This window comes from Procambarus clarkii, chromosome 1 (genome assembly GCF_040958095.1).
Source record: "Procambarus clarkii isolate CNS0578487 chromosome 1, FALCON_Pclarkii_2.0, whole genome shotgun sequence".
In the NCBI taxonomy this organism is placed as follows: Eukaryota; Metazoa; Arthropoda; class Malacostraca; order Decapoda; family Cambaridae; genus Procambarus; species Procambarus clarkii.
Window position 1 is genome coordinate 49,227,844 of NC_091150.1, and position 58,969 is coordinate 49,286,812.

Sequence of the window (58,969 nt, forward strand, 5' to 3'; positions counted from 1 at the left end):
CTGGTTTAAGTGTCGCATTGGGGCTGGCGCGTCTTTCAACGCGAATAATGACAGAAAAATTACGAGAAAGAGGTTCTTAGCGTTTGCTCTGACTCGGATATTTTAATAGGTTTAGCATTTATTTGTTTTTTAAACAATGAATTATGGGGTTAACGTTATTTAGAAAGCCTTGAGGATTAATCCCATGCAGTCAGTGCATCTCTTTATTCAGAAAATATTCCCAACATGCCTTTAAAACATGTTCGAAAGTGAGAGAGTACCTTTGCCTTCTTGTCTGCGTCGTCGTTGCCTGAGATTTTCATATGAGCACAGATTCTTGAGAAGAATGCATTGATAATTATTCTTAATATCTTAATCTTCACCGGTACCATGTCTGCAGTCAAATGTTCAGAGATTCTTTTCTGAAATTCAATTTCGTTCTTTGCAGCTCCATTGAATTGTTAACATCTTTAAGCTGTTCATCTTCACAACACTTGTTATCGTTCCTGTTTCTTCTGGATAACTGAAGAGGTAGTTGGGTCTTGTTTCTTGCAGTGGCTTGCTTGGTCATCTGGTTGTGTGACATCACTGCTGACTTGGTGCTGCATCAGTGGTATGATCATTTAAGGTTTCTGATGTGTTGGTATTTATTACAAGGAGTTGATGCCGTGTTAATGTGAAAGCAACGATTTTTTGGCAAGTATTAATTTAATTAGGTAGTTCTGTTTTGGATCAATTTCGGGTGTGGAAATGTTGATTTAATTGCTCTGGTGTTTTTTATGCCTCTGGTTTGATGGTGCCGACCTCCCCGGAGCTAAAGGGAAGAGAGTTGATTCGAATTGGTATTCGGTGTTGGTGTGATACCTCTGGTGTATGAGCATTATTGTATAATTCCCAGCGGGTTTTTTGCTATGTATGGATAAGGTTGGTCTATCTTGTCAAGTGTATTATTACCGCGGGTGTGTGGCACAGCTGTGGTAGTGTTGACACGGCGGTTTTGCCCTTCACTGTAGGATGTAGGTATGTTTGTTTCGTGATATCGTAAAATGTGTTCATGTTAAAGTGTATTGATCTCACTCTTTCGTGTACCGCCACCACCCCTCTCCACCTTCTCCCTCCCCCCCCTCTCGTTCACTTCCTATCATCTCCTCCCCTTCCAGTGACGTCCCCTCCTATCCCACCCACTGCACCTGGCAAGAGAGACATCCGAACGCAACGATTCATAAAGCGCCCGCAAAGAGAACCGGTCGCCATTGCTGGGCTCTGTGTCGGTGTAGTAGGCAGCCGTCCTACCCCCGGATGCTCGATGTAGAGGGCGCACCCGCCAGCAAGAGCAGAGACCGTAGCTGGAACGCTGCGTCAACCCCACACCAACTCTGCCACCACCATGAAGACCTTCCTCGTGCTAGCTGCCCTTATCTCTGTTCTCCTTCTGTCGCAGGTAAGGGTGAGGCATTTCTGGCTTACAATGTGCTTTAGGCGTCATTAGATTTTTTTTTTTAAGTGTAGAGACAAGTGTCACGATCAACATTTTACGAGTCTTTAGCTTATACTTAAATCCATTGATACAATACCAAAATAGTGTTGTTCGGAATCCGGTTCTTAAATTACCACAAGCGATGAAGGTAAATTTGACAAGCTAGTAATCAGACTGTTACCTGGTTGAACCTGTTTGAAGGGGTTCTGGGAGTTCTTTTACTCCCCTAGCCCGGCCCGAGGCCAGACTTGACTTGTGAGAGTTTGGTCCACTAGGCTGTTCGTGTAATTGGTGACATAAACGCACACACAATACACTGACATACTCTATAGGTTGCCTGCAGTGTATAAATCGCAGCCAGTAACGTGATCAAGACATGTTCATACCCCTAAGCGCCGTGAATCTCCAATTTGTTTTTCTTCTAATTTCTTTTCACATTCTGAGCACATTATAACGTGTGGAAACAAACATTTCATTCGTTTGTACCACCGGAGCCTCCGACACAGACCTGATGGGTAGGGAGAGTTACAGGCTTCCGCTTGTGTGATGATCCTGACTTCGAGACCCCGATGGTCGAAGTGAATGAAATGTGGTTTCCCACGTTAATGGGGATAGCCATTTACATGACTAAGATATGGATCGTCTAATATCTCTACGCTCAAGTGGCACTCCAGGGAAGGCCTGAAGTCCCAGTTGGGTACCACATGCATGTCTCTTGCATCTTTCCTTATTGTGTTGATAGATAGATGTATGGACAGGGGGATGGATAGTGTTAGATGTATAGGTACATAGACTATATATAAATATATATATATATATATATATATATATATATATATATATATATATATATATATATATATATATATATATATATATATATATATGTGTGTGTGTGTGTGTGCACGTGCGCGAGCGCGCGTATCAAGCCTGAATGTTCTACAAGCCTACATGCATCAATAAACTCTTGACCCCTGAAGAATTCAAACCCGGTCAGCCAGGGCCTCCATGCCCCTTGACGTTTCCAGTACTATAAGTACTCGGCCAAACTGATTGTATAAAAGTATTGGAAGTCTCCTCCCTCCTTACCTCACAGTCTCCCTCCATCCCTCCCTTTATTCCTTCTGTTCCCTCTTCCAGTAAATAAAACATGCTCGAATAACGGCGAATCAACATTATCGATGTGGAATCGACGTTGATTGAACGTCGATAAAATCCAAGAATAAGCTTAGAAAACACTCAATGGAAAATCAAACCCACATTTCAATCTTCATACCATTCGTTATCGCAATAGGAGCCTGTCCTATTTAATGACAGGCATGGCAGTCAACCCCAATCTCTCTATGACTCTCGCCATACAATCATAATTCTCGATGGATAGTTGTGTGAGGCTAACTGTAGCCGACTGGTCTCCAGCCTCCATCACGCAGCAAGCTGGTGGTGTGGGAGTACACACGGGCCGCCGCCACACTGGCCAGTACCTATCAAAGAAGGGTGATGCTGCTTCTTTCAGGGAAACGCAGAAAGCCATCAAATACAGAGGTCTGGCACATTGCTACAGATTTATTGCGATTCGGTCGGAAACTCTGGTTCGTGGGGCAAATGAAGTTCCTGAAAGAACTGGGAGACAAACATTAGGGTTACAAAATAAAAAGAGAGCGACAAGCTTCTTGTTGCAGCGCTTCAGTGCTGTAGTTAAGGGGGGGAAATGTCTGGTGCATCTTGGGCACAAGTCCAACCCCGGAGGAGATCAAGGAGGTGTTTGATTTGCAATAGTTAACAAGCTGGTTTAAGATATGTATTAATTATTCCTTTTGTTTTGTTCTTCATTTCATCACTGTCATGGTCACAAAAGCAAAGTTTGTTGAAAAATAATAGCCATTTTCTATACTTTGGAGACATAAACAATTTATAAACAACCCTTACTACCCGGGGACAAAAAATAAACATACATGTGTTACACACTGTAATGAGACACTTCCTAAATTCTAACTATTTTTCAGGACACTGTTCTTGGAGAGCAGCATGTGCTGGATCGACCAAGGAACAAAACCACAGCCCACAGCCACAATAACAGAGATGTTGCCTTCGACAACCATGACAGAGGACACCATGTCAGCTCCACAGATGGAGAAGATCACGGTGTTAAAAAAGAGAAAGACGATCATCGTGTCAGGACCGGATTTATAAGTGGTGACGAGAGTATGGGAGATTATCGTCACGTCAAAGATAGCAATAACAGTCGTCGTGTCAACAATATAGAACGCTTTCTCAACGATTCAGAAAAGTACCCGAGTGGCAACAAGTGGAGCAACGACAGAAAACGTAGAGTTAAATATAGAAGAAAACGCACCGTGAACGGGAGAGGGGGACTCCGTAACTCGAATGGGAGAGAAAGTTCCTATGAAACAAATGCAACATTAAGTTCCCATAACTCAGATGAGAGAGGACGGCCAAGTAAAAAATCTGAATTCCATGATGGTATCAACAAGACTGACCAAGCAGGAGGCAGCCACAGCGTGAAGAAGGAGACTGTTTACAGTGCAAATAACGGAAAGCGGGATCCCTACGTAAAGAATACACAACAAAGTCACCTCTTTATAGAGAGGGATGGCGAACACCGCCCCAAGAACAAAGTGGATAACCACACCAAGAACAAGAGTGATCGCCGCACCAAGAACAAGGCGGATCGCCCCACCAAGAACAAGAATGATAGCCCCACCAAGAACAAGAGTGATCGCCCCACCAAGAACAAGGCGGATCGCCCCACCAAGAACAGGAGTGATCGCCCCACCAAGAACAAGAATGATAGCCCCACCAAGAACAAGAGTGATCGCCCCACCAAGAACAAGGCGGATCGCCCCACCAAGAACAAGGCGGATCGCCCCACCAAGAACAAGGCGGATCGCCCCACCAAGAACAGGAGTGATCGCCCCACCAAGAACAAGAGTGATAGCCCCACCAAGAACAAGAGTGATCGCCCCACCAAGAACAAGAGTGATCGCCCCACCAAGAACAAGGCGGATCGCCCCACCAAGAACAAGAGTGATCGCCCCACCAAGAACAAGAGTGATCGCCCCACCAAGAACAAGAGTGATCGCCCCACCAAGAACAAAGGGGATCGCCCCACCAAGAACAAGAGTGATCGCCCCACCAAGAACAAGAGTGATCGCCCCACCAAGAACAAAGCGGATCGCCTCACCAAGAACAAGAGTGATCGCCGCACCAAGAACAAGGCGGATCGCCTCACCAAGAACAATGCGGATCGCCTCACCAAGAACAAGAGTGATCGCCGCATCAAGAACAAGGCGGATCGCCTCACCAAGAACAAAGCGGATCGCCTCACCAAGAACAAGAGTGATCGCCGCATCAAGAACAAGGCGGATCGCCTCACCAAGAACAATGCGGATCGCCTCATCAAGAACAAGAGTGATCGCCCCACCAAGAACAAGGCGGATCGCCCCACCAAGAACAATGCGAATCGCCTCACCAGGAACAAGGCGGATCGCCCCACCAAGAAGAAGAGTGATCGCCCCACCAAGAACAAGGCGGATCGCCCCACCAAGAAGAAGAGTGATCGCCCCACCAAGAACAAGGCGGATCGCCCCACCAAGAACAAGGCGGATCGCCTCACCAAGAACAAGGGAGATCGCCCCACCAAGAACAAGAGTGATCGCCCCATCAAGAACAAGGGAGATCGCCGCACCAAGAACAAGGCGGATCGCCGCACCAAGAACAAGGGAGATCGCCGCACCAAGAACAAGGCGGATCGCCCCACCAAGAAGAAGAGTGATCGCCCCACCAAGAAGAAGAGTGATCGCCCCACCAAGAACAATGCGAATCGCCTCACCAGGAACAAGGCGGATCGCCTCACCAAGAACAAGGCGGATCGCCGCACCAAGAAAAAGGGAGATCGCCGCACCAAGAACAAGGCGGATCGCCTCACCAAGAAGAAGAGTGATCGCCGCACCAAGAACAAGGCGGATCGCCGCACAAAGAACAAGGCGGATCGCCGCACCAAGAACAAGGCGGACCGCCCCACCAAGAAGAAGAGTGATCGCCCCACCAAGAACAAGAGTGATAGCCGCACCAAGAACAAGAGTGATAGCCGCACCAAGAACAAGAGTGATAGCCGCACCAAGAACAAGAGTGATAGCCGCACCAAGAACAAGAGTGATAGCCGTACGAAGAACAAGGCGGATCGCCGCACCAAGAACAAGAGTGATCGCCTCACCAAGAACACCAAACATCGACACAACAAATCTGAACAACTCGCAGGAGTCTCTGGAGACCTGGAGACCAAGAGAGAACTTACAAGTAAGTCGAAGAATAGAAAGAAAAGTGACAGAAAACTTAAAACCACAAATAAAAACGCAAAAAAGACATATAAACGAAAAAAGGGAAGGAAAGCAAAGAAGAACGTCAAAAGAGCAAGGAATGTAAATGAAACGAAGGCAACAACAGATAATCAAGGGGACAGAGCAAGTAAGGAAAAGAAAAGTTCTAAGAAATCCAAGAAGCAAAAGGAAAGACATCTGAAGGCAAAGAAGCAAAAAACAGGTAAAAAGAACGAAAAGAAGTTCACCAAACGACTAAGAAATCAAAGGAATAATACAAAGAAACCCAAACAGAACAATATAGCAAGGCGACGTAATAAAGGAACAAAGAAAGGCAAAAATTCCCGCAAAATAACAAAGAAGCAAAAGAAAAAATCAAAGAAAACAAAGAAGTTCAACAAATTACAAAGAAAACTAAATAAAGAAGCAAAGAAAAGAAAAAGTGTCAACAAAAGAGTAAAGTTTCTTAAGAAACAAAACAAAGACACGAAGAAAGCACATAAGCGAAAAAGGACACGTAAAGAACAGGAGAAAATGAGACGCAAATATATGAATATGAGTAACAAAAGTGCCTTGAGGAACAAGGCTAAAAAATATAACAGGATAAAAAAGCAAAACAAAAATTCAAAGCAAGTAAAAAAGGCAAATAAAAGTTCTAAGAAAGTCGAAAAGCAGAAGAAACAAAATAAACTTTCCAAGAAAGTAAAAAAGCAAAAAAATAATAATCAACAGCATAAAAAACGCACAAAAGTGGCAAAAAAGTTAAACAAAAGAAAAAGAAAACAAAAGAAAGGCGCAAAGAAGAGAAGCAAAATACAGACGAAGCCAAAAACAATTAAAAAGAAAGCCAAAAAGTACAAAGAAAAACCGAAGAATCAAAATAAAAGTGCCAAGAAGGGAAAAAGTGTGAAAAACAAAATAAGAAAATTTCCCAGCAAGTCAAACAAAAAAACAAAGAAGAAAAATAACCAGAAGATTGCACTTAAAAAAGAAACCCACAAACCCGGACGAAGAAACAAATACGGGAAGCACAAAGATGCGAAAAGAAGGAAGACCGATAAAGGCAACAAGAAAGACAGGAGGCAGAAGAAGAAGAAGAATAAGAAGAGGAATAAGAAGAAGAATGAGAAACTCGATGTGAAAAAGGACAAGAAGGTCCCACACCCTAAAGAGAAAAGGCCTCATGGCGGCCACTACCATCATGGCGCCAAAAAGAGGCATTGCAAGTCCAAGAAAGCTTGCACTAAGCTGGGCGGGAAGTGCACTCGACGCAACAAGTGCAAGACCAAAGTGGTGGCTGGCAAGTGCAAGGGTCGCAAGTGCGAGTGTTGCCTCTCCCGTAAGTTGTTCTGTCTCTCTCTCTCTCTCTCTCTCTCTCTCTCTCTCTCTCTCTCTCTCTCTCTCTCTCTCTCTCTCTCTCTCTCTCTCTCTCTCTCTTTCGTCATCTGTGTGACAGAGTGACCCTAAATTTTGTATTTGACCTCAGTCCCGTGTTAATAAACTAGCACTTGCATTGACATAAAAATTAACAATCAAACCTTTATTAACAAAAACAATTGATCCTGCATTAAATTATAAACACCGATATCATCATGTCGAAATAATTATTTTAGTCACCCAGACTCTGTTATGGGCCGACAGGTTGTGCGGTTAAGCCCAGCAAGAAATGCGAGAAACACAGAGGCGTGTGTAAGGAGAAGTGCGGGGTGGAAGAGCGAGAGATCCCGAAGAGGTGTGGTAAGAAGTGCAAGTGTTGCGCCGGGCCGTGCAGGCCCTCGCCACAGTGTCTGCAGCACGGCGGTTACTGCGTCCACCACAAGAAGCAGTGTGCCGGATGGACAAATAAAGCCGGCTGCAAGGGGAAGAAATGTCTCTGCTGCTACCCCAGTGAGTATTCCCCCCTTCTTCTCTTGTACACACTAGCTCACACACTCACCTGCATTCATACACACACGCACACACACATTATATTATATTATATTATATATATATATATATATATATATATATATATATATATATATATATATATATATATATATGTCGTACCTAGTAGCCAGAACGCACTTGTCAGCCTACTATGCATGGCCAAATTTGCCTAATAGGCCAAGTTTTCATGAATTAATTGTTTTTCGACTACCTAACCTACCTAACCTAACCTAACCTAACTTTTTCGGCTACATAACCTAACCTAACCTATAAAGATAGGTTAGGTTAGGTAGGGTTGGTTAGGTTCGGTCATATATCTACGTTAATTTTAACTCCAATTAAAAAAAAATGTCCTCAAACATAATGAAATGGGTAGCTTTATCATTTCATAAGAAAAAAATTAGAGAAAATATATTAATTAAGGAAAACTTGGCTTATTAGGCAAATCGGGCCTTGCATAGTAGGCTGAGAAGTGGATTCTGGCTATTAGGTACGACATATATATATATATATATATATATATATATATATATATATATATATATATATATATATATATATATATATATATATATGTCGTACCTAGTAGCCAGAACGCACTTCTCTGCCTACTTTGCAAGGCCCGATTTGCCTAATAAGCCTAGTTTTCCTGAATTAATATATTTTCTCTAATTTTTTCCTTAAGAAATGATAAAGCTATCCATTTCATTATGTATGAGGTCAATTTTTTTTTTTTTGAGGTAAAATTAGCATATATATATGACCGAACTTAACAAACCCTACCTAACCTAACCTATCTTTATAGGTTAGGTTAGGTTAGGTAGCCGAAAAAGTTAGGTTAGGTTAGGTTAGGTAGGTTAGATAGTCGAAAAACAATTAATTCATGAAAACTTGGCTTATTAGGCAAATTGGGCCTTGCATAGTAGGCTGAGAAGTGCGTTCTGGCTACTAGGTACGACATATATATATATATGTATATATATATAGATCGTATATATATATATATATATATATATATATATATATATATATATATATATATATATATATATATATATATACGATCACAAAACACTGATCATTTTATGCGGAAAATCCACAAAGAAATATGAAATGAGGTGAACGTTTCGGCTCTGTTAAAGCCTTTGTCAACACCAGACTGACTAAGGAGAAGGGAGAAGGGGGAGGATATATAGGCCGACACCTGACCAACCCATCCCTAGGGTTGGTCAGGTGTAATTAACCAAAAACAGGTATAGCTTAGCTTAGAATGGTCAAAGAGGATTAAGCGGTCAGAGAATAAGGATAAAAGATTAAAGAAAAGCCTCATGAACACACAATATATGAATATACAATTATAATGAGACATTGTAAGCCTCTCTATCAGAGTTGTTTCTTAAACTGTTGTGCAATATTATAACTTAAAAATGGATCAAGTTTGTACATTCCAGTACTAACATTAAGAAGATTTGGACACTGACTGATTAGAGCAGACTCAATCAAATTCCCGCAAACCCTCAAAGCTCGTAGAAACATTCCTGAAAATACTGCCTGTTTAACTTTACTATGATGATTCAGGTTAAAGATAGGCTTTAACAGAGCCGAAACGCTCACCTCATTTCATATTTCTTTGTGGATTTTCCGCATATATATATATATATATATATATATATATATATATATATATATATATATATATATATATATATATATATATGTCGTACCTAGTAGCCAGAACTCACTTCTCAGCCTACTATTCAAGGCCCGATTTGCCTAATAAGCCAAGTTTTCCCGAATTAATATATTTACTATAATTTTTTTCTTATGAAATGATAAAGCTACCCTTTTCACTATGTATGAGGTCAATTTTTTTTATTGGAGTTAAAATTAACGTAGATATATGACCGAACCTAACCAACCCTACCTAACCTAACCTAACCTATATATATAGGTAAGGTTAGGTTAGGTAGCCCAAAAAAGCTAGGTTAGGTTAGGTTAGGTAGGTTAGGCAGGCGAAAAAGCCTTAATTCATGAAAACTTGGCTTATTAGGCAAATCGGGCCTTGCATAGTAGGCTGAGAAGTGAGTTCTGGCTACTAGGTACGACATATATATATATATATATACACACTTCAACTCAACCTTCGGAAATGATAATACTTATATTAACTATTTGGTTGATAGCGGCAATATGTAGTGATTGACCACTAGTAAACCACTTTTATATTTTTTATTTGATAGAATTCGGGAAAACATTAAGTTGAAAATCAAACTTAATTATTCATAGGCCTAGTGTAGCACATATATGTACTATATTAGGCCTAAGATAACATGTATCAGGCTTTAGATTGCTAGGAGAGGTTAGGTTATGTCTTATATATACGTTACTCTTAAAAAAGTTTCCTATTTGCCTAAATTTAATTATACAAAAGAGTACTTTCTGGTGGTCCGTCACTACATATTGGCGCTTTCCACCAATTAGTTACTATAAGTATTTTCATTTTAGGAGAATGGGCTGATATATATACTTGCAGATATATTACTGACATATACTCCCCCACGTTCCTCTCTCAGCCTCATGAACTAAGACTTGTACTCTGACCATCTGATTGTTTACTGCTGGTGTCACTCCACGTCTAGTGACCCCCCTTCTCCAGAACCATTATATGTCATCTCCGTTACTCCGTCATCTCCAATCTCTCCCACCTTCTCCTGCTGCTCTTACCCATCTGTTCGTCTCCCTCCTTGCTCTCTTCTTCATTCTCTTCCCCCATGCTCGCATCTCCCATCACCCTCTTCTTCTAGTCCACCTTCTTCATCTCCAGTACCTTTCGTTCCCTCCTCCTGTTTCCCTACTCGAGTATATTCTTAGCCTATTTTATCTCCCCCCCCCCTCCCCCCACTCTCTATCTTCTCCCTCTTTCTCTCACATTTCTCAGCATATTACACTTTACCTCTTCCTTACTTCCTTTAAACCTTCACTTTTTCCTCTCTTATCGTCCTCCTATATTCTAATCTTTACCTATTTACGATCTCATTCTCCCTCTTTCCGTCTTAACCTTCGTCTTCTATAGCCTCTTATTCCTAACTCCCCATTTCTATTGTCCCCTCCATCCCAACCTTTTACTCTTACTTAACCAATCAACCAAGGAGCTAAAAAGAGAATTCAATAGAGAAAGGAACCAAGAAATCTTAGGGTATAGAAATTGTCATTGGTAATTGCAACAAAGTAAATCATCAAAAAAAACGAAGCTGCGAGCAAACCCTGATGTTACTGCGCCTGTAGAGACAACTTACTGATGTTATAGTAGTTGTAGAGACAACTTACTGATGTTATAGTAGTTGTAGAGACACTTACTGATGTTATAGTAGTTGTAGAGACAACTTACTGATGTTATAGCGGTTGTAGAGACAACTTACTGATGTTATCGCGGTTGTAGAGACAACTTACTGATGTTATAGTGGTTGTAGAGACAACTTACTGATGTTATAGCGGTTGTAAAGACAACTTACTGATGTTATAGCGGTTGTAGAGACAACTTACTGATGTTATAGCGGTTGTAGAGACAACTTACTGATGTTATAGCGGTTGTAGATACAACTTACTGACGTTATAGCGGTTGTAGAGACAACTTACTGACGTTATAGCGGTTGTAGATACAACTTACTGATGTTATAGCGGTTGTAGATACAACTTACTGACGTTATAGCGGTTGTAGATACACCTTACTGATGTTTTAGCGGTTGTAGAGACAACTTACTGATGTTATAGCGGTTGTAGAGACAACTTACTGATGTTATCGCGGTTGTAGAGACAACTTACTGATGTTATCGCGGTTGTAGAGACAACTTACTGATGTTGTGTCTTTGATACTGCTAGTTAATCCGGAGAAAAAGACTGAAGAGCTTATCGTTACACTTATTAAAATTAAGACTGTCCAATAAATCAAAGCTGCAAGGGTTTTGGATACGGCGAGATATAACCCACGCATATAGACAACATTGGTCCCAGGTAGAAATATGAAGAGAACAACAGAAGTGTAAAATCATCATTCAAGGTGCGAAAGCTTTATGCAAAGTGATGGAAACAATTCTAATAATGGGAGACTTCAATCATTAGAGAAATAACTTGGAAGGGCAGACACCTCATGTTTGTGTTCAGATAAATTAAGAACAAGAGTGGCAGACCGCCCATATGTCGTCCATAAGCTTACGAAACCCATGGGTTTCCTGGGAAGTGCGTCAATAGATCAATGGTGTCGCCTTTAGGGTCTCATCTGCCACAGATCAGAGGGAAAGAATGCCAGGCATGAAGAAATTAACGACATTGCAAAAGTCTGACAAAAGGCCTGCTGCCCACCACGCCGGCTCCTAATGATAAAGTAAGGCAGGAACTGATGCATGTAGTCTGAGAAACTCTGAACACAGAGGAAAGTCAAATTCTGAATAAAGGTTTCTAGAAGTATCAAACAAAAGTGAATAAGTCGGGTTTTCCCACAATATGAAGAAAAAATTACTTTTTTAAGAAGAAATTTCTTTTAATTAATTACAGTAATTTCTTGAAGAAGAAATTACTGTAATTGAAACATACATTTTATCTTAGTGTCTTAAACAGAACAGGAATGGAAATTATGTTGAGAAAGTGCTATATAAATTATGATGATAGAGTGCATTATATAAATTAAGATGAGAAATTGCTATGTAAATCATAATGAGAAAGCACTATATAAATTATAATGAGAAAAGACTATATAAATTATGATGATAAAGCGCATTACATAAATTATGATGAAAAAGCACTATATAAATTATGATGAGAAAATGCATTATATAAATTATGATCAGAAAGCTCTATATAAATTATGATGATAAAGCACTATGTAAATTATTATGAGAAAGCACTATAAATTATGATGATAAAGTGCTTTATAAATTATGATGAGAAAGTGCTATATAAATTATGATGAGAAAGCACTATATGTATACAAGGGGAGGGGAAGGTATCCAGCGTTGCCTGGGACAGGCTGTCTGTCTCCCATCTGTCTATCCAGCTATCTATGTATCCGTCTGTACATCCAACCAACTATTGAACTATCCATCCATATATTCATCTATTTGTCCATTTATTTATGCATCCATCTGTCAACCTATCCATATATCCGTCCATCTATCTGTCCATCTACTCATCTATCCATCTATTCATCTATCTATACATCTATCCAATCATCTAGTCAGCAGTAACTATTCGCCAGTTTAACTATTCATCTATCTATCTACTCATCAATCTATTCATCAATATCTATCGAACTAATTGACCCATCTATACATCTATTGATCACTTTATGTATCCATCCATCTATCTATTGCCTGTTTTTGTCTTTGTCCCACTCATAAAAAAAAAATATATTTGTCTACCACTGTTGTGAGGCTGGTGGCCAGTGAGAGGAGGTTAGGTGAAACACTTACAAAATAGAATAGTTACCCCCTATTAACTCTGATTAAGCGGTTTGGCTATAGAAACCTTTGAAGTTGTGGGAGGATCGCCTGTTTTATGCCACTACTGCCAAATTTTGAATAGCAGGAAACTTATATGAATTTTCTCCAGATCAGTGAATAATGTTAAATATATTGGTATAAAAACAAATTTTTGAAATGTTTGTTTTAAAAATATTTGTGACAAGTGACAAAAATAGGTGTGAGTGGGGGGGGGGTTTAAATGTGGCTCTGGCACGTTGTTTTCTTTATAAATTCTGGCGGCCCAGAACAGCCTATGTTCATCCTCTTCCCCAGGCCAGTCCCTCTGTATAGTTCGGGTGCGGCTAGCCCCAAGCGTCTGGCTTAAAGCTTGGGATACACAAGAACAAACGGGCATGGTCTCTTATAGGTGTAGATGAAGAGAGAATGTCTGTCTGTCCAAAGTTGGAAGCTTGAAGGGTCCAACCATCCCTCCATCAATCCAAAAACCCGTCAATCTATTCATCTATTGATCTATCCATCTTTCCGTCCATCTATCTATCCTATCGATCCATCTATAGGTTTATCTCTCTATCCAACTATCTAATCAAACTATCTCCCTATCCATTCATCTACTCATCTATCCATCATATACTCATCTATCTATTTACCTATACATTCATTTATCAATACATCAATTCATATATATGTTCAACTAATTATACATCAATACATATATTTAACCATCTATTCATCCATCTATCTGTCCATCTAAACATTTATCTGTCCATTCATCTATGGATCTATATGGCCAACTATCCATTTATCCATCCATGTATCTTTCACTCTCCATCCATCTGTGTATCCTTCCATCAATCTGTTCTTATATCTATCTATCCACCTATCAATGTATCTAACAATCCATCTATCCGTCCATCCATTTATCTATCAATCTATCTATCCATCCTCTCTCTCTCTCTCTCTCTCTCTCTCTCTCTCTCTCTCTCTCTCTCTCTCTCTCTCTCTCTCTCTCTCTCTCTCTCTCTCTCTCTCTCTCTCTCTCTCTCTCTCTCTCTCTCTCTCTCTCTCTCTCTCTCTCTCTCTCTCTCTCTCTCTCTCTCTCTCTCTCTCTCTCTCTCTCTATATATATATATATATATATATATATATATATATATATATATATATATATATATATATATATATATATATGCGGAAAATCCACAGATTATATATATATATATATATATATATATATATATATATATATATATATATATATATAATCTGTGGATTATATATATAATAAAGCTTCCAGGTACCATAGCTTCCAGGTACCATATGCCACGTCATCCCTCCCACCTCACTCAAATGTAGATATAATAGCAGAGATATATATATATATATATATGTCGTACCTAGTAGCCAGAACGCACTTCTCGGCCTACTATGCAAGGCCCAATTTGCCTAATAAGCCAAGTCTTCCTGAATTAATATATTTTCTCTATTTTTTATTATGAAATGATAAAGCTACCCATTTCATTATGTATGAGGTCAATTTTTTTTTATTGGAGTTAAAATTAACGTAGATATATGACCGAACCTAACCAACCCTACCCAACCTAACCAAACCTATCTTTATAGGTTAGGTTAGGCTAGGTAGCAGAAAAAGTTAGGTTACGTTAGGTTAGGTAGGTTAGGTAGTCGAAAAAACATTAATTCATGAAAACTTGACTTATTAGGCAAATATGGCCTTGCATAGTAGGCTGAGAAGTGCATTCTGGCTACTAGGTACGACATATATATATATATATATATATATATATATATATATATATATATATATATATATATATATATATATATATATATATATATATATATATATATATGTCGTACCTAGTAGCCAGAACGCACTTCTCAGCCTACTATGCAAGGCCCGATTTGCCTAATCAGCCAAGTTTTCCTGAATTAATATACTTTCTTTAATTTTTTCTTATGTAATGATAGAGCTACCCATTTCATTATGTATGAGGTCAATATTTTTTTATTGGAGTTAAAATTAACGTAGATATATGACCGAACCTAACAAATCCTACCTAACCTAACCTAACCTATCTTTATAGGTTAGGTTAGGTTAGGTAGCCGAAAAAGTTAGGTTAGGTTAGGTTAGGTAGGTTAGGTAGTCGAAAACCAATTAATTCATGAAAACTTGGCTTATTAGGCAAATCAGGCCTTGCATATTAGGCTGAGAAGTGCGTTCTGGCTACTAGGTACGACATATGTCTATATATATATATATGTCGTACCTAGTAGCCAGAACTCACTTTTCAGCCTACTATTCAAGGCCCGATTTGCCTAATAAGCCAAGTTTTCCTGAATTAATATATTTACTATAATTTTTTTCTTATGAAATGATAAAGCAACAATTTTCTCTATGTATGAGGTCAATTTTTTTTTATTGGAGTTAAAATTAACGTAGATATATGACCGAACCTAACCAACCCTACCTAACCTAACCTAACCTATATTTATAGGTAAGGTTAGGTTAGGTAGCCAAAAAAAGCTAGGTTAGGTTAGGTTAGGTAGGTTAGGTAGACGAAAAAACATTAATTCATGAAAACTTGGCTTATTAGGCAAATCGGGCCTTGAATAGTAGGCTGAGAAGTGCATTCTGGCTATTAGGTACGACATATATATATATATATATATATATATATATATATATATATATATATATATATATATATATAATATATATATATATATATATATATATATATATATATATATATATATATATATATATATATATATATATATATATATATATATATATATATATATATATATATATATATATATATATATATATAATTTATTTATATAATATTTTAATTGTAACATGCGAAGGTTGGAAATTTTTTAAAGTATATGCATTTCAGCAACTTCGTCCACAAAAACGACAAGAACTACTACAAAAACTACTCCAAAGAAAACTACGACTTCCACGATAAAAGCTACAAAAACTAGGAGTACAACTACAACAACACTACCTACAACAAATTCAACAAAAACTACAACCTCCACAACATCCACAACAACTACGACCTCAACTACAGCTAAAACAACTACGATCTCCACTACATCTACAACAACTACGACCTCCACTACATCTACAACAACAACAACCTCAACTACATCTACAACAACTACGACCTCCACTACATCTACAACAACTTCGACCTCCACTACATCTATAACAACTACAACCTCCACTACATCTACAACAACAACAACCTCCACTATATCTTCAACAACTACGATTTCCACTACATCTACAACTACGACATCAACTATAGCTACACCAACTACGACCTCCACTACATCCACAACAACTACGACTTCCAGTACATCTACAACGACTACAACCTCCACTACATCTACAGCAACTACGACCTCAACTACATCTACAACAACTACGACCTCCACTACATCTACAACAACTACGACCTCCACTACATCTACAACAACTACGACCTCCACTACATCTACAATAACTACGACCTCCACTACATCTACAACAACTACGACCACTACATCTACAACAACTACGACCTCCACTACATCTACAACAACTACGACCTCCACTACATCTACAACAACTACGACCTCAACTACTTCTATAACTACTACAACCTCCACTACATCTACAACAACTACGACCTCCACTACATCTACAACAACTACGACCTCAACTACATCTACAACATCTACGACCTCCACTACATCTACAACAACTACGACCTCCACTACATCTACAACAACTACGACCTCCACTACATCTACAACAACTACAACCTCCACTACATCCACAACAACTACGACCTCAACTACAGTTACAACAACTACGACCTCAACTACCGTTACAACAACTACAACTTCCACTACATCTACAACAACTACGACCTCCACTACAGTTACAACAACTACGACCTCAACTACAGTTACAACAACTACAACTTCCACCACATCTACAACAACTACGACCTCAACTACAGTTACAACATCTACGACCTCCACTACATCCACAACAACTACAACCTCCGCTACATCCACAACAACTGCGACCTCAACTACAGTTACAACAACTACGACCTCCAGTACATCTACAACAACTACGACCTCCACTACATCTACAACAACTACGACCTCCACTACATCTACAACAACTACGACCTCCACTACATCTACAACAACTACGACCTCCACTACATCTACAACAACTACGACCTCCACTACATCTATAACAACTACAACCTCCACTACATCCACAACAACTACGACCTCAACTACAGTTACAACAACTACGACATCTACTACATCCACAACAACTACAACCTCCACTACATCCACAACAACTACGACCTCAACTACAGTTACAACAACTGCGACCTCAAATACAGTTACAACAACTACGACCTCCACTACATCTACATCAACTACGACCTCCACTACATCTACAACAACTACGACCTCCACTACATCTACAACAACTACGACCTCCACTACATCTACAACAACTACGCCCTCCACTACATCTACAACAACTACGACCTCCACTACATCTACAACGACTACGACCTCCACTACATCTATAACAACTACGACCTCCACTACATCCACAACAACTACAACCTCCACTACATCCACAACAACTACGACCTCAACTACAGTTACAACAACTACGACCTCCACTACATCTACAACAACTACAACCTCCACTACATCTACAACAACTACGACCTCCACTACATCCACAACAACTACAACCTCCACTACATCCACAACAACTGCGACCTCAACTACAGTTACAACAACTACGACCTCCACTACATCTACAACAACTACGACCTCCACTACATCTACAACAACTACGACCTCCACTACATCTACAACAACTACGACCTCCACTACATCTACAACAACTACGCCCTCCACTACATCTACAACAACTACGACCTCCACTACATCTACAACGACTACGACCTCCACTACATCTATAACAACTACGACCTCCATTACATCCACAACAACTACAACCTCCACTACATCCACAACAACTACGACCTCAACTACAGTTACAACAACTACGACCTCCACTACATTTACAACAACTACGACCTCCACTACATCTACAACAACTACGACCTCCACTACATCTATAACAACTACAACCTCCACTACATCTATAACAACTACGACCTCCACTACATCTTCAACAACAACGACTTCCACTACATCTACAACGACTACAACCTCAACTACATCTACAACAACTACGACTTCAACTACATCTACAACAACTACGACCTCAACTACATCTACAACAACTACGACTTCCACTACAGCTACAACAACTACGACCTCCACTACATCCACAACAACTACAACCTCCACTACATCCACAACAACTACGACCTCAACTACAGCTACAACAACTTCGACCTCAACTACATCTACAACAACTACGACTTCCACTACAGCTACACCAACTACGACCTCAACTACAGCTACAACAACTACGACTTCTACTACATCTACAACAACTACGACCTCCACTACATCTATAACAACTACGACCTTCACTACATCTACAACAACTACGACCTCCACTACATCTACAACAACTACGACCTCCACTACATCTATAACAACTACAACCACCACTACATCTATAACAACTACAACCTCCACTACATCTACAACAACTACGACCTCCACTACATCTACAACAACTACGACCTCCACTACATCCACAACAACTACAACCTCCACTACATCCACAACAACTACGACCTCAACTACAGTTACAACAACTACGACCTCCACTACATCTACAACAACTACGACCTCCACTACATCTACAACAACTACGACCTCCACTACACCTACAACAACTACGACCTCCACTACATCTATAACAACTACAACATCCACTACATCTATAACAACTACAACCTCCACTACAGCTACAACAACAGCAACCTCCACTACATCTTCAACAACTACAACCTCCACTACCTCTACAACAACTACGACCTCCAGTACATCTACAACAACTACGACCTCCACTACATCCACAACAACTACGACTTCCAGTACATCTACAACGAATACAACCCCGACTACATCTACATTAACTTCGACCTCCACTACATCTACACCAACTACGACCTCCACTACATCTACAACGACTACAACCTCCACTACATCTTCAACAACTACAACTTCCACTACATCTACACCAACTACGACCTCCACTACATCTACAACAACAACAACCTCCACTACATCTTCAACAACTACGACTTCCACTACATCTACAACAACTACGACTTCCACTACATCTACAACAACTACTACCTCAACTACATCTACAACAACTACGACCTCCACTACATCTACAACCTCCACTACATCCACAACAACTACAACCTCCACTACATCTACAACAACGACGACGTCAACTACATCAACAACAACGACCTCCACTACAACAACTACGACATCCACTACATCCACAACAACTACAACCTCCACTACATCTACAACAACAACGACTTCGACTACATCAACAACTACGACCTCTACTACATCTACAACAACCACGACCTCCATTACATCTACAACAACTACGACCTCCACTACATCTTCAACATCTACAACCTCCACTACATCCACAACATCTACGACCTCCACTGTATCCACCACAACTACAACCTCAACTACATCAACAACAACTACGACCTCCACTACATCCACAACAACTACGACTTCCAGTACATCTACAACAACCACACCCTCCACTACATCTTCAACAACTACAACCTCCACTACATCTACAGCAACTACGACCTCCACTACATCCACAACATCTACGACCTCCACTACATCCACAACAACTACAACTTCCACTACATCAACACCAACTACGACCTCCACAACAACTACGACTTCCAGTACATCTACAACAACTACAACATCCACTACATCTTCAACAACTACAAGCTCCACTTCATCTACAACAACTACGACCTCCACTACTTCTACAACCTCCACTACATCCACAACAACTACAACTTCCACTACATCAACACCAACTACGACCTCCACAACAACTACGACTTCCAGTACATCTACAACAACTACGACATCCACTACATCCACAACAACTACAACCTCCACTACATCTACAACAACAACGACTTCGACTACATCAACAACTACGACCTCTACTACATCCACAACAACTACAACCTCCACAACATCTACAACAACGACGACGTCAACTACATCAACAACAACGACCTCCACTACAACAACTACGACCTCCACTACATCTACAACAACTACGACCTCCACTACATCTTCAACAACTACGACATCCACTCCTCCTACAACTACGACCTCCACTACATCTACAACAACTACGACCTCCACTACTTCAGCAACGACTACGACCTCCATTGCTTCTACAACAACTACAAGTACAACAACAACAACAACAACAACATCTTCTACATCAACAAGTTCCACAACAACGTAAATACATAACTCTTTCACGCAGCTATTCGATTTGAAGTAAAAAACCATTTTCCTTTTGTAGGATGAATAGTTCGAATAGATTAACAAAATGATGGTGGTGGTGATGTTTCTGTTGATGAATATAACAGTTGATTTTAGAACATACAAGTAAATAGTGTGTATGTGAGTGTGTGTGTATATATATATATATATATATATATATATATATATATATATATATATATATATATATATATATATATATATATATATATATATATATATATATGTCGTACCTAGTTGCCAGAATGCACTTCTTGGTCTATTATGCAAGGCTCGATTTGCCTAATAAGCAAGTTTTCCTGAAATAATATATTTTCTCTAATTTTTTTCTTATGAAATGATAAAGCTACCCATTTCATTATGTATGACGTCAATTTTCTTTTATTGGAGTTAAAATTAACGTAGATATATGACCGAACCTAACCAACCCTATCTAACCTAACCTAACCTATCTTTATAGGTTAGGTTAGGTTAGGTAGCCGAAAAAGTTAGGTTAGGTAGTCGAAAAACAATTAATTCATGAAAACTTGGCTTATTAGGCAAATTGGTCTTTGCATTGTAGGCTGAGAAGTGCGTTCTGGCTACTAGGTACGACATATATATATATATATATATATATATATATATATATATATATATATATATATATATATATATATATATATATATATATATATATATATATATATGTCGTACCTAGTAGCCAGAACTCACTTCTCAGCCTACTATTCAAGGCCCGATTTGCCTAATAAGCCAAGTTTTCCTGAATTAATATATTTACTATAATTTTTTTTCTTATGAAATGATAAAGCAACCCTTTTCTCTATGTATGAGGTCAATTTTTTTTTATTGGAGTTAAAATTAACGTAGATATATGACCGAACCTAACCAACCCTACCTAACCTAACCTAACCTATATTTACAGGTAAGGTTAGGTTAGGTAGCCAAAAAAAGCTAGGTTAGGTTAGGTTAGGTAGGTTAGGTAGACGAAAAAACATTAACTCATGAAAACTTGGCTTATTAGGCAAATCGGGCCTTGAATAGTAGGCTGAGAAGTGCGTTCTGGCTATTAGGTACGACATATATATATATATATATATATATATATATATATATATATATATATATATATATATATATATATATATATATATACTATGCAAGGCCCGATTTGCCTAATAAGCCAAGTTTTCCTGAATTAATATATTTTATCTAATTTTTTTCTTATGAAATGATAAAGCTACCCATTTCATTATGTATGAGGTCAATTTTTTTTTATTGGAATTAAAATTAACGTAGATATATGACTGAACCTAACCAACCCTACCTAACCTAACCTAACCTATCTTTATAGGTTAGGTTAGGTTAGGTAGCCGAAAAAGTTAGGTTAGGTTAGGTTAGGTAGGTTAGGTAGTCGAGAAAACATTAATTCATGAAAACTTGGCTTATTAGGCAAATCGGGCCTTGCATAGTAGGCTGAGAAGTGCGTTCTGGCTACTAGGTACGACATATATATATATATATATATATATATATATATATATATATATATATATATATATATATATATATATATATATATATATATATATATATATATATATATATATATATATATATATTGATTTACGTTCCTGTGCACCACTGCACCTATGCATACTGCTGACTAACGCACCTAGCAACACACTTTTGTTCTGGCTTAAATAAATTTTATAGATCTCTATTCATTTGTTTGTATATACCTCAAGCATCCAGGGTACGCCTCTAGGTAATCTGTTTTAATTTACTTTCACATACGTATTTCATGAAATTGGGTCTTCAAACCGTAATACATATTCCCAAAAGAGGGTCTCTATTACATTGGTCATGAAGTTCTGTGAGCTTATATTTCTAGTTTCTTCAATACTACTCGCATATTCGCTAAGGTTGCACACATGACAGATGTCCTTCTGCTTTGTGACTCCTTTTGTCACTTACCACTTGTTATCTGACGTAAACCATTACTTCATCTTGAACCATCTCAGCTGCCTCTTTGTCATCAGAAGATGTTTTATTACTCTTGTACTCTTGATTTATTAAATTTAAAATCCTTAACATGCAAGATTTCTCATGACCTTTGAAGTCATTCACCTACATTCAGAATAAAATAGATTTCAGATCTGATCCTTATTCTAACGTAATTCTCAATGCTCTCCTATGAATATTCTCCATACTGTGAATATATACTTCTAAACATGTATTCTCTTACGCAGTTTAAACTCTCTGGCATTCCTGCCTGTCTTTTTGGTTCTTTAAATTACCATTGTTAAAATATTGTCAGTCCTGTTGTTTTTGTCATCGAGATCTTCAAGTTGTTTTTTAACTTGCCACTATATTACTTACAAATCACTCAGCTGGGTTTTTTTTTCTTGTTAAGTCCTTGGCCCCTAATTCTTAATGATTAATGTGTTATGAATATCAATTACTGTATAACGGCTCATTATCTCAATATGCGACTGAACTCTTTTGATATTTGTTCATATCACAAACAATAGGAATTAGGTTTTGCTATAAATCCTTAGAAATAAAAATAGTTGGCTTATTGATAGCTAATATCATCTATAATTTATGGAAAATGTAAATAAATTAGTTTTGTCGTTTTACAGAATATGTAGCATCATAGTTACTGACACTAGATGACAAAAAAAAATAAGTTGGAGACCATATATTTACATTTCTCATTTAATCCTATATTAATTATATTATTTGATCACATTCATTTAGTAGTAGTGCTTTTGAGCAATACTAGAGTAATATCGTAGACAACAAATAATCCGAAATGTGTACCCCGATTCTCGTTGTACACAAAGTGAAAGTTAACTTAGAAAATAAACTCATGCAAATGAAAACACACACACACACACACACACACACACACACACACACACACACACACACACACACACACACATACACACACACAGGCTCTCAGAAACACTTTAACAGTGTACCATAAGAGTCTGGAGCAAAAGTTGTAGAAACAGGCAGGAACAACAGGTAAGGTGCTCCAGTGGATAAGGCCGTACCTAAGAAGGAGTAAACAGTGAGTTACTGTGAGGGGAAGAAACCTCAGAGTGGCGAGATGTCAATTTCAGGGGTCCAACAGGATTCTGTACCTAGACCCATGCTTTTTTATTATATATAAACGAGTTTATAGATAGTATACAATTGAAATATTTGCTGATGAGGAATATCCTTGCAAAAACTAAATAAAAAAAGTGATAAAGAAAGAGGAAGATATAGAGACAATAAGACCTCCTGAACAAACTGAGAAGAATGGCCTAGCAAATGTCTACTTGAGAAGAAGTGAAAACTAATGAAAACAGGTGAAGAGAGGACTAGACATAAGACAAGGTACAATATGGGAGGAGAAATCCCTCAAGAATCTGGTAAAGGGAAAAATCTGTGGAATATCACATCGAAACTGTCCCCAGAAGATCACATGAAAAGGATTTCATCAGAGACCTATGCTAGGTTAGTCAGCAAAAGAAACTTGTGAATGGAACTATTCAGAACCTTGTCAGGTCTACATTTGTCAGCCCAGAGTATACAGCTTCAGCCTAGAGCTTGTTGAACACAAGACAAAGTTAGAACACATTCAGAGTTATGCTACTAAAATAGTTCCAGAGCTAAGAACTATGTGATACGAGAAAAAGCTACAGGAATTAAACCTCACGTCCCAGGAAGACAGAAGAGTTTCGGGAGATATGATCTTCACCTACAATATCCGCGGTACAATTCACAGGAGGCAAAGACATAATATTTAGCCTAAGTGGAACGCGATCAAGGGAACACACAACGAAACTCAGAAATAACTTTTTCATTATCAGAGTAGTTAACAAATAGCATGCATTTGGAAAAGATGCGGTGGAGGTAGGCTCCATATACATTTTCATGTATACATATTATTCACCCCAATCGGCTCAAGAACAGGTACACCAGTTGATTGACGGTTGACAGACGGGACCAAAGAGCTGAAGCTCAACCCCCACAAGCACCACTAGGTGAGTATATGTAAACCTGTAAAAACACTCACACGTAAGCGAGGGCACACATAAACACTCACATGTAAACACACACACAGACGTAAAAACACACGAACGTAAACATGCACACATACATATACACAAATAAACACATATACAATCACAAACCAGTTGATTGACATTTGAGAGGCGGGACAAAAAAGCTATAGCTCAACCCCCCTCCCCCCTTCTCCCAAATTCAAGCAAACCTTGGTGAGTATATAAACATACAATCGCATAAATATATATACACACATATATATATACTTATACACATATATTACTATACATACACTCGTACAATTATTTATTTATTTGTTTATACAATAGTTCTTACATTCGTGAACAGCCACTAGCATGCATAGCCATTCGGGCAAGTCCTTTATCGTATGTTCCTCGTAATACAACGCGCAAGGTCGTTTAACAACCAGGAACCCATTTTATTGTTGGGTAAACAGACGCTACAGTTAAGGATTGGCGCCCAGTAAATCCTCCCCGGCAAGGATACGAACCCAGGACAAAGCGCTCGCGAAACGATAGTCGAGTGTCTTACCACTTCATCACGGCGACATGTCTACATACACATACAGAAATGTACGTACATACATGCATACATCTAGACACATCTGAGGGTTCTGGTAACTGATTGGACAGCGCGCAGTACACGTAATCCTGTGGCCCGGGTTCGATTCCCGGACTAGGCAGAGACAAATGGTCAGAGTTTCTTTCACCCTAATGCACCTGTTACCTAGCAGCAAATAAGTACCTGGAAGTTAGACAGTTGTTACGGAGCTGCTTCCTGGGTGTGTGTTTGAGTGGGCGGGAGGAGGAATTAGTTAGTAGTTAGTAACAGTTGATTGATTGACAGTTGAGAGGCGGGCCGAAAGTGCAGAGCTCAACCCCCGCAAGCACAACTAGGTAAATACACAAATATCAATACATTCATACATACACAACAACAACACACAATAAATGTTTCCTCCTGGATTTTCAGTAAACTATTGAGGGGGAATTAATGACTCTCCACAAGTTGATGGGGATTAAACGAAACACCCAACCAGAAGCTTCTCTGGTTAAATTCTGAACACTTTCCGTTGCCTTTTTATTCGTAATACGGAAGTATCCCCCCTACTTTTATTGAACCCTCAGTCTCTCCCTACCGAGTAATTATCTGATCATTTATGATCATCTTCATTCTGAAGTGACTTATGTAGGAGTTATATTCACCTGTTAGGTTAGAATATGCATAATTTCATATTCCTTCATAGCCTGAAGAACAAATTTCCTTATGACATGCACAGTTGCGTCTATGAATTCATTCTTCCATTTTATGTTTCAGAAGAACTTTCTTATCTCACATGTCCATTGCTTTTATATTCTAATATTGCCCTGGAACAAAAGATCTTATCTAATCTAGGTATAGAAAAACTAGTATTTAATGCTTCAATGCATTAAATGTTATTTCAGTGTTATATATGGACCATATATTCGAAACCACAACAGTCTGTGTGAACACCATGTCCAACCTGTTTGGTCGTTCCCACTGTTATGGAACTCGTTTTCTATGTTACATGCTGAGTCATAAAGTATCTTTTTGTCTTGGAATTCTGTCAGATTAGTCTTTAAAGTCTCAGACGCTTCATACGTGTTCCTCAGATACCTCCTCTCTTTCACCGTCATTAAAGTTACATTTATTAGCAGTTTTCTAAATACTCTGTATCTGCTTTAGTTTGTATCTTTATATTTTACCTTTTACTTTTACCTTTAACTGTTGAAATTTTTGAAACAATTATTCGCTGAAGTTACTTACCAAACAGATTTAGACGAAGTGTTGCACTTACTCAAAAAATAATTAAATTCTTTAAATTAATATTCATATTTTCAGTAATGAATAATATATCAATTATCTAATAATTTAATAGTAATTACTGAAAACATTTTTTTTACATTTTAGAGTAACGTTAATTTGCTCATAACTGTTTTACCTTCAGGGTTTCAACAACACCAACGACTTCTACAACAACTACGACCGCCACCACATCTGCAACAACTACGACCTCATCTACATCTACAACAACTACGACCTCATCTACATCAACAACTACGACCTCCACTACACCAACTACTAGTTCAACTTCAACTATTTCTACAACAACTACGACCTCCACTCCATCTACAACAACTACGACATCCACTACATCTGCAACAACAACGACATCCACTGCATCTGCAACAACTACGACCTCATCTACATCTACAACAACTACGACCCCATCTACATCAACAACTACGACCTCCACTACACCAACTACTAGTTCAACTTCAACTATTTCTACAACAACTACGACCTCCACTCCATCTACAACAACTACGACATCCACTACATCTGCAACAACTACGACCTCATCTACATCTACAACAACTACGACCTCATCTCCATCAACAACTACGACCTCCACTACACCAACTACTAGTTCAACTTCAACTATTTCTACAACAACTACGACCTCCACTCCATCTACAACAACTACGACATCCACTACATCTGCAACAACTTCGACATCCACTACATCTGCAACAACTACGACCTCATCTACATCTACAACAACTACGACCTCATCTACATCAACAACTACGACCTCCACTACACCAACTAGTAGTTCAACTTCAACTATTTCTACAACAACTACGACCTCCACTCCATCTACAACAACTACGACATCCACTACATCTGCAACAACTACGACCTCATCTACATCTACAACAACTACGACCTCATCTACATCAACAACTACGACCTCCACTACACCAACTACTAGTTCAACTTCAACTATTTCTACAACAACTACCACCTCCACTCCATCTACAACAACTACGACATCCACTACATCCACAACAACTACGAGTACAACATCAACTATTTCAACAACAACTACAACCTCATCTGCATCTACAACTACTACGACCTACACTACATCTACAACAACTACAACCTCCACTCCATCTTCAACCACTACGAGTACAACATCAACTATTTCTTCCACAACTATGACCTCCACTACGTCTACCCCATCTACGAGCTCCACTACATCTACAGCAACTACGACATTCACTACATCTTCAACAACTATGATCTCGACTCTTTCTACAACAACTACATCAACTACAACAACTACTACCTCTGCTACAACAACAACCTCGACCTCGACTACATCTACAACTACGACTGTCACTACATCAACAACAACTACCACCTCAACTACATCTACAACAACGATGACCTCCACTACGTCTACAACAATTACGACCTCGACTGCATCTACATCTACTACGACCTCGACTACATCTACAATAATTACGACCTCCACTACATCAACAACAACTACGACCTCAACAACATCTACAACAACCACCACCTCCACTGCATCAACAACTACGACCTCATCTACATCTACATCTACTACGACCTCAACTACATTTACAACAACTACAACTTCCACTCAATCTTCAACAACTACGAGTACAACATCAACTATTTCTACAACAACTACCACCTCATCTACATCTACAACGTCGACCTCCACTTCACCTGCAACAACTACGACCTCCACTACATCTACGACAACTACGACATCAACTACATCAACAATTACGAGCACAACTTCAACTACTACAACAACAGCGACCTCCAGTACAGCTACAACAACTACGACATCCACTACTTCTACAACTACGACCTCCACTACATCTGCCACAACTACGACATTAACTTCAACATCAACTACGACCTCTACTAAATCTACAACAACTACGACCTCTACTACATCTACAACAACGACGACTTCAACTTCAACTATTTCTATAATTACTACGACCTCCACTACTTCTACAATTACGACCTCCACTACATCTGCAACAACTCCGACCTCCACTACATCAACAACAACTACGACTTTCACTACATCTACAACAAGTACAACCTCCACTACATCCACAACAACTACGACCTCCACTATATCTTCAACAACTACGACCTCCACTACATCTGACACAACTACGATTTCCACTACATCTGCAACAACCACGACCTCCACTACATCCACAACAACTTCGAGTACAACATCAACTATTTCTACAACAACTACCACCTCATCTACATCTACAACTTCGACCTCATCTACATCAACAACTACGACCTCCACTACAACAACTACTAGTTCAACTTCAACTATTTCTACAACAACTACGACCTCATCTACATCTACAACAACTACGACCTCATCTACATCTATAACAACTACGACCTCATCTACATCAACAACTACGACCTCCACTACACCAACTACTAGTTCAACTTCAACTGTTTCTACAACAACTACGACCTCCACTCCATCTACAACAACTACGACATCCACTACATCCACAACAACAACGAGTACAACATCAACTATTTCAATAACAACTACGACCTCATCTGCATCTACAACTACTACGACCTACACTACATCTACAACAACTACAACCTCCACTCCATCTTCAACCACTACGAGTACAACATCAACTATTTCTTCCACAACTACGACCTCCACTACATCTACCCCATCTACGAGCTCCACTACATCTACAGTAACTACGACATTCACTACATCTTCAACAACTACGATCTCGACTCTTTCTACAACAACTACATCAACTACAACAACTACATTAACTACAACAACTACTACCTCTGCTACATCAACAACCTCGACCTCGACTACAACTACAACTACGACCTCCACTACATCAACAACAACTACCACCGCCACTACATCTACAACAACGATGACCTCCACTACGTCTACAACAATTACGACCTCGACTGCATCTACACCAACTACGACCTCGACTACATCTACAATAACTACGACCTCCACTACATCAACAACAACTACGACCTCAACAACATCTACAACAACGACCACCTCCACTGCATCAACAACTACGACCTCATCTACAACTACTACGACCTCAACTACATTTACAACAACTACAACCTCCACTCCATCTCCAACAACTACGAGTACAACATTAACTATTTCTACCACAACTACGACCTCCACTTCGCCTGCAACAACTACGACCTCCACTACATCTACGACAACTACGACATCCACTACATCAACAGTTACGAGTACAACTTCAACTATTACAACAACAACGACCTCCGGTACGGCTACAACTACAACTTCCACTACAACTGCAACAACTACGACATCCACTACTTCTACAACTACGACCTCCACTACATCTGCAACGACTACGACCTCCACTACTTCAACAACTACAAGTACATCAACAACAACAACTACAAGTACATCAACAACAACAACTACATCTTCTACATCAACAAGTTCCACAACAACGTAAATACATGACTCACGCAGCTATTCGATATGAAGTATAAAGGCATTCTCCTTTTGTACGATGAATGGTTCGAATAGATTAACAAAATGATGGTGGTGGTGATGTTTCTGTTGATGAATATAGCCTCAGTTGATTTTAGAATATACAAGTAATTTGTGTGTGTGTGTGTGTGTGTGTGCGTGTGTGTGTGTGTGTGTGTGTGTGTGTGTGTGTGTGTGTGTGTGTGTGTGTGTGTGTGTGTGTGTGTGTGTGTGTGTGTGTGTGTGTGTGTGTGTGTGTGTGCAAAATATATATATATATATATATATATATATATATATATATATATATATATATATATATATATATATATATATATATATATATATATATATATAAATATATATATATATATATATATATATATATATATATATATATATATATATATATATATATATATATATATATATATAAATATATATATATATATATATATATATATATATATATATATATATATATATATATATATATATATATATATATATATATATATATGTCGTACCTAATAGCCAGAACGCACTTATCAGCCTACTATGCAAGGCCTGATTTGCCTAATAAGCCAAGTTTTCCTGAATTAATATATTTTCTCTAATTTTTTTCTTATGAAATAATAAAGCTACCCATTTCATTATGTATGAGGTCAATTTTTTTTTATTGGAGTTAAAATTAACGTAGATATATGACCGAACCTAACCAACCCTACCTAATCTAACCTAACCTATCTTTATTGGTTAGGTTAGGTTAGGTAGAATAAAAAGTTAGGTTAGGTTAGGTTAGGTAGGTTAGGTTGCCGAAAAAGAATAATTCATGAAAACTTGGCTTATTAGGCAAATCGGGCCTTGCATAGTAGGCTGAGAAGTGCGTTCTGGCTACTAGGTACGACATATATATATATAAATATATATATATATATATATATATATATATATATATATATATATATATATATATATATATATATATATATATATATATATATATATATATATATAATTATTGTTTTACGTTCCTGAACACCACTGCACATATGCATACTACTGACTGACGCACCTAGCAGCACACTTGTTCTGGCTTAAATAAATTTTATAGATCTCGATTCATTCGTTTGTATGTACCACAAGTATCCAGGGCAAAGCTTAGCAAACGCCTCTAGGTAATCTGTTTTAATTTACTTTCACATACGTATTTCATGAAATTGGGTCTTCAACCAGGAATACTTATTCCAAAAACAGGGTCTCTATTACATTGGTTATAACGTTTTGTGAGCTTATATTTCTAGTTTCTTCAATACTACTCACATATTCGCTAACGTTGCACACATGACAGATGTCCTTCTGCTTTGTGACTCCTTTTATCACTTAACATGTGTTACCTGACGTAAACCATTACTTCATCTTGCACGATCTCAGCTGTCTCTTTGTCATCCGAAGAAATTCTATAACTCTTGTACTTTGCATCAGTGTTATTAGATTTATATAATTTTATATCCTTAACTTGCAAGATTTCTCATGATCTTTGAAGTCATTCACCTACATTAAGAATAAAATAGATTTCAGATCTGATCATTATACTAACCCAATTCTTAATGCTCTCCTATGATTATTCTCCATACTGTGAATATATTTTTCTAAACAGGTATTCTCTTACGCAGTTTAAACTCTTCGGAATTCCTGCCTGTCTTTTCAGTTCTTTAAATTACCATTGTTAAAATATTGACAGTCGTATTGTTTTTGTCATCGAGATCTTCAAGTTGTTTCTTAACTTGCCACTATATTATTTACAAATCACTCGGCTATTTGTTTTGTTAAGTCCTCGGCCCCTAATTCTTAACTATTACTCTGTTACGAATATCAAATACTGTATAACGGCTCATTATCTCAATCTGCGACTGAACTCACTTGATATTTATTCCTTTTACAAACAATACGAATTAGATTTTGCTATAAATGCTTAAAAATAAAAAATAGTTGGCTTATTGACAGCTAATATCATTTATAATTTATGGAAAATGTAAATAAATTAGTGTTGTCGTTTTATAGAATATGTTGCATCATCGTTACTGACACTAGATGACAAAAAGAAATAATTGGAGACCATATATTTACATTTCTCATTTAATCCTATATTAATTATATTATCTGGTCAGATTCATTCAGTAGTAGTTCTTTTGAGCAATACTAGAGTAATATCGTAGAAACGAAATAATCCGAAATGTGTACCCCGATTCTCGTTGTACACAAAGTGAAAGTTAACTTAAAAAATAAACTCATACAAATGAAAACACACACACACACACACATTATATATATATATATATATATATATATATATATATATATATATATATATATATATATATATATATATATATATATATATATATATATATATATATATTTTGGTAGCAGTCTTTCCTGTAGACATATTTTATTAAATATGACCGAAAAAGTAAGATTAATAATTCTAACACGAATTTTCTCAATCTTTCGTACATTATGCTTCACTGTTGGAGGTAAATCAAAAATCACTTCTCCAAAATTCATTTTTATTTCTAGTCTGACGCGACACGGGCGCGTTTCGTAAAACTTATTACATTTTCAAAGACTTCACAAATACACAACTGATTAGAACTTGCATTTCCCTGATTTTATATCTACATTTGAGTGAGGTGGGAAGGGTGATGTGGCATTACATTTGAGTGAGGTGGGAAGGATGATGTGGCATTAGAGGATATTAATAGGGTATTAAAAGTATCAACACAAGACAGAACACGAAACAATGGATATTGAATAGAAGTGTTTGTAGAAAGCCTATTGGTCCATATTTCTTGATGCTTCTATATTGGAGCGGAGTCTTGAGGTGGGTAGAATATAGTTGTGCAATAATTGGCTGTTGATTGCTGGTGTTGACTTCTTGATGTGTAGTGCCTCGCAAACGTCAAGCCGCCTGCTATCGCTGTATCTATCGATGATTTCTGTGTTGTTTACTAGGATTTCTCTGGCGATGGTTTGGTTATGGGAAGAGATTATATGTTCCTTAATGGAGCCCTGTTGTTTATGCATCGTTAAACGCCTAGAAAGAGATGTTGTTGTCTTGCCTATATACTGGGTTTTTTGGAGCTTACAGTCCCCAAGTGGGCATTTGAAGGCATAGACGACGTTAGTCTCTTTTAAAGCGTTCTGTTTCGTGTCTGGAGAGTTTCTCATGAGTAGGCTGGCCGTTTTTCTGGTTTTATAGTAAATCGTCAGTTGTATCCTCTGATTTTTGTCTGTAGGGATAACGTTTCTATTAACAATATCTTTCAGGACCCTTTCCTCTGTTTTATGAGCTGTGGAAAAGAAGTTCCTGTAAAACAGTCTAATAGGGGGAATAGGTGTTGTGTTAGTTGTCTCTTCGGAGGTTGCATGGCTTTTCACTTTCCTTCTTATGATGTCTTCGATGAAACCATTGGAGAAGCCGTTATTGACTAGAACCTGCCTTACCCTACAGAGTTCTTCGTCGACTTGCTTCCATTCTGAGCTGTGGCTGAGAGCACGGTCGACGTATGCGTTAACAACACTCCTCTTGTACCTGTCAGGGCAGTCACTGTTGGCATTTAGGCACATTCCTATGTTTGTTTCCTTTGTGTAGACTGCAGTGTGGAAACCTCCGCCCTTTTCCATGACTGTTACATCTAGAAAAGGCAGCTTCCCATCCTTTTCCGTCTCGTAAGTGAAACGCAGCACGGAACTCTGCTCAAATGCCTCCTTCAGCTCCTGCAGATGTCTGACATCAGGTACCTGTGTAAAAATGTCGTCAACATACCTGCAGTATATGGCCGGTTTCAAGTTCATGTCGACTAAGACTTTTTGCTCGATGGTACCCATGTAGAAGTTTGCAAACAGGACACCTAGGGGAGAACCCATAGCGACCCCATCTACTTGCTTATACATATGCCCATCCGGGCTCAAGAAGGGTGCCTCTTTAGTACAAGCTTGGAGTAGTTTCCTCAGAATACTTTCTGGCATGTCAAGAGGAGTACAGGCTGGATCACGATACACTCTGTCGGCTATCATTCCGATTGTCTCGTCCACAGGTACGTTGGTAAACAGCGATTCTACGTCCAACGAGGCTCTTATCCCTGTGGCCCGTGCGCCCCGCAGTAAGTCCACAAATTCCTTTGGAGACTTCAGGCTGAAGGCGCAAGGAACATAAGGAGTCAGCAGGCCGTTGAGTCGCTTTGCCAATCTGTACGTGGGTGTGGGTATCTGGCTAATGATTGGCCGAAGTGGGTTTCCAGGCTTGTGCGTCTTGACATTTCCATACGCATATCCAGGTTTATATTCCCCAATGATCTTTGGCAGGTAAGTTTTAAGTAGGTATGTAATAAGTTTTACGAAACGCGCCCGTGTCGCGTCAGACTAGAAATAAAAATGAATTTTGGAGAAGTGATTTTTGATTTACCTCCAACAGTGAAGCATAATGTACGAAAGATTGAGAAAATTCGTGTTAGAATTATATATATATATATATATATATATATATATATATATATATATATATATATATATATATATATATATATATATATATATATATATATATATATATATATATGGGGGGGGCAGTCAACGGCAAAGAGTGGACAGCGCCCGGCATTCATTGTCTTGTGGACAAGGGATCGATCCCTGGTGATGGTTAGGCTTCCAGCTCAACCGCTGCACGCCCATCACACACACACACACACACGCACACACACACACACACACACACACACAGGCTCTCAGAAACATTTTAACACAGTGTACCATAAGAGTCTGGAGCAAAAGTTGTAGAAACAGGCAGGAATAACAGGTAAGGTGCTCCAGTGGATAAGGGTGTACCTAAGAAGCAGTAAACAGTGAGTTACTGTGAGGGGAAGAAACCTCAGAGTGGCGAGATGTCAATATCAGGGGTCCAACAGGATTCTGTACCCCGACCCATGCTATATTTATTATATATAAACGATTTTATAGATAGTATACAATTGAAATATTTGCTGATGAGGAATATCCTTGCAAAAACTAAATAAAAAAAGTGATAAAGAAAGAGGAAGATATAGAGACAATAAGACCTCCTGGACAAACTGAGAAGAATGGCCTAGTAAATGTCTACTAGAGTTTAACTCAAGATAGTGAAAAGTAATGAAAACAGGTGAAGGGAGGACTAGACATAGACAAGGTACAATATGGGAGAAGAAATCCTTCAACAATCTGGTAGAGGGAAAAATCTATGGAATATCACATCGAAACTGTCCCCAGAAGATCATATGAAAAGGATTTCATCAGAGGCCTATGCTAGGTTAGCCAGCAAAAGAAACTTATGAATGGAACTATTCAGAACCTTGTCAGGTCTACATTTGTCAGCGCAACCTTGTCTGAACTACATTTATTAGCCCGGAGTATACGGATCCAGCCTAGAGCTTGCTGAACACTAGACAAAGTTAGAACACATTCGAAGTTATGCTACTAGAATAGTTCCAGAGCTAAGAACTGTGAGATACGAGGAAAGGCTACAGGAATTAAACCTCACGTCCCAGGAAGACAAAAGAGTTTCGGAAGATATGGTCTCCACCTACAAAATCCGCGCAGCAATTCACAGGGGCAAATGAAGACATAATATTTAGCCTAGGTGGAACGCGATCAAAGGAACACACAAGGAAACTCAGGAAACACTGTTTCATTATCAAAGTAGTTAACAAATAGCATGCACTTTAAAGAGGTGGGGTGGAGGTAGGCTCCATATACATTTTCAAATGTACATATTATTCTCCCCAATCGGCTCAAGAACAGGTACACCAGTTGATTGACGGTTGACAGACGGGACCAAAGAGCTGAAGCTCAACCCCCACAAGCACCACTAGGTGAGTATATGTAAACCAGTAATTACCCACACTCACACGTAAACATGTAAACACACACACAGACGTAAAAACACACGAACGTAACCCTGCATACATACATATACACAAATAAACACATATACAATCACACACCAATCATACAATTCCAAATTCCAGAGGTAAGTGAGGGAATAGCTAACCAGGAACCACTGGAAGAGTTTGAGATTACCAGTGGGGAAGTAAGGAAGTGTTTACTAGAGTTGGACGTGACGAAGGCTATAGGCCCAGATGGAATCTCCCCTTGGGTTCTAAAGGAAGGAGCAAGAGAACTGAGCCTACCACTCTCCATAGTGTATAACAAATCACTGGCAACAGGGGAACTGCCAGATATTTGGAAAGCAGCTAACGTAGTCCCGATATACAAGAAAGGGGATAGACAGGAGGCACTGAACTACAGGCCAGTGTCCCTAACCTGCATACCATGCAAGCTGATGGAGAAGATTGTGCGAAAAAAACTAGTGGAGCATCTGGAGCGAAGGAACTTTGTAACACAGCATCAACATGGGTTCAGGGATGGCAGGTCCTGCCTCACAGGGTTACTTGAATTCTACGACCAGGCAACAAAAATAAGGCAAGAAAGAGAAGGGTGGGCAGACTGCATATTTTTGGATTGTCAGAAAGCCTTTGATACAGTGCCACACAAGAGGCTAGTGCGAAAGTTGGAGATGCAGGCTGGAGTGAGAGGGAAGGTACTCCGGTGGATAGAGGAATACCTAAGCAACAGGAGACAACGAGTCTGTGTGAGGGGTGAAGTCTCAGATTGGCGAGACGTCACAAGTGGAGTCCCGCAGGGGTCAGTCCTCGGACCTATACTGTTTCTGGTATATGTAAATGATCTCCCAGAGGGTATAGATTCGTTCCTCTCAATGTTTGCCGACGATGCAAAAATTATGAGGAGGATTGAAACAGAGGATGATAGTAGGAGGCTACAAGATGACCTGGATAGACTGAGTGAATGGTCCAACAAATGGCTGTTGAAGTTCAACCCGAGTAAATGCAAAGTAATGAAACTAGGCAGTGGAAACAGGAGGCCAGGCACAGGATACAGAATAGGAGATGAAGTACTTAATGAAACAGACAGAGAGAAAGATCTAGGAGTTGATATCACACCAAACCTGTCTCCTGAAGCCCACATAAAGAGAATAACGTCTGCGGCATATGCGAGGCTGGCTAACATCAGAACGGCGTTCAGGAACCTGTGTAAGGAATCATTCAGAATCTTGTACACCACATATGTAAGACCAATCCTGGAGTATGCGGCCCCAGCATGGAGCCCGTACCTTGTCAAGCACAAGACGAAGCTGGAAAAAGTCCAAAGGTATGCTACTAGACTAGTCCCAGAACTAAGAGGCATGAGTTATGAGGAAAGGCTGCGGGAAATGCACCTCACGACACTGGAAGACAGAAGAGTAAGGGGGGACATGATCACAACCTACAAAATCCTCAGGGGAATCGACCGGGTAAACAAGGACGAACTTTTCAACACTGGTGGGACGCGAACAAGGGGACACAGGTGGAAGCTGAGTACCCAAATGAGCCACAGAGACGTTAGAAAGAACTTTTTCAGTGTCAGAGTAGTTAGCAAATGGAATGCATTAGGAAGTGATGTGGTGGAGGCTGACTCCATTCACAGTTTCAAATGTAGATATGATAGAGCCCAATAGGCTCAGGAATCTGTACACCAGTTGATTGACGGTTGAGAGGCGGGACCAAAGAGCCAGAGCTCAACCCCCGCAAGCACAATTAGGTGAGTACAATTAGGTGAGTACACCTGTTGATTGACAGTTGAGAGGCGGGACAAAAAAGCTATAGCTCAACCCCCCTCCCCCCTTCTCCCAAATTCAAGCAAACCTTGGTGAGTATATAAACATACAATCGCATAAATATAAATACACATATATATGCTTATACTCATATATGACTATACATACACTCGTACATTTATTTATTTATTTGTTTATACAATAGTTCTTACATTCGTGAACAGCCACTAGCATGCATAGCCATTCGGGCAAGTCCTTTATCGTATGTTCCTCGTAATACAACGCGCAAGGTCGTTTAACAACCAGGAACCCATTTTATTGTTGGGTAAACAGACGCTACAGTTAAGGATTGGCGCCCAGTAAATTCTCCCCGGCAAGGATACGAACCCAGGACAAAGCGCTCGCGAAACGAAAGTCGAGTGTCTTACCACTTCATCACGGCGACATGTCTACATACACATACAGAAATGTACGTACATACATGCATACATCTAGACACATCTGAGGGTTCTGGTAGCTGATTGGACAGCGTACCGCACACGTAATCCTGTGGTCCGGGTTCGGCTCCCGGACTAGGCAGAGACAAATGGTCAGAGTTTCTGTCACCCTAATGCGCCTATCACCTAGCAGCAAATAAGTAACTGGGAGTTAGACAGTTGTTACGGAGCTGCTTCCTGGGTGTGTGTTTGAGTGGGCGGGAGGAGGAATTAGTTAGTAGTTAGTAACAGTTGATTGATTGACAGTTGAGAGGCGGGCAGAAAGAGCAGAGCTCAACCCCTGCAAGCACAACTAGGTAAATACACAAATATCAATACATTCATACATACACAACAACAACACACAATAAAGGTTTCCTCCTGGATTTTCAGTAAGCTATTGTGGGGGAATTAATGACTCTCCACAAGTTGATGGGGATTAAACGAAACACCCAACCAGAAGCTTCTCTGGTTAAATTCTGAACACTTTCCGTTGCCTTTTTATTCGTAATACGGAAGTATCCCCCCTACTTTTATTGAACCCTCAGTCTCTCCCTACCGAGTAATTATCTGATCATTTATGATCATCTTCATTCTGAAGTGACTTATGTAGGAGTTATATTCACCTGTTAGGTTAGAATATGCATAATTTCATATTCCTTCATAGCCTGAAGAACAAATTTCCTTATGACATGCACAGTTACGTCTATGAATTCATTCTTCCCTTTTATGTTTCAGAAGAACTTTCTTATCTCACATGTCCATTGCTTCTATATTCTAATATTGCCCTGGAACAAAAGATCTTATCTAATCTAGGTATAGAAAAACCAGTATTTAATGCTTCAATGCATTAAATGTTATTTCAGTGTTATATATGGACCATATATTCGAAACCACAACAGTCTGGGTGAACACCATGTCCAACCTGTTTGGTCGTTCCCACTGTTATGGAACTCGTTTTCTATGTTACATGCTGAGTCATAAAGTATCTTTTTGTCTTGGAATTCTGTCAGATTAGTCTTTAAAGTCTCAGACGCTTCATACGGGTTCCTCAGATACCTCCTCTCTTTCACCGTCATTAAAGTTACATTTATTAGCAGTTTTCTAAATACTCTGTATCTGCTTTAGTTTGTATCTTTATATTTTACCTTTTACTATTACCTTTAACTGTTGAAACTTTTGAAACAATTATTCGCTGAAGTTACTTACCAAACAGATTTAGACGAAGTGTTGCACTTACTCAAAAAATAATTAAATTCTTTAAATTAATATTCATATTTTCAGTAATGAATGATATATCAATTATCCAATAATTTAATAGTAATTACTTAAAACATTTTCTTTACATTTTAGAGTAACGTTAATTTGTTCATATCTGTTTTACCTTCAGGGTTTCAACAACACCAACGACTTCTACAACAACTACGACCGCCACCACATCTGCAACAACTACGACCTCATCAACATCTACACCAACTACGACCTCATCAACATCAACAACTACGACCTCCACTACACCAACTACTAGTTCAACTTCAACTATTTCAACAACAACTACGACCTCATCTGCATCTACAACTACTACGACCTCCACTCCATCTTCAACCACTACGAGTACAACATCAACTATTTCTTCCACAACTATGACCTCCACTACGTCTACCCCATCTACGAGCTCCACTACATCTACAGCAATTACGACATTCACTACATCTTCAACAACTATGATCTCGACTCTTTCTACAACAACTACATCAACTACAACAACTACATCAACTACAACAACTACATCAACTACAACAACTACATCAACTACAACAACTACTACCTCTGCTACATCAACAACCTCGACCTCGACTACATCTACAACTACGACCTCCACTACATCAATAACAACTACCACCTCAACTACATCTATAACAACGATGACCTCCACTACGTCTACAACAATTACGACCTCGACTGCATCTACACCAACTACGACCTCGACTACACCTACAATAATTACGACCTCCACTACATCAACAACAACTACGACCTCTACTACATCTACAACAACTACGACCTCTACTACATCTACAACAACGACGAGTTCAACTTCAACTATTTCTATAATTACTACGACCTCCACTACTTCTACAATTACGTCCTCCACTACATCTGCAACAACTCCGACCTCCACTACATCAACAACAACTACGACTTTCACTACATCTACAACAAGTGCAACCTCCACTACATCCACAACAACTTCGAGTACAACATCAACTATTTCTACAACTACCACCTCATCTACATCTACAACTACGACCTCATCTACATCTACAACAACTACGACCTCCACTACACCAACTACTAGTTCAACTTCAACTATTTCTACAACAACTACGACCTCCACTCCATCTACAACAACTACGACATCCACTACATCCACAACAACTACGAGTACAACATCAACTATTTCAACAACAACTACGACCTCATCTGCATCTACAACTACTACGACCTACACTACATCTACAACAACTACAACCTCCACTCCATCTTCAACCACTTCGAGTACAACATCAACTATTTCTTCCACATCTACGAGCTCCACTACTTCTACCCCATCTACGAGCTCCACTACATCTACAGCAACTACGACATTCACTACATCTTCAACAACTACGATCTCGACTCTTTCTACAACAACTACATCATCTACAGCAACTACTACCTCTGCTACATCAACAACCTCGACCTCGACTATATCTACAACTACGACCTCCACTACATCAACAACAACTACCACCTCAACTACATCTACAACAACGATCACCTCCACTACGTCTACAACAATTACGACCTCGACTGCATCAACACCAACTACGACCTCAACTACATCTACAATAACTACGACCTCCACTACATCAACAACAACTACGACCTCAACAACATCTACAACAACGACCACCTCCACTGCATCAACAACTACGACCTCATCTACAACTACTACGACCTCAACTACATTTACAACAACTACAACCTCCACTCCTTCTTCAACAACTACGAGTACAACATCAACTATTTTTACCACAACTACGACCTCCACTTCGCCTGCAACAACTACGACCTCCACTACATCTACGACATCCACTACATCAACAATTACGAGTACAACTTCAACTACTACAACAACAACGACCTCCGGTACGGCTACAACAACTACAACTTCCACTACAACTGCAACAACTACGACATCCACTACTTCTACAACTACGACCTCCACTACATCTGCAATAACTACGACCTCCACTACATCTGCAACGACTACGACCTCCACTACTTCAACAACTACAAGTACATCAACAACTACAAGTACATCAACAACAACAACTACATCTTCTACATCAACAAGTTCCATAACAATGTAAATACATGACTCACGCAGCTATTCGATATGAAGTATAGAGGCATTCTCCTTTTGTACGATGAATGGTTCGAATAGATTAACAAAATGATGGTGGTGGTGATGTTTCTCTTGATGAATATAACCTCAGTTGATTTTAGAATATACAAGTAATTTGTGTGTGTGTGTGTGTGTGTGTGTGTGTGTGTGTGTGTGTGTGTGTGTGTGTGTGTGTGTGTGTGTGTGTGTGTGTGTGTGTGTGTGTGTGTGTGTGTGTGTGTGTGTGTGTGTGTGTGTGTGTGTGTGTGCAATATATATATATATATACATATATATATATATATATATATATATATATATATATATATATATATATATATAATCTTTGGACAACACCCACCAGTGGGACTCGAACCCAGAAAGCACAACTACCTTCCAGTAGCTGGCATAACTAGTATGCTTTAACCCACTACGCCATCAGACCTTAAAAAGAAGTAGATAGTTCGAGATATATATATCTCAAACATCTCTACCTCCCGAAGGCACCAGATGAGTGAGGGGTCAGTCTGCAATTTTCGTCAAGCCACTGTCAATGTGAGAGAACTCGTGTCCAGCTTATAAGCCTATACTTGCATAAACCACAAGTGAAGATAAACAATCTTTGGACAACACCCACCAGTGGGACTCGAACCCAGAAAGCACAACTACCTTCCAGTAGCTGGCATAACTAGTATGCTTTAACCCACTACGCCATCAGACCTTAAAAAGAAGTAGATAGTTCGAGATATATATATCTCAAACATCTCTACCTCCCGAACTATCTACTTATCTCGAACTATCTACTTCTTTTTAAGGTCTGATGGCGTAGTGGGTTAAAGCATACTAGTTATGCCAGCTACTGGAAGGTAGTTGTGCTTTCTGGGTTCGAGTCCCACTGGTGGGTGTTGTCCAAAGATTGTTTATCTTCACTTGTGGTTTATGCAAGTATAGGCTTATAAGCTGGACACGAGTTCTCTCACATTGACAGTGGCTTGACGAAAATTGCAGACTGACCCCTCACTCATCTGGTGCCTTCGGGAGGTAGAGATGTTTGAGATATATATATCTCGAACTATCTACTTCTTTTTAAGGTCTGATGGCGTAGTGGGTTAAAGCATACTAGTTATGCCAGCTACTGGAAGGTAGTTGTGCTTTCTGGGTTCGAGTCCCACTGGTGGGTGTTGTCCAAAGATTGTTTATCTTCACTTGTGGTTTATGCAAGTATAGGCATATATATATATATATATATATATATATATATATATATATATATATATATATATATATATATATATATATATATATATATATATATATATATATATATATTAATTATTGTTTTGCGTTCCTGAGCACCACTGCACATATGCATACTACTGACTGACGCACCTAGCAGCACACTTGTTCTGGCTTAAATAAATTTTATAGATCTCGATTCATTCGTTTGTATGTACCTCAAGTATCCAGGGCAAATCTTAGCAATCGCCTCTAGCTAAGCTGTTTTAATTTACTTTCACATACGTATTTCATGAAATTGGGTCTTCAACCAGGAATACATATTCCAAAAAAAGGGTCTCTATTACATTGGTTATAAAGTTCTGTGAGCTTATATTTCTTGTTTCTTCAATACTACTCACATATTCGCTAACGTTGCACACATGACAGATGTCCTTCTGCTTTGTGACTCCTTTTATCACTTAACATGTGTTATCTGACGTAAACAATTAGTTCATTTTGCATGATCTCAGCTGTCTCTTTGTCATCCGAAGAAATTATATAACTCTTGTACTTTGCATCAGTTTTATTAGATTTATATAATTTTATATCCTTAACTTGCAAGATTTCTCATGATCTTTGAAGTCATTCACCTACATTGAGAATAAAATAGATTTCAGATCTGATCCTTATACTAACCCAATTCTTAATGCTCTCCTATGAATATTCTCCATACTGTGAATATATTCTTCTAAACAGGTATTCTCTTACGCAGTTTAAACTCTTTGGAATTCCTGTCTGTCTTTTCAGTTCTTTAAATTACCATTGTTAAAATATTGACAGTCGTATTGTTTTTGTCATCGAGATCTTCAAGTTGTTTCTTAACTTGCCACTATATTATTTACAAATCACTCGGCTATTTGTTTTGTTAAGTCCTCGGCCCCTAATTCTTAAGGGGGCATATCAAAAAATATCGTTATAAATTAAAATTGTTCAATTTGCTTATAAATTTTTTTATGAAATGGTTATAGAAAGGGCTGCAACTGGTCCAAGTTTCACCATCACACCCTAAACAGAAAAGGAGAAAAAAAATACACAACGTATTATGCAACGAATGTTCAACATTCTCAAATAATCTCAGGAAACACATGTGTCAACTAAAATGTCTACTATGTGCTGTAGAAGCACAAACTCTTGTAATAATTGTAATATGTATGTTCAATATATTTATATTTAAATTTTTTTTTTTTCTTTTTCTTTTTTTTTTTGGCCAATTTTTTTTTCTCGTTTGTTATCAAGGGATTTGCATGAAACTTGCACACCTTGCTTAATGGATGCCTATCTGCAAGGGTGCCAATTATGAACGAAATCTGTCGACGTCAAGCTCAGCTACAGGTGGCCGAACTTGGATCTTTATTTTACTCTGGAAAGTAATTTACACCTTCAAATTACTTCAGAGCTTTCATTTATTAATCAATTTACATGCAAATTACACCTTATATGTAGCGTTTGTGCTTCTACAGACTCTAGTAGACATTTTAGTCCAAAGTCTATTTGTTGATTTTATAAAAATTTATATATATCATATATTGCATATTTTTTTAGTAGGGTAACTTTGAAAAATTATATTATTGCACTAAACACTTTTTTGATAAAACTGATCACTAGAATCCTTTATTATGTGCTTAATTTAATATCTGAGTGTTATAGAAATGATTTTAGTTGACACATGTGTTCCCTGAAACTATTTGAAAATTCGTTGCATAATTCGTTGTTTATTTTTCTTCTCCTTTTCTGTTTAGGGTGTGATGATGAAACTTCGACCAGCTGCAGCCCTTTCTATAACCATTTCATAAAACAAATTATAAGCAAATTGAACCACTTTTAATTTTACATCGATATGCCACCTTAACTATTACTCTGTTACGAATATCAAATACTGTATAACGGTTCATTATCTCAATCTCGACTGAACTCACTCGATATTTATTTCTATTACAACAATACGAATTAGATTTTGCTATAAATGCTTAAAAATAAAAAATAGTTGGCTTATTGACAGTTAATATCATTTATAATTTATGGAAAATGTAAATAAATTAGTGTTGTCGTTTTATGGAATATGTAGCATCATAGTTACTGACACTAGATGACAAAAAGAAATAGTTGGAGACCATATATTTACATTTCTCATTTAATCCTATATTAATTATATTATCTGGTCAGATTCATTCAGTAGTAGTTCTTTTGAGCAATACTAGAGTAATATCGTAGAAACGAAATAATCCGAATTGTGTACCCCGATTCTCGTTGTACACAAAGTGAAAGTTAACTTAAAAAATAAACTCATACAAATGAAAACACACACACACACACACATTATATATATATATATATATATATATATATATATATATATATATATATATATATATATATATATATATATATATAAATATATATATATATATATATATATATATATATATATATAAAAATATATATATATATATATATATATATATATATATATATATATATATATATATATATATATATATATAGGGGGGCCAGACCGGCAAAGAGTGGACAGCGCCCGGCATTCGTTGTATTGTGGGCTTGGGATCGATCCCTGGTGATGGTTAGGCTTGCAGCTCAACCGCTGCAAGCCCATCACACACACACACACACACACACACACACACACACACACACACACACACACACACACACACACACACACACACACACACACACACACACACACACACACACACACACACACTTCGCTGGAAGACAGAAGAGTTAGGGGGGACATGATCATAACATTCAAGATTCTGAAGGGGATTGATAGGGTAGATAAAGACAGTCTATTTAACACAAGGGGAACACGCACAAGGGGACATAGGTGGAAACTGAGAGCCCAAATGAGCCACAGAGATATTAGAAAGAACTTTTTTAGTGTCAGAGTGGTTGACAAATGGAATGCATTAGGGGGTGATGTGGTGGAGGCTGACTCCAGTCACAGTTTCAAGTGTAGATATGACAGAGACCGATAGGCTCAGGAATCTGTACACCTGTTGATTGACGGTTGAGAGGCGGGACCAAAGAGCCAGAGCTCAACCCCCGCAAACACAACTAGGTGAGAACTAGGTGAGTACACACAGGCTCTCAGAAACATTTTAACACAGTGTGCCATAAGAGTCTGGAGCAAAAGTTGTAGAAACAGGCAGGAATAACAGGTAAGGTGCTCCAGTGGATAAGGGTGTACCTAAGAAGCAGTAAACAGTGAGTTACTGAGAGGGGAAGAAACCTCAGAGTGGCGAGATGTCAATATCAGGGGTCCAACAGGATTCTGTACCCCGACCCATGCTATATTTATTATATATAAACGATTTTATAGATAGCATACAATTGAAATATTTGCTGATGAGGAATATCCTTGCAAAAACTAAATAAAAAAAGTGATAAAGAAAGAGGAAGATATAGAGACAATAAGACCTCCTGGACAAACTGAGAAGAATGGCCTAGTAAATGTCTACTAGAGTTTAACTCAAGATAGTGAAAAGTAATGAAAACAGGTGAAGGGAGGACTAGACATAGACAAGGTACAATATGGGAGGAGAAATCCTTCAACAATCTGGTAGAGGGAAAAATCTATGGAATATCACATCGAAACTGTCCCCAGAAGATCATATGAAAAGGATTTCATCAGAGGCCTATGCTAGGTTAGCCAGGAAAAGAAACTTATGAATGGAACTATTCAGAACCTTGTCAGGTCTACATTTGTCAGCCCAACCTTGTCAGTACTACATTTATTAGCCCGGAGTATACAGATCCAGCCTAGAGCTTGCTGAACACTAGACAAAGTTAGAACACATTCGGAGTTATGCTACTAGAATAGTTCCAGAGCTAAGAACTGTGAGATACGAGGAAAGGCTACAGGAATTAAACCTCACGTCCCAGGAAGACAAAAGAGTTTCGGAAGATATGATCTCCACCTACAAAATCCGCGCAGCAATTCACAGAGGCAAATGAAGACATAATATTTAGCCTCGGTGGAACGCGATCAAAAGAACACACAAGGAAACTCAGGAAACACTGTTTCATTATCAGAGTACTTAACAAATGGCATACACTTGGAAAAGATGCGGTGGAGGTAGGCTCCATATACCTTTCAAATGTACATATTATTCACCCCAATCGGCTCAAGAACAGGTACACCAGTTGATTGACGGTTGACAGACGGGACCAAAGAGCTGAAGCTCAACCTCCACAAGCACCACTAGGTGAGTGTATGTAAATCTGTAATTGCCCACACTCACACGTAAACATGTAAACACACACATAAAGGAATATCCTGATGATAGACGTAAAAACACACGAACGTAACCATGCACACATTCATATACACAAATAAACACATATACAATCACACACCTGTTGATTGACAGTTGAGAGGCGGGACAAAAAAGCTATAGCTCAACCCCCTCCCCCCTTCCCCCAAATTCAAGCAAACCTTGGTGAGTATATAAACATACAATCGCATAAATATAAATACACATATATATGCTTATACTCATATATGACTATACATACACTCGTACATTTATTTATTTATTTGTTTATACAATAGTACTTATATTCGTGAACAGCCACTAGCATGCATAGCCATTCGGGCAAGTCCTTTATCGTATGTTCCTCGTAATACAACGCGCAAGGTCGTTTAACAACCAGGAACCCATTTTATTGTTGGGTAAACAGACGCTACAGTTAAGGATTGGCGCCCAGTAAATCCTCCCCGGCAAGGATACGAACCCAGGACAAAGCGCTCGCGAAACGCCAGGCGAGTGTCTTACCACTTCACCACGGCGACATGTCTACATACACATACAGAAATGTACGTGCATACATGCATACATCAAGACACATCTGAGGGTTCTGGTAGCTGATTGGACAGCGTGCCGCACACGTAATCCTGTGGCCCGGGTTCGACTCCCGGACTAGGCAGAGACAAATGGTCAGAGTTTCTTTCACCCTAATGCGCCTGTTACCTAGCAGCAAATAGATACCTGGGAGTTAGACAGTTGTTACGGAGCTGCTTCCTGGGTGTGTGTGTGAGTGGGCGGGAGGAGGAATTAGTTAGTAGTTAGTAACAGTTGATTCATTGACAGTTGAGAGGCGGGCCGAAAGGGCAGAGCTCAACCCCCGCAAGCACAACTAGGTAAATACACAAATATCAATACATTCATACATACACAACAACAACACACAATAAAGGTTTCCTCCTGGATTTTCAGTAAGCTATTGTGGGGGAATTAATGACTCTCCACAAGTTGATGGGGATTAAACGAAACACCCAACCAGAAGCTTCTCTGGTTTAATTCTGAACACTTTCCGTTGCCTTTTTATTCGTAATACGGAAGTATCCCCCCTACTTTTATTGAACCCTCAGTCTCTCCCTACCGAGTAATTATCTGATCATTTATGATCATCTTCATTCTGAAGTGACTTATTTAGGAGTTATATTCACCTGTTAGGTTAGAATATGCATAATTTCATATTCCTTCATAGCCTGAAGAACAAATTTCCTTATGACATGCACAGTTACGTCTATGAATTCATTCTTCCATTTTATGTTTCAGAAGAACTTTCTTATCTCACATGTCCATTGCTTTTATATTCTAATATTGCCCTGGAACAAAAGATCTTATCTAATCTAGGTATAGAAAAACCAGTATTTAATGCTTCAATGCATTAAATGTTATTTCAGTGTTATATATTAACAATAGATTCGAAACCACAACAGTCTGTGTGAACACCATGTCCAACCTGTTTGGTCGTTCCCACTGTTATGGAACTCGTTTTCTATGTTACATGCTGAGTCATAAAGTATCTTTTTGTCTTGGAATTCTGTCAGATTAGTCTTTAAAGTCTCAGACGCTTCATACGTGTTCCTCACGTTCCTCCTCTCTTTCACCGTCATTAAAGTTACATTTATTAGCAGTTTTCTAAATACTCTGTATCTGCTTTAGTTTGCATCTTTATATTTTACCTTTTACTTTTACCTTTAACTGTTGAAACTTTTGAAACAATTATTCGCTGAAGTTACTTACCAAACAGATTTAGACGAAGTGTTGCACTTACTCAAAAAAAAATTAAATTCTTTAAATTAATATTCATATTTTCAGTAATGAATGATATATCAATTATCCAATAATTTAATAGTAATTACTGAAAACATTTTCTTTACATTTTAGAGTAACGTTAATTTGCTCATAACTGTTTTACCTTCAGGGTTTCAACAACACCAACGACTTCTACAACAACTACGACCGCCACCACATCTGCAACAACTACGACCTCATCTACATCTACACCAACTACGACCTCATCTACATCAACAACTACGACCTCCACTACACCAACTACTAGTTCAACTTCGACTATTTCTACAACAACTATGACCTCCACTCCATCTACAACAACTACGACATCCACTACATCCACAACAACTACGAGTACAACATCAACTATTTCAACAACAACTACGAACTCATCTGCATCTACAACTACTACGACCTACACTACATCTACAACAACTACAACCTCCACTCTATCTTCAACCACTACGAGTACAATATCAACTATTTCTACCACAACTATGACCTCCACTACGTCTACCCCATCTACGAGCTCCACTACATCTACAGCAACTACGACATTCAATACATCTTCAAAAACTACAATCTCGACTCTTTCTACAACAACTACATCAACTACAACAGCTACTACCTCTGCTACATCAACAACCTCGACCTCGACTACATCTACAACTACGACCTCCACTACATCAACAACAACTACCACCTCAACTACATCTACAACAACGATGACCTCCACTACGTCTACAACAATTACGACCTCCACTGCATCTACACCAACTACGACCTCGACTACATTTACAATAATTACCACCTCCACTACATCAACAACAACTACGACCTCAACAGCATCAACAACAACGACAACCTCCACTGCATCAACAACTACGACCTCATCTACATCTACAACTACTACGACCTCAACTACATTTACAACAACTACAACTTCCATTCAATCTTCAACAACTACGAGTACAACATCAACTATTTCTAGAACAACTACCACCTCATCTACATCTACAACTACGACCTCCACTTCACCTGCAACAACTACGACCTCCACTACATCTACGACAACTACGACATCAACTACATCAACAATTACGAGTACAACTTCAACTACTACAACAACAACGACCTCCAGTACAGCTACAACAACTACAACTTCCACTACAACTGCAACAACTACGACATCCACTACTTCTACAACTACGACCTCCACTACATCTGCAACAACTACGACATTACTTACAACATCAACTACGACCTCTACTACATCTACAACAACTACGACCTCTACTACATCTACAACAACTCCGACCTCCACTACATCAACAACAACTACGACTTTCACTACATATACAACAAGTACAACCTCCACTACATCCACAACAACTACGACCTCCACTATATCTTCAACAACTATGACCTCCACTACATCTGACACAACTACGACTTCCACTACATCTGCAACAACTACGACCTCCACTACATCCACAACAACTACGAGTACAACATCAACTATTTCTACAACAACTACCACCTCATCTACATCTACAACTTCGACCTCATCTACATCAACAACTACGACCTCCACTACAACAACTACTAGTTCAACTTCAACTATTTCTACAACAACTACCACCTCATCTACATCTACAACAACTACGACCTCATCTACATCTACAACAACTACGACCTCCACTACACCAACAACTACGACCTCCACTACACCAACAACTAGTTCAACTTCAACTATTTCTACAACAACTACGACCTCCACTCCATCTACAACAACTACGACATCCACTACATCCCCACCAACTACGAGTACAACATCAACTATTTCAACAACAACTACGACCTCATCTGCATCTACAACTACTACGACCTACACTACATCTACAACAACTACAACCTCCACTCCATCTTCAACCACTACGAGTACAACATCAACTATTTCTTCCACAACTACGACCTCCACTACATCTACCCAATCTACGAGCTCCACTACATCTACAGCAACTACGACATTCACTATATCTTCAACAACTACGATCTCGACTCTTTCTACAACAACTACATCATCTACAGCAACTACTACCTCTGCTACATCAACAACCTCGACCTCGACTACATCTACAACTACGACCTCCACTACATCAACAACAACTACCACCTCAACTACATCTACAACAACGATGACCTCCACTACGTCTACAACAATTACGACCTGGACTGCATCTACACCAACTACGACCTCGATTACATCTACAATAACTACGACCTCCACTACATCAACAACAACTACGACCTCAACAACATCTACAATAACGACCACCTCCACTGCATCAACAACTACGACATCATCTACAACTACTACGACCTCAACTACATTTACAACAACTACAACCTCCACTCCATCTCCAACAACTACGAGTACAACATCAACTATCTCTACCACAACTACGACCTCCACTTCGCCTGCAACAACTACGACCTCCACTACATCTACGACACCTACGACATCCACTACATCAACAATTACGAGTACAACTTCAATTATTACAACAACAACGACCTCCGGTACAACTACAACTACAACTTTCACTACAACTGCAACAACTACGACATCCACTACTTCTACAACTACGACCTCCACAACATCTGCAACAACTACGACCTCCACTACATCTGCAACGACTACGACCTCCACTACTTCAACAACTACAAGCACATCAACAACAACAACTACATCTTCTACATCAACAAGTTCCATAACAATGTAAATACATGACTCACGCAGCTATTCGATATGAAGTATAGAGGCATTCTCCTTGTGTACGATGAATGGTTCGAATAGATTAACAAAATGATGGTGATGGTGAGGTTTCTGTTGATGAATATATATGGAATCAGTTGATTTTAGAATATACAACTAATTTTTTTTTTTTGTGTGTGTGTGTGTGTGTGTGCAAATTATATATATATATATATATATATATATATATATATATATATATATATATATATATATATATATATATATATATATATATATATATATATATATATATATACATATATATATATATATATATATATATATATATATATATATATATATAAATGTCGTACCTAGTAGCCAGAATGCACTTCTCGGCCTACTATGCAAGGCCCGATTTGCCTAATAAGCCAAGTTTTCCTGAATTAATATATTTTCTCCAATTTTTTTCTTATGAAATGATAAAGCTACCCATTTCATTACGTATGAGGTCAATTATTTTTTTATTGGAGTTAAAATTAACGTAGATATATGACCAAACCTAACCAACCCTACCTAACCTAACCTAACCTATCTTTATAGGTTAGGTTAGGTAAGGTAGCCGAAAAAGTTAGGTTAGGTTAGGTTAGGTAGGTTAGGTAGTCGAAAAACAGTTAATTCATGAAAACTTGGCTTATTAGGCAAATTGGGCCTTGCATAGTAGGCTGAGAAGTGCGTTCTGACTACTAGGTACGACATATATATATATATATATATATATATATATATATATATATATATATATATATATATATATATATATATATATTATATATATATATATATATATATATATATATATATATATATATATATATATATATATATAAATATATATATATATATATAATTATTATTTTACGTTCCTGAGCACCACTGCACATATGCATACTACTGACTGACGCACCTAGCAGCACACTTGTTCTGGCGTAAATAAATTTTATAGATTTCGATTCATTCGTTTGTATGTACCTCAAGTATCCAGGGCAAATCTTAGCAAACGCCTCTAGGTAATCTGTTTTAATTTTCTTTCACATACGTATTTCATGAAATTGGGTCTTCAACTAGGAATACATATTCCAAAACAAGGGTCTTTATTACATTGGTTATAAAGTTCTGTGAGCTTATATTTCTTGTTTCTTCAATACTACTCACATATTCGCTAACGTTGCACACATGACAGATGTCCTTCTGCTTTGTGACTCCTTTTATCACTTAACATGTGTTATCTGACGTAAACCATTACTTCATCTTGCACGATCTCAGCTGTCTCTTTGTCATCCGAAGAAATTCTATAATTCTTGTACTTTGCATCAGTTTTATTAGATTTATATAATTTTATATCCTTAACTTGCAAGATTTCTCATGATCTTTGAAGTCATTCACCTACATTGAGAATAAAATAGATTTCAGATCTGATCATTATACTAACCCAATTCTTAATGCTCTCCTATGAATATTCTCCATACTGTGAATATATTCTTCTAAACAGGTATTCTCTTACGCAGTTTAAACTCTTTGGAATTCCTGCCTGTCTTTTCAGTTCTTTAAATTACCATTGTTAAAATATTGACAGTCGTATTGTTTTTGTCATCGAGATCTTCAAGTTGTTTCTTAACTTGCCACTATATTATTTACAAATCACTCGGCAATTTGTTTTGTTAAGTCCTCGGCCCCTAATTCTTAACTATTACTCTGTTACGAATATCAAATACTGTATAACGGCTCATTATCTCAATCTGCGACTGAACTCACTTGATATTTATTCCTATTACAACAATACGAATTAGGTTTTACTATAAATGCTAAAAAATAAAAAATAGTTGGCTTATTGACAGCTAATATCATTTATAATTTATGGAAAATGTAAATAAATTAGTGTTGTCGTTTTATAGAATATGTAGCATCATCGTTACTGACACTAGATGACAAAAGGAAATAGTTGGAGACCATATATTTACATTTCTCATTTAATCCTATATTAATTATATTATTTGGTCATATTCATTCAGGAGTAGTGCTTTTCGGTAATACTAGACTAATATCGTAGACAACAAATACACCGAAATGTGTACTCCGATTCTTGTTGTACACAAAGGGAAAGTTAACCTAATAAATAAACTCATGACAATGAAAAAACACACATGTGCTATATTATTTATATATATATATATATATATATATATATATATATATATATATATATATATATATATATATATATATATATATATATATATATATATATATATATATATGAAGGGAGTACCACCTCAGGCTGGAAGAAGGGGATCCTTAGCCTCGGAGGAAACCACACATAACGCATTAGAGGGAATGTTTAGGTCCTCTCCAATACTGTTTATGTGTGCTTTTCTCCTACCACCCCCTTCCTTTTTATTTTTTTTGCTTTATTATATATTTAAAGGTTACAAGATATACATTGGTTGATACAAAGAGTGCTTAAAGGTTATGGGTCTCTTGAAGCTTCTCCGCTTCCGGGCAGGAACCGAGAATGCAGCAGGCGTTTCCCCTCTGGATTGCCATACTGAGGCGCTGATATAAAAATTTGACAGCTCTCGGGTCTGTGTTGACATCAATGAGCTTCGAGCCCAATTCCTTGAGAAATCCCAAGGCACTCTTGCCCAAGGGGCCATGCGTCTTGTATCGACCTTCCAATCACCTGTATTTGGTTGATTTTGCTATTTCCCTATGGTTGGCCGCTCCACCTGCTTGATCAGCTCCGAGGTGTACATAGGTGTCAGCCATCGTGGATACACATGTGTAGTCCAACACCAACTGTCTACCCTCCTTCCACGAGTATATGGTGATGCCATCAGGGCGAAGTGCGGGGAAATCCAGGTTTTGGACCCCTAGGATACGAGGTTCTCTCTCCGCTGGGCACTGAGCTGAGACGAGGCTTCTCTTGATGATGTCATTGACCTTGACATCATCTATATATATAGATATATCTATATATATAAATAAATATATCTATATATATAGACAGCGCCCGGGATTCGTAGTTATGTAGAACAGGGATCGATCCCTGGCTATGGCGGAAACAAATGGGCAGAGTTTTATTCAACCTATTGCCCCCTGTTCTTCTAGCAGTGAATAGACAGCTGCTAGGGGATGCTTCCTGGGAGTGGGTGTGTGTGAGAAAAAAGTTGATTGATTAACAGTTGGGAGGCGCGCCGAAAGAGCTATTGCTCAACCGCTGAAATCCCAACACACACACACACACACACACACGGGCACTCAGAAACACTTTAACACAGTATACCACAAGAGTCTGGAACAAAAGTTGTAGAAACAGGTAGGAATAATAGGTAAGGTGCTCCAGTGGATAAGGGCGTATCTAAGAAACAGTAAACAGTGAGTTACTGTGAGAGGGAGAAACCTCAGAATGGCGAGATGTCACTATCAGGGTCCCACAGGATTCTGTACCCCGACCCATGCTATTTTTATTATATATAAACGATTTTATAGATAGTATACACTCGAAATATTTGCTGAAGAGGAATATCCTTGCAAAAGCTAATTAATAAAATGATAAAGAAAGAGGAAGACAGAGATTATAAGACCACCTGACAAAATGAGAAGAATGGCCTAGTAAATGTCTACTAGAGTTTAAATCAAGTAAGTGTAAAGTAATGGAAAAAGGTGAAGGGAGGACTAGACATAAGACAAGGTACAATATGTGAGGCGAAATCCTTCAACAATCTGGTAGAGAGAAAAATCTGTGGAATATCACATCGAAACTGTCCACAGAAGATCACATGAAAAGGATTTCATCAGAGGCCTATGCTAGGTTAGCCAGCAAAAGAAACTTGTCAATGGAACTATTCAGAACCTTGTCAGGCCTACATTGGTCAGCCCAACCTTGTCAGTTCTACAAATGTCAGCCCAGATTATACAGCTCCAGCCTAGAGCTTGCTGAACACTAGACAAAGTTAGAACACATTCAGAGTTATGCCACTAGAATAGTTCCAGAGCTAAGAACTATGTGATACGAGAAAAAGCTACAGGAATTAAACCTCACGTCCCAGGAAGACAGAAGAGTTTCAGGAGATATGATCTTCACCTACAAAATCCGCGGTACAATTCACAGGAGGCAAAGACATAATATTTAGCATAGGTGGAATGCGATCAAGGGAACATGCAAGGAAACTCAGAAATAACGGTTGGTTTCATTATCAGAGTAGTTAACAAATGGCATGCACTTTAAAGAGATGTGGTGGAGGTAGGCTCCATATGCACTTTATGCTCCATGAACACTTTCCATTGCCTTTTTATTCGTAATACGGAAGTATCCCCCCTACTTTCATTTGAACCCTCAGTCTCTCCCTATCGAGTAATTATCTGACCATTTATGATCATCTTCATTCTGAAGTGACTTATGTAGGAGTTTTGTTCATTTGTTAGGAAAGAATATACATAATTTCAGATTACACACAGAAATCACATAGACGTGATGCATCAATAAGCAAATCCACAAGGGCCGTGACGAGGATTCGAACCTACGTCCGAGATGATCCCATACGCTGCCTTAATCGACTGAGCTACGACATGGTCAAAAGAGTTCACACCGAAGTTCTACTACTATTACTGGATCCTGCAGTCTCTCTGAGACAAAAAAAAACCACAAACCATGGAGAAGTTGTGTAAAACCCAGGTTTGTGTCTCGGAGAGACTAGAGGCTCCAGTAAGTGCAGTAGAACTTCGGTTTAAACTCTTTTGACCATATCGTAGCTCAGTCGATTAAGGCAGCGTCTGGGAATCTCGGACGTAGGTTCGAATCCTCGTCACGGCCCTTGGGGATTTGTTTATAATTTCAGATTCCTTCATAGCTTGAAGAACAAACTTCCTTATGCTATGCACAGTTCCATTTATGAATTCATTCTTCCCTTTCATGTTTCAGAAGAACATTCTTATCTCACATGTCAATTGCTTCTATATTCTAATATTTTGTTCTTAATTCTTTTGTCCTGGAAGAAAAGATCTTTTCGAACCTAGGTATATAAAAACCAGTATTTAATGTGTAAAGACACTGAATGTTAGTTCACTGTTATATATGGACAATAGACACGGGTTCCTCAGATACCTCCTCTCTTTCATCGTGATTCAAGTTACATATATTAGCAGTTTTCTTAAATATTCTGCTTCTGCTTTTGTTTGTATCTCTATATTTTACTTTTATCTTTAAATGTTGAAACTTTTGAAACAATTATTCGCTGAAGATACTTACCAAACAGATTTAAATGAAGTGTTGCACATACTCAAAAAAAAAATCCTTAAATTAAGATTCATATTTTCAATAATGAATGATATATCAATATTCCAATGATTTAACAGTAATTACTTACAATATATTATTTACATTTTAAAGTAATGTTAATTTTTTCATAACTGTTTTACCTTCAGGGTTTCAACAACACCAACGACTTCGACAACAACTACATTCTCCACAACATTTACAACAACTACAACTTCCACCACATCTGCAACAACTACGACCTCCACTACATCTACACCAACTACGACCTCCACTACATCTGCAACAACTATGACCTCCACTACATCTACCACAACTACGACCTTAACTACATCTACCACAATCACGACATCCACTACAACTACCTCAACTACGACCTCCACTACATCTACAACAACTACGACCTCCACTTCACCTGCATCAACTACAACCTCCACTCCATCTACAAAAACTACGACCTCCACTATATCTACAACAACTTCGACCTCCACAAAACAAGCAACATCGACGACCTCTACTATATCTACAACAACTATGAGTACAACATCAACAACTTCTACCGTAACTACGACCTCCACAAAACAAGCAACATCGACGACCTCCACTATATCTACAACAACTACGAGTACAACATCAACTACTTCTACCGTAACTACGACCTTCACTACATCTGCAACAAGTACGACATCCACTACTACAACAACTACTACCTCCACTACATCTGCAACAACTACGACCTGCTCTACATGTGCAACAAATACGACCTCCACTACATCTGCAACAACTACGAGGTGCTCTACATGTGCAACAACTACAACATCTACTATATCTGCAACAACTACAACCTCCACTCCATCTTCAACAACTACGAGTACAACATCAATTATTTCTACGATAACTACTACCTCCACTACATCTACAGCTACTACAACCTCAACTACATCTACAACAACGACGATCTCCACTACAACAACAACTACGACCTCGACTACATCAACAATAAAGAGTACAACTTCAACTACTACAACAACTACGACTTCCATTACATCTTCAACAACTATGACCTCCACTACATCTGCAACAACTACGACCTCCACTTCATCTGCATCAACTACGATCTCCACTACATTTGCAACAACTACGACCTCGACTACATCTACAACAATTACGACCTCCACTATATCAACAACAATTACGACCTCAGCTACATCTACAACAACGACGACCTCCACTACATCAACAACAACAACTACGTCCTCGACTACATCTATACCAACTACGATCTCGACTACATCTATAACAACGACAAGTTCAACTTCAACTATTTCTACAACAACTACTACGGCCTTCACTACATCTACAACAACTACTACGGCCTCCACTACATCTACAACAACTGCTTCGGCCTTCACTACATCTGCAACAACTACGACTTCCACTACATCTACAACTACAACCTCCACTGCATCAACAATTACAAATACAACCTCAACTACTACAACAACTACGAAGTCCACTACAACAACTACGACCTTCACTCCATCTATAACTGCGAGTTCAAC

At 38.5% G+C, this 58,969-nt stretch overlaps 3 protein-coding genes across 3 annotated transcripts; all 3 read left to right on the forward strand.

The window, feature by feature from the left end:
- Positions 1-1,180: 1,180 nt before the first annotated feature.
- Positions 1,181-27,055, forward strand: LOC138363320 (eukaryotic translation initiation factor 2-alpha kinase 2-like). Its single transcript, XM_069322344.1, has 6 exons — positions 1,181-1,420; positions 3,460-7,132; positions 7,435-7,525; positions 17,075-17,338; positions 17,912-20,780; positions 26,881-27,055. The coding sequence occupies exons 1-6, from the start codon at positions 1,367-1,369 to the stop codon at positions 27,016-27,018; spliced, it is 7,089 nt and encodes a 2,362-aa protein (XP_069178445.1). The 5' UTR covers positions 1,181-1,366; the 3' UTR covers positions 27,019-27,055.
- Positions 27,056-27,937: 882 nt separating this feature from the next.
- Positions 27,938-40,081, forward strand: LOC138363327 (probable serine/threonine-protein kinase clkA). Its single transcript, XM_069322351.1, has 5 exons — positions 27,938-27,951; positions 27,987-28,639; positions 28,864-29,003; positions 29,239-30,294; positions 39,890-40,081. Exons 1-5 carry the CDS (start codon positions 27,938-27,940, stop codon positions 40,025-40,027), a joined length of 2,001 nt encoding a protein of 666 aa, XP_069178452.1. The 3' UTR covers positions 40,028-40,081.
- Positions 40,082-40,142: 61 nt separating this feature from the next.
- On the forward strand, positions 40,143-49,579 carry LOC138363335 (DNA-directed RNA polymerase subunit beta''-like). The gene is made up of 4 exons (XM_069322361.1): positions 40,143-40,156; positions 40,192-40,645; positions 40,859-41,911; positions 49,442-49,579. The coding sequence occupies exons 1-4, from the start codon at positions 40,143-40,145 to the stop codon at positions 49,577-49,579; spliced, it is 1,659 nt and encodes a 552-aa protein (XP_069178462.1).
- The last annotated feature ends 9,390 nt before the right edge of the window (positions 49,580-58,969 follow it).

Coding starts and splice junctions, on each gene's coding strand:
- LOC138363320 (XM_069322344.1), top strand. CDS start 1,367: ATGAAGACCTTCCTCGTGCTAGCTGCCCTTATCTCTGTTCTCCTTCTG. Junction 7,526..17,074: donor GAGCGAGAGATCCCGAAGAG/GTGTGGTAAGAA, acceptor CCTCAACTACAG/TTACAACAACTACGACCTCA. Junction 17,339..17,911: donor TACAACAACTACGACCTCCA/GTACATCTACAA, acceptor CCTCAACTACAG/TTACAACAACTACGACCTCC.
- LOC138363327 (XM_069322351.1), top strand. Junction 29,004..29,238: donor TACATCCACAACAACTTCGA/GTACAACATCAA, acceptor ACCAACTACTAG/TTCAACTTCAACTGTTTCTA. Junction 30,295..39,889: donor TCAACAAGTTCCACAACAAC/GTAAATACATGA, acceptor TTTTACCTTCAG/GGTTTCAACAACACCAACGA.
- LOC138363335 (XM_069322361.1), top strand. Junction 40,646..40,858: donor TCCACTACTTCTACAATTAC/GTCCTCCACTAC, acceptor ACCAACTACTAG/TTCAACTTCAACTATTTCTA. Junction 41,912..49,441: donor TCAACAAGTTCCATAACAAT/GTAAATACATGA, acceptor TTTTACCTTCAG/GGTTTCAACAACACCAACGA.